The following is a 72,089-nucleotide window of genomic DNA, read 5'->3' as shown; positions in this document are numbered from 1 at the left end:
CCCTGCACTTTCTTTGGATAGGGCCTGAAGTAAAAGCTTAGTTCATGTGGTTCAGTGAAGCACTAGGTAATGGAGTTTGGCATGACTTGGTGGAGTTTACGATTATTGCCTTTTGTGTGTGTGTGTGTGTGTGTGTGTGTGGTATATACATGCAATGGAATTTTATTGTTCAGTCACTAACTCATGTCCAACTCTTTGTGACCCCATGGACTGCGGCATGCCAGGTCTCCCTGTCCCTTACCATCTCCTGGAGTTTGCCCAATGGGATATTTCAGCCATAAAAAGGAATGAAGTTCTAATATATATTATAACATGAATAAACCTTGAGGACATTATGCTAAAAAATTAACCAGGCACACAAAGGACTAATGGTATATAATACTACTTACATGAGGTAACTATGATAGGCAAGTCCATAGAGACAGAAAGCAGAATAATGGTTACCATGGGGCTAGAGGGATGGAGGGAAGGGGGAGTTATTTTTATTATTATTTTTTTTAATTTTATTTAACTTTACAATATTGCATTGGTTTTGCCATATATCAAAATGAATCTGCCACAGGTATACATGTGTTCCCCATCCTGAACCCTCCTTCCTCCTCCCTCCCCATACCATCCCTCTGGGTCGTCCCAGTGCACCAGCCCCAAGCATCCAGTATCGTGCATCGAACCTGGACTGGTGACTCGTTTCATATATGATATACATATTTCAATGCCATTCTCCCAAATCATCCCACCCTCTCCCTCTCCAGAAGAGTCCAAAAGACTGTTCTATACATCAGTGTCTCTTTTGCTGTCTCATATACAGGGTTATTGTTACCATCTTTCTAAATTCCATATATATGCTTTAGTATACTGTATTGGTGTTTTTCTTTCTGGCTTACTTCACTCTGTATAATAGGCTCCAGTTTCATCCACCTTATTAGAACTGATTCAAATGTATTCTTTTTAATGGCTGAGTAATACTCCATTATGTATATGTACCACAGCTTTCTTGTCCATTCATCTGCTGATGGACATCTAGGTTTCTTCCATGTCCTGGCTATTATAAACAGTGCTGTGATGAACATTGGGGTACACATGTCTCTTTCAATTCTGGTTTCCTCAGTGTGTATGCCCAGCAGTGGGATTGCTGGATCATAAGGCAGTTCTATTTCCAGTTTTTTGAGGAATCTCCACACTGTTCTCCATAGTGGCTGTACTAGTTTGCATTCCCACCAACAGTGTAAGAGAGTTCCCTTTTCTCCACACCCTCTCCAGCATTTATTGCTTGTAGACTTTTGGATCACAGCCGTTCTGACTGGCGTGAAATGGTACCTCATTGTGGTTTTGATTTGCATTTCTCTGATAATGAGTGATGTTGAGCATCTTTTCATGTGTTTGTTAGCCATCTGTATGTCTTCTTTGGAGAAATGTCTATTTAGTTCTTTGGCTCATTTTTTGATTGGGTCATTTATTTTTCTGGAGTTGAGCTGTAGGAGTTGCTTGTATATTTTTGAGATTAGTTGTTTGTCAGTTGCTTCATTTGCTATTATTTTCTCCCATTCTGAAGGCTGTCTTTTCACCTTGCTTATAGTTTCCTTTGTTGTGTAGAAGCTTTTAAGTTTAATTAGGTCCCGTTTGTTTATTTTTGCTTTTATTTCCAATATTCTGGGAGGTGGGTCATAGAGGATCCTGCTGTGATGTATGTCGGAGAGTGTTTTGCCTATGTTCTCCTCTAGGCGTTTTATAGTTTCTGGTCTTACGTTGAGATCTTTAATCCCTTTTGAGTTTATTTTTGTATATAGTGTTAGAAAGTGTTCTAGTTTCATTCTTTTACAAGTGGTTGACCAGTTTTCCCAGGACCACTTGTTAAAGAGATTGTATTTAATCCATTGTATATTCTTGCCTCCTTTGTCAACGATAAGGTGTCCATGTGTGTGTGGATTTATCTCTGGGCTTTCTATTTTGTTCCATTGATCTATATTTCTGACTTTGTGCCAGTACCATACTGTCTTGATGACTGTGGCTTTGTAGTAGAGCCTAAAGTCAGGCAGGTTGATTCCTCCAGTTCCATTCTTCTCTCTCAAGATAGGTTTGGCTATTCTAGGTTTTTTGTATATCCATACAAATTGTGAAATTATTTGTTCTAGCTCTGTGAGGAATACCATTGGTAGCTTGATAGGGATTGCATTGAATCTATAAATTGCTTTGGGTAGTATACTCATTTTCACTATATTGATTCTTCCAATCCAGGAACATGGTATATTTCTCCATCTATTAGTGTCCTCTTTGATTTCTTTCACCAGTGTTTTATAGTTTTCTGTATATAGGTCTTTAGTTTCTTTAGGTAGATATATTCCTAAGTATTTTATTCTTTTCATTGCAACGGTGAATGGAATTGTTTCCTTAATTTCTCTTTCTATTTTCTCATTATTAGTGTATAGGAATGCAAGGGATTTATGTGTGTTGATTTTATATTCTGCAACTTTACTATATTCATTGATTAGTTCTAGTAATTTTCTGGTGGAGTCTTTAGGGTTTTATATGTAGAGGATCATGTCATCTGCAAACAGTGAGAGTTTTACTTCTTCTTTTCCAATTTGGATTCCTTTTATTTCTTTTTCTGCTCTGATTGCTGTGGCCAAAACTTCCAAAACTATGTTGAATAGTAATGGTGAAAGTGGGCACCCTTGTCTTGTTCCTGACTTCAGAGGAAATGCTTTCAATTTTTCACCATTGAGGATAATGTTTGCTGTGGGTTTGTCATATATAGCTTTTATTATGTTGAGGTATGTTCCTTCTATTCCTTCTTTCTGGAGAGTTTTTTTATCATAAACGGATGTTGAATTTTGTCAAAGGCTTTCTCTGCATCTATTGAGATAATCATATGGTTTTTATTTTTCAATTTGTTAATGTGGTGTATTACATTGATTTGCGGATATTGAAGAATCCTTGCATCCCTGGGATAAAGCCCACTTGGTCATGGTATATGATCTTTATAATGTGTTGTTGGATTCTGATTGCTAGAATTTTGTTAAGGATTTTTGCATCTATGTTCATCAGTGATATTGGCCTGTAGTTTTCTTTTTTTGTGGCATCTTTGTCAGGTTTTGGTATTAGGGTGATGGTGGCCTCATAGAATGAGTTTGGAAGTTTACCTTCCTCTGTAATTTTCTGGAAGAGTTTGAGTAGGATAGGTGTTAGCTCTTCTCTAAATTTTTGGTAGAATTCAGCTGTGAAGCCGTCTGGACCTGGGCTTTTGTTTGCTGGAAGATTTTTGATTACAGTTTCAATTTCTGTGCTTGTGATGGGTCTGTTAAGATTTCCTATTTCTTCCTGGTCCAGTTTTGGAAAGTTGTACTTTTCTGAGAATTTGTCCATTTCTTCCACGTTGTCCATTTTATTGCCATATAATTGCTGATAGTAGTCTCTTACGATCCTTTGTATTTCTGTGTTGTCTGTTGTGATCTCTCCATTTTCATTTCTAATTTTATTGATTTGATTTTTCTCCCTTTGTTTCTTGATGAGTCCGGCCAATGGTTTGTTAATTTTATTTATCCTTTCAAAGAACCAGCTTTTGGCTTTGTTGATTTTTGCTATGGTCTCTTTTGTTTCTTTTGCATTTGTTTCTGCCCTAATTTTTAAGATTTCTTTCCTTCTGCTAACCCTGGGGTTCTTCATTTCTTCCTTTTCTAGTTGCTTTAGGTGTAGAGTTAGATTATTTGACTTTTTTCTTGTTTCTTGAGGTATGCCTGTATTGCTATGAACTTTCCCCTTAGGACTGCTTTTACAGTGTCCCACAGGTTTTGGGTTGTTGTGTTTTCATTTTCATTCGTTTCTATGCAAATTTTGATTTCTTTTTTGATTTCTTGTGTGATTTGTTGGTTATTCAGCAGCATGTTGTTCAGCCTCCACATGTTGGGATTTTTAATGGTTTTTCTCCTGTAACTGAGATCTAATCTTACTGCATTGTGGTCAGAAAAGATGCTTGGAATGATTTCAATTTTTCTGAATTTACCAAGGCTAGATTTATGGCCCAGGATGTGATCTGTCCTGGAGAAGGTTCCATGTGCACTTGAGAAAAAGGTGCAATTCATTGTTTTGGGATGAAATGTCCTATAGATATCAATTAGGTCTAACTGGTCTATTGTATCATTTAAAGTTTGTGTTTCCTTGTTAATTTTCTGTTTAGTTGATCTATCCATAGGTGTGAGTGGGGTATTAAAGTCTCCCACTATTATTGTGTTATTGTTAATTTCTCTTTTCATACTTGTTAGTATTTGTCTTACATATTGCAGTGCTCCTATGTTGGGTGCATATATATTTATAATTGTTATATCTTCTTCTTGGATTGAGCCTTTGATCATTATGTAGTGACTTTTTTTGTCTCTTTTCACAGCCTTTGTTTTAAAGTCTATTTTATCTGATATAAGTATTGCTACTCCTGCTTTCTTTTGGTCCCTATTTGCATGGAAAATCTTTTTCCAGCCCTTCACTTTCAGTCTGTATGTGTCCCCTGTTTTGAGGTGGGTCTCTTATAGACAACATAACAACATATGTAGGGGTCTTGTTTTTGTATCCATTCAGCCAGTCTTTGTCTTTTGGTTGGGGCATTCAACCCATTACGTTTAAGGTAATTATTGATAAGTATGATCCCGTTACCATTTACTTTATTGTTTTGGGTTATACATCCTTTTTGTGTTTCCTGTCTAGAGAATATCCTTTAGTATTTGTTGGAGAGCTGGTTTGGTGGTGCTGAATTCTCTCAGCTTTTGCTTGTCTGTAAAGCTTTTGATTTCTCCTTCATATTTGAATGAGATCCTTGCTGGGTACAATAATCTGGGCTGTAGGTTATTTTCTTTCATCACTTTGAGTATGTCTTACCATTCCCTCCTGGCTTGGAGAGTTTCTATTGAAAGATCAGCTGTTATCCTTATGGGAATTCCCTTGTGTGTTATTTGTTGTTTTTCCCTTGCTGCTTTTAATATTTGTTCTTTGTGTTTGATCTTTGTTAATTTGATTAATATGTGTCTTGGGGTGTTTTACCTTGGGTTTATCCTGTTTGGGAGTCTCTGGGTTTCTTGGACTTGAGTGATTATTTCCTTCCCCATTTTAGGGAAGTTTTCAACTATTATCTCCTCAAGTATTTTCTTATGGTCTTTCTTTTTGTCTTCTTCTTCTGGGACCCCTATGATTCGAATGTTGTAGTGTTTAATATTGTCCTGGAGGTCTCTGAGATTGTCCTCATTTCTTTTAATTCGTTTTTCTTTTTTCCTCTCTGATTCATTTATTTCTACCATTCTATCTTCTAATTCACTAATCCTATCTTCTGCCTCTGTTATTCTACTCTTTGTTGCCTCCAGAGTGTTTTTGATCTCATTTATTGCATTATTCATTATATATTGACTCTTTTTTATTTCTTCTAGGTGCTTGTTAAACCTTTCTTGTATCTTCTCAATCCTTGTCTCCAGGCTATTTATCTGTGATTCCATTTTGATTTCAAGATTTTGGATCAATTTCACTATCATTATTTGGAATTCTTTATCAGGTAGATTCCCTATCTCTTCCTCTTTTGTTTGGTTTGGTGGGCATTTATCCTGTTCCTTTACCTACTGGGTATTCCTCTGTATCCTCATCTTGTTTAAATTGCTGAGTTTGGGGTGTCCTTTCTGTATTCTGGCAGTTTGTGGAGTTCTGTTTATTGTGGAGTTTCCTCGCTGTGTGTGGGTTTGTACAGGTGGCTTGTCAAGGCTTCTTGGTTAGGGAAGCTTCTGTCGGTGTTCTGGTGGGTGGAGCTGGATTTCTTCTCTCTGGAGTGCAATGAAGTGTCCAGTAATGAGTTATGAGATGTCTATGGTTTTGGGGTGACTTTGGACAGCCTGTATATTGGAGCTCAGTGCTGTGTTCCTGTGTTGCTGGAGAATTTGCTTGGTGTGTCTTGCCCTGGAACTTGTTGGCCCTTGTATGGTGCTTGGTTTCAGTGTAGGTATGGAGGCATTTGATGAGCTCCTGTCAATCAATGTTCCCTGGAGTCAGGGTTTGGACTTAAGCCTCCTGCTTCCAGTTATCAGTCTTATTTTTACAGTAGTCTCAAAACTTCTCCTTCTATACAGCACCATTGATAAAACATCTAGGTTAAAGATGAAAAGTTTCTCCACCTTGAGGGTCACCCAGAGAGGTTCATAGCATTACATGGAGAAGAGAAGAGGGAGGAGGGAGTTAGAGGTGACCCAAATGAGATGAGGTGGAATCAATAGAGGAGAGAGCAGGCTAACCAGTAATCACTTTCTTATGTGCACTCCACAACTGGACCGCTCAGAGATGTTCGCAGAGTTATACAGAGAGGAGAAGAGGGAGGAAGGAGACAGAGGTGGCCAGGAGGATAAAAGGGGGGAATGAAAAGGAGAGAGACAGATCCAACCAGTAATCAGTTCCCTAAGTGTTCTCCACCATCTGGAACACACAGAAATTCACAGAGTTGGGTAGAGTAGAGAAGGGTTAGGGAGGAGACACAGGCGACCTGGTGGAAAAAAAGGAGAGTCTGAAGGGGGAGAGAGCAGTCAAGCCAGTAATCTCGCTCCCTAGTAAAAAATGGGTACTGAAGATTGGGTTCTTAAAGGTACAAAATTGGTAACAAATACCTAAAAGCAAAAATTAAAAATCTAGAGTAGAGTTTGGAATTTCAAAAATACAATGTTAAAGAAAAGAAGAAGGAAAAGAAAGAGAGAAAAAGAAAAAAGAAAAAAAACAAAGTGACAGAAATTATAAAGAAAATATAGGTACAAAGTTGATAACAAATACCAAAAAGCAAAAGTTAAAAAATCTAGAGTAGAGTTTGGAATTTCAAAAATACAATGTTAAAGAAAAGAAAAAAAAAAAAAAAAACAAGGTCACAAAAGTTATAAAAAAAATATATATGTAGTTTGCTTTTTTTAAAAAAAAGAGTCTTTTTTTTTTGTTTGTTTGCAAAGTAATAGTAGGTTATAAAAGTGAAAATTAAAGGAGCAATAGAGGACTTAAAATTTTTTTAAAAATTAAAAAAAAATAAAGAATGATTGTAAAAATATATATAGGACTTTCTCTGATGTTGTTGTGGATATTTTGGGTTCAGTTCATTTTCTGCTAGTTCCTTGTTCTGGCTTATATTTCTCAAGATCTATAGGCCCTTCCTATGTAGTTGGTACTAACCACTGGGTTTTAATCTATTGCCTGTCGCTTCCAAGGCGGTTCCCTCTGTTACAGCTTCTTCTGTTTGCTGGTCTCTTCAGTGTCTGATTTCCGCCCTGATACAAAGGGGACGGTGGTGGACACCTTTTTTTTTTTTTAAGGCTTACTTGTTCAGTCGTGCTGTGGGGAGGGAGGGATGCTGCAAACAAGTAACACTGGCGTGTGCTCGCAGTGCCTCAGCCACACTGGGCCTGCCCCTGCTCATGGCGCATGTAGCCTCCCTGCCCACACTGCTCAGGCTCTAGATTGCTCCACTGGGAACCATCTGCGGCCAGCCCTGGGCTGCTTGCCCCTCCCAGGTCTAAACCGCTCAGGTTCAGGCACTCGGGTAGTCCTCAGAGGCACAGATTCGGTTGGGCCTGCATTTTGTGCCCTTCCCAGGTCCGAGCAGCTCAGACAAGAAAGACAAGACATATACTTGTCTTTCAATGATAAGCAAGTTGCACAACTTAAGTTGCACAAGTTGCTGCAACTTACCACCTCCCCACTGCTCGGTTATCTGGGTGTACAACCGGCGCACCTTCACAGGCGGATGTTGACTGTCCAGAACCCCAAGAAGTTTTAGTTAGCAAAGAGCCTGCTTACAGTTTTGTAGATAATGTCTCTCCGGGGCTGCGATTGCCCCCTTCCGGCTCTGGCTGCCTGTAACTGGAGGGGGATGGTCTGCAGCTGGCTATCTCTGTACAGTCCTTTGTTCTGTGCACGGGCCTGGCAGTGTCTTAGGTTAGGGCTGGCTTTTTGCGTGGTAGATATCCCACAGTCTGGTTTGCTAGCCCAAAGTATTTCGCTCAGGTAGCACTCGAGGTATTCAGGCCAGATCCTTACTCTAAGCGATGCAGCCTGCGCCGTGCCTCCCTGCCCAGCTCCTGCTTGCTAATGGCGGATGCAGGTGTCTGTGCTGCTTCTCCGCTGGGGGAGTTACCGTAGGGCTCATAATCTGTGGGTTTTAATTGTTTATTTATTTTTCCTCCCTGTTATGTTGCCCTTTGTGCTTCCAAGGCTTGGCACAGACTCGCCAGTGAGAATGTTTCCTGGTGTTTGGAAACTTCTCTGTTTTTAAGACTCCCTTCCCGGGACGGAGCTACGTCCCTCCCTCTTTTGTCTCCTTTTTTGTCTTTTATATTTTTTCCTACCTGCTTTTGAAGACAATGGGTTGCTTTTCTGGGTGCCTGATGTCCTCTGCCGGCACTCAGAAGTTGTTTTGTGGAATTTACTCGGCGTTTAAACGTTCTTTTGATGAATTTGTGGGGGAGAAAGTGTTCTCCCTGTCCTATTCCTCCGCCATCTTAGCTCCTCCTCCGGATTATTACCTTTGAAGAGCAGAATATTAACCTAATTATTACAGCCTGCACCCCCCCGCCCACCAAAAAAGGCATGTTATGTCATCAGTTTCTTGTACAGGTATTTTCCTAGTCTCGGAGCAGAGGATGACTTTTGAAACAGAGACTTATAAAGACTGTTGTAACACCCATCCCTATTTTGTTGAAGATTGGTATTTTGGGGAATTGGGGAGGGCTATATATACAGAATTCTCTCCTTATAGTGAGATTTGCAGGGTTCTCACAGCTCATTCAGATAAAAAGGAAAAGGCCCATGCTTTCTGTCATACACAACATCCTTATCTGTCTCTTTGAATGATCTGTCTAGTGCAGTGGGTTTGTGTTCTCACTGCTGGATGAGCGGCTACGTCAGTGTTGAAGTTCAGTTCAGTTCGGTCGTTCAGTCATGTCCAACTCTGTGACCCCATGGACTGCAGCATGCCAGGCCTCCGTGTCCATCACCAAATCCTGGACCTTGCTCAAACTCATGTCCATTGAGTTGGTATGCCATCCAACTATCTCATCCTCTGTCATCCCCTTCTTCTGCCTTCAAATGTTCCCAGCATCAGGGTCTTTTCAAATGAGTCAGTTCTTTGCATCAGGTGGCCAAACTATTGGAGTTTCAGCTTCAGCTTCAGCATCAGTCCTTCCAGCGAATATTCAGGACTGATTTCCTACAGAATTGACTGGTTTGATCTCCTTGCAGTCCAAGGGACTCTCAAGAGTCTTCTCCAACACCACAGTTCAAAAGCATCAATTCTTCGGTGCTCAGCTGTCTTTATAGTCCAACTCTCACATCCATACATGACCACTGGAAAAACTACAGCTTTGACTAAACAGACCTTTGTCGGCAAAGTAATGTCTCTGCTTTTTAGTATGCTGTCTAGATTGGTCTTAGCTTTTCTTCCAAGGAGGAAGTGTCTTTTAATTTCATGGCTGCAGTCACCATCTGCAGTGATTTGGAGCCCCCCGAAATAAAGTCTCTTTCTGTTTTTTTTTTTGTTTCCCCATCTATTTGCCATGAAGTGATGGAACCAGATGTCATAATCTTAGTTTTCTGAATGTTGAGTTTTAAGCCAATTTTTTCACTCTCCTCTTCACTTTCATCAAGAGGCTCTTTAGTTATTCTTCGTTTTCTGCCATAAGGGTGGTGTCATCTGCATATCTGAGGTTATTGGTATTTCTCCCTGCAATCTTGATTCCAGCTTGTGCTTCTTCTAGCCCGGCATTTTGCATGATGTACTCTGCATATATGTTAAATAAGCAGGGTTACAACAGACAGCCTTGATGTACTGCTTTTCCTATTTGGAACCAGTCTGTTATTCTTGTCCACTTGTAACTGTTGCTTCTTGACCTGTACACAGCTTTCTCAGGAGGCAGGTCAGGTGGTCTGGTATTCGGATCTCTTTAAGAATTTTCCACAGTTTGATGTGATCTGCACAGTCAAAGGCTTTGGTGTATTTAATAAAATAGAAGTAGATGTTTTTCTGGAACTTTCAGAAGTAAATGTTTCAGAAGTAGATTTTTCAAGTAGATTTTTTTCTGAAACTACTTTTCAGAAGTAGATGTTTTCAGTGTGGAAGAGGAACTCTAATTAGCCAGCCTGGGGCCAGGAAGACACCACTTAATTACTCCCTGCACTATAGAGGTAGAGAAAAAGTAGTTCCCCAAAGGAAGGGATAAAAGGAAAAGGGTAAAGTGAAAAGATATATTTTCCAAGGATGACTCAAATCTCTGAAAGCAACTAAAATTTAATTATCGAGTTGTGAGAATTGAATTATTTTTCTTTACCGTGCAGGGAGCCTGTTGTTTTCAAATATTATTTTGTACCAAATATTTCTATGGTTGTACTGTTGTATAGTTTTTTACCCAGATAGAAGAAATATTGTCACATGCCTTACCTTCTTCACCCTGAGAGGATTAGAGGCTGTGTCATTTGGTGGAATAAAAACAGCTCAGAGCAAGAGGTTTGAAAGACAGCCCGGGCTGATTAAGTAACCCGTGGAGGTTAAACCTCAGTAAATCCCCTACAGTTAACCTTTTCTCCAGTATCTGCAGCCCAGTCAAAGTTGTATTTGATGCCAGGAACCTGTGGACAGATTGTATGGATTGAGGCAGAAAGTAGTGTTGGAGTCTTGGGAAGACCAGAGGTGTACAAATTATCCATGCCCAAGGAATAGTCTGAGTGCTGTACTTAAATTTCAGTTCAGAGCTTCCATGAGAGATTTGCAAAACAGCCCCTCTATATAGGTAACTTCTTTTAGTCATGCATTTATTATCTGTTCCCATCTTAGCTGCTGAAAATGGACTTCAGTTTTCCACTATCAACTGAAGCTGTTGTGGTCTCCTTCTTGCCAAATCTAAAAATGTTTCCTAACAACAACAAAAAAAAATTGTTTCCTCTGTTTTCTTTGTCTTGACCACTTTGAGATCTCTTTAGACCTTTGTTTTATATGGAAACTCTTCCTCCTTTACATTTAGTATCATTTTTTCTTTCTTTACCAATGTTTTCTTGTTTTATTTCTACAACTTGGTTTGAACCAATTCTTACAGCCCTTTTGTGACTCATTATTCCTTATTCTCTTGCTAGGAGTATTAACAAAGACAGCATTTAGACTCTTTTTTTTTTTTTTTCCTGAGATAGCTGCTTCTTTCCACTCTCCTTCCTTCCCTCTTTCTCAGTATCTGTCTTTCTCAGCTCCCTCATTTCTTACTCTTTTTTTCCTTTTCCCCACTACCTCCTTCTCTCCCAACCTCCCTGTGGTTCTGGTGTTTTTTCTTTTGTTCTGTTTCTTAAGGGAGAGCCATCTTTCTTTAATGTCCCTGTATAGGCCATGGCTCACACATGTTTCCCTGGAGAAGGGCATGGCAACCCACTCCAGTATTCTTGCCTGGAGAATTCTATGGACCAGAGAAGCCTGGTGGGCTACAATTCATAGGGTCACAAGGAGTCAGACAAAACTGAAGTGACTTAGCATGAACACACATATATTATAGGACCCCCTTGAGTGGTTAATTTGTGTAATGCCTAAATATATTTAAAAACTAACCGTCTGAAAATACTGAATTAATCATGCTATTTTCAATTCTTATATATTCTAGTAATTTCTCTTTGCATCCACCTTTTTCAAGTGGGTCATTAAAGACAGTTCAAAATCTGATCTCAGATTGTAATTTCTTCTATGGTTTGGCCCTATCTTTGCATCAAATTCTATTCTGGCTTTAAAGTCCAGTAATAATATTAGCTTTTAATGATATTTTTCTCACTAATTTTGGCTCATTGGTTTCTTGTGTCTCTCAAATCCTAGAGGTTGTGCCACACATTTAATATCCCTCTCTCTCTATCTTTATGTCTGTCACTATTTTTCCATCTATCATCTATTGTATAATATTAATTTCATGTTTAGTGTAGTATACTTATCTATCCCATTATGCATCATCTCATTTAATCATCTATTTTCCATGTTTTTATTCCTATTTTAAATAATAGAAAACCAAGGCTTAAATTTTTAAACTGTTTCCCTGAATTGTGTTGAGACATATGTAAGATTAAAAAATCTTTGACTTTAAAAGTGTAATTTTCCACTATACTACACAGAAATGTTTTGCCTTGTATTACTTTATTAGTCCTTAATAAAATCCTTAGCCAAGTGGGTATAGTAAGAACATGAATATAATGAATGAATCAATGACAGTTTTAAGATTTTAAGTCTAAGATTCCTAAGTGGATGATAAGCAACTTAAAGCCCAGGTTCATGACTTAATATCAATGTGAATGTCCCTAGCATCACTGTAATTATAGACACTATAAATGCTAGTGCTTATTAAAATTTGACTAACATACAGCCATTCTGTATATACATTTTCTTATTGAATTATCAGAAAAACCTTATTAGATAGGCATTTTCCCTGTATATGCATCAGAAGAAACAGAATTTCAGGTAAGTTAAATAAGTTACCAAGGACACACAGCAAGTGCCAGAACCAAGAACTATATGCAGGTACATTCACTTCATATTGTTTACTTTGCTTTGCAGCTTCTCAGGCAATACTTGATATTAAAATACATGTATCCTCCTAAGCTCTCCCTGGAGCTTGAAAGAGCAGAGAGTCAAACTAAGTCTGAGCATACCCTTTGCCATGTACATGGAGTCTGCTGGCTCCAGTGCAGTGCCATCTTGCACCTGGAGGTGTATCCCAGGTGGTACCCCAAGGTCTCTTTCCAAGTGTATTTGTCTAAGTGGCCATTTAGACCTTTCTAGGTTTGGCAACCCACTCCAGTGATCTTGCCTGGAGAATCCCAGGGACGGGGGAGCCTGGTGGGCTGCCATCTATGGGGTCGCACAGAGTCAGACACGACTGAAGTGACTTAGCATAGCATAGCATAGGTTTTCTTTGGGCTTCCCTGGTGGCTCAGCTGGTGGCTGCAAGAATCTGCCTGCAATGCAGGAGACCTGGGTTTGATCCCTTGTTTGGGAAGATCCCCTGGAGAAGGGAACGGCTACCCACTCCAGTATTCTGGTCTGGAGAATTCCATGGACTGTATAGTCCATGGGGTCACAAAGGGTCGGACAGGACTGAGCGACTTTCAATCACTTTACTTCTAGAAAGAATCTGAAAACATTTCAGTTCTGCAGTACTCTGAGTCTAGGGTGAGTTGATAATCACAGAAAACATGTGCATCCAGAGTGAGATGGGGAACATTTTGGATAAGTGGATGAAATGAGTACCTATTTATATAGTTATATATCTAGATCATATTTGTTATAATCAAATTGAAAACATAATTTACACTTGTGAGATTTTTACTTTGTTATTAGTTATTACCATTTATTCAGAGAAGGCCATGGGACCCCACTCCAGTACTCTTGCTTGGAAAATCCCATGGACGGAGGAGCCTGGAAGGCTGCAGTCCATGGGGTCGCTGAGGGTTGGACACGACTGAGCGACTTCACTTTCACTTTTCACTTTCATGCATTGGAGAAGGCAATGGTAACCCACTCCAGTGTTCTTGCCTGGAGAATCCAGGGAAGGTGGAGCCTGGTGGGCTGCCGTCTGTGGGGTCGCACAGAGTTGGACACAACTGAAGTGACTTAGCAGCAGCATTACCATTTATTATTCTGTTGAAAAGAATATAGCCTTCCATTGGCTTTTGTTTTAAAATGTACAGGATAGACTAGGATGTTGAGAATGAAATAGAAAATATAAATTACATTGAATATACAAATAATTCTATATAGAGAATCTTAAGAATGATACAAAGCTTCTGGGATGGAACTCGCCACTCTGTTACTGATTCAGAGACATTGTAGATAATGAATGAGGCCAAGTTATTGACCAAAACTAGGGATTTTCTAAACATGAAAAAAAGTCATTTAAGAGAGTGCTGACTGAGTGGGAGATAAATAATGTTATTCTTAGCAAAGTTATTTATTGAAATTTTTGACAAATTGAATGTTAACAGGTAAACATTTTCCCTACCTTAAGCACAGTAAGTGTTTATTTTTATTTTTGTCACATAATTACTGATATTTCATATTAAAAAGATCACAAATATTATATCATCACTTTCACATTTCTATTTCTAGTTCAATGAGTAATGATGGTAAATAATACTGTACTCAGTTAAATGTTAAAATTCAAAAGAAATATGAAACATGCAGACTACTAGCACATCTAATATTTATGAGCAAAAGTGTTTGGCTGGTGTATACGACATTAGCATTTTTCAGTGATCACAGAATTTCAAGCCAAAAGAAACAAACAAAAACTACTTAATGCAAATCAAAGGATTTCAATCAAATTTAATTAACTTAATATTGGCAGAAAGGGTTGGGGGGGAGTTGTGAAAGATACCAGAGGGCAGGGAAGGTTAAGAAATGCAACTGTTTTGAAATAGTATGGTTTCCTATCCGTTCATTTCAACTCTATCTCTACAGTTAATGTTCTGTGTTTCATTACTTGAGTCTACACTGTAAGCAGTATGCCAGAGCTTGTTTTCAGATAACTGATGCCAGAAAAAGCTGTACTAAAAAGACACACAGTGAAAATCTATATGAGAACAGACTTGTAAATGGGTGAAAGATTTTGGTATATGTTATGTTCCTTGTCAACACAGATGTTCAGGGGTCTTCTGTGGCATAAAGATGACATAATGTTTTAAGATTTATTGCATGTCAGGAAGATGAAAAATTCAAGTGTCCATTTCTGCAAATCACTATGGTGAAATGATATATAAGGGGGTTGGGGTGGGTGTCTACCCAGTTAGCGCACCAGGGTAAAGAGATGCTGATTGAGTCCAACACAGTTACTTATCTCTCCTTAGCAAGAGCTCAAGATGTTCTTTACCCCAGGATTGTATAAGGCTGACAAAAAGTTTCTATCAGTTATATAAAACTGGAGTGTTACTATAAACAAAAATATATGAAATAGATTATAAATGCATTATAAAAATAAGGTATATCTAGAGATGTCTTTTTTTAGTACAAATATTTAAATGACATCTTAATATGTTCCATAACCTTTCCAAAAATTACTTTTTATAGATGGAGTAACTGAAGTTCAAGGGCAAAAGAACTTTGTCAAGATCACACCATTGACTGGTTTGAATCAAATTTTGATCCTAGGCCTTATAGATCAGGATCATAAGGAAACCTTATGTACAGTTTATTATACTGATTTGTGTACGCAATCATTCCTGCTTACTTGGTGAATCTAGTAGTGTTTCTGTCCAGTTCTGACACCTCTTATATAATTTTTGGTCCTTTTATTTCTTTAATCCATGTTGTTCCTATTATATCTTATGTTATTTATTCTGGTTTCATCCAAATCAATATGTTCACTGTAGTGAACTTATTTTCTCTTTTTACTAATATTTAGAATTTGTTTCCTAGAGTATTAGACTTTTGACTTTAGCAATAGACGTCACAGTGCTATTGCTATTTTTCTTTATTTTTGCTTGTGTTTTTACTTAAATCACAGAAAACAAAGAGAAGCAATATATATATTTCATGTCCCTGAAATCTTTCTTCTAGACTGAGCTATGGCTCTGCTGGAAGGGTTTTATAAGTAGAAGAATACTACTGATTTGGTTCCTTTTTCTCTTACTTCTCCTCATCTTAACACGTCCTCTCTTGTTTTATCTTCCTCTTATTATGCAGGAAACTATAGCTCTCCTGTATTTTTTTGGGCTCCAAAATCACTGCAGATGGTGACTGCAGCCATGAAATTAAAAGATGCTTGCTCCTTGGAAGAAAAGTAATGACCAACCTAGACAGTATATTAAAAAGCAGAGACACTACTTTGCCAACAAAGATCCATCTAGTCAAAGCTATGGTTTTTCCAGTAGTTGTGTATGGGTGTGAGAGTTGGACTATAAAGAAAGCTGAGTGCCAAAGAATTGATGCTTTTGAACTGTGGTGTTGGAGAAGACTCTTGAGTCCCTTGGACTGCAAGGAGAGCCAACCAGTCAATCCTAAAGGAAATCAGTCCTAAATATTTATTGGAAGGACTGATGCTGAAGCTGAAACTCCAGTACTTTGGCCACCTGATGTGAAAAATTGACTCATTTGAAAAGACCCTGATGCTGGGAAAGATTGAAGGCAGGAGAAGGGGACAACAGAGGATGAGATGGCTAGATGGCATCACTGACTCAATGGACATGAGTTTGAGTAAACTCCAGGAGTTGTCAATGGACCGGGAGGCCTGGCATGCTGCAGTCCATGGGGTCGCAAAGAGTCGGACACAACTGAGCAACTGAGTTGAACTGAACAGCTCTCCTTGCCTAGGCGTCCTCATGTTTCCCATCTTGAAAGGGCCACTGTGTATGGCTCATCAAGGGGTTTTCTTCAACAAAAGTGTTTGCCATCATTTTTCACTTAAGTATGATTTTTTTTTTCTGCTATGCTGGAAAAGCAGTATGTCAGCCAAGTTACCAACTTCTTTTGTTTTCAAGCTGAAGCAACTGCAGAGCCTTGCCCTGAAAAGAATGAGTCTCCAATGGCTTCAGCAGTTGTTCAGGTTGTGTTTGTGAAAAAGATTGATAAGAAATGAAAGAGCTAGAAATTATTCAACCTAAAATAATTTTGATAAATACAGGAAGTGATTCAATCTCGTTTCTCTAGTTGTATATCAAGGCTGAGAAAAGAGTTTATGATTCATTAATTCACACAGATTTATAAAAGGAGGAAGGTAGTTTATTTTTACTTTTCAACTTTATTTGTTTATTTTGACTGCACTGGGTCTTTGTTGCTGTGTGCGTGCTTTCTCCAGTTGTGGCAAGAGGGGCTACTGGGAGGCTACTCTGTAGTTGCAGAGCAAGGGCTTCTCATTGCGGTGGCTTCTCTTGTTGCCGAGCATGGGCTCTAGAATGCACAGGCTTCTGTAGTTGTGGTACAAGGGCTTAGTTGCCCCAAGGCATGTGGGATCTTCTTGGACCAAGAATGGAACCTGTATCCTCTGCATTGGCAGGTGGATTCTTAACCACTGGGCCACCAGCAAAGTCTGGAAAGTAGTTTAAAAGACTAGTGACACTGAAAGAGTGGAGACAAACTGTTCATTATGCTGACTCAATTCTTGTATTCGTTCCTTTATATTCCACAGTTTATATTCATTTTGAGGATTTTGTTAACTACAGTAAAAAATAAAATGGAGTACATGTTATAGCTTTTGGCTTGCTAACAAGAAAGGGAGCAGGGATTGGACTGGCAATAATGTCACCTTCCTTGAACACATGGCTGCATGGTAGGAGGTGGAAATTCAATGAAATTGGATCACTGAAGTGAGGAAGGTGGTGTTGGTGACTAAGGAGTTGAGAGTTAGGTGATGAATTACCAGCATGTAAGAAAAATTGTCTCTCTCCACGCGTGGTATACAGGATAAATCAAAGGGCTATATCTAGTGAAAAGCCTAGCATTAATTAATAATAATCATCTTTTTTTTTTGGTTTGGCTCAATTCAAGAAATGGATATTTTAGTTAAGGTTGAAAATGACTACTGTCCCCATAATCTTAATCCATCCTCTGTGTTGTGGCCCCTGATGCTGACCAAAAGACAGAAGAGAAATGGTTGCTTTAGTTTTGCAAATAACATTCTGAGTCCAAGGAATTATGACAAATCCTTTTAACTGTATTTTTGAAAGAACTGTGGATAAATTAATTTTGACTGCTCTGAGCTTAAACTGTGCCTCCCAACCCCCATTTCTTCATCAAGGCTTCCAGGAAGTTGAAATAAGCTAAATAAAAAAAATTAAATAAAAGTAATTGGCAAAGTTAGAGAGACAACACCTCAAATGGAATTCAGATGGAGTCACACATAAATGTATTAGATTCAAATCCTTTTGTAAGTAACTTACTCTTTAAAAAATTAAATTAAATCAATGGGAGTTCTGGGTGCAGCCATCAGTTCCAATCTAATAATGAAGGTAGAGTGGAGAATGCTATTTCTCATGGAATTACTTTTGTAAGATAAATGATTGACTTGAAATCATCTAATGAAGATGAGACATATTATTTTTCTAGGTTTTACAGTTTTATGAGTACTCATCTGCATTTTCTAACTTTGAGGATTTTCTTAAAGTTTGATCCAGTAACCTCATTGATTTAAAATTTTAAAGCTAAATATTAAACATTTTTTTTAAAGAATTTCTCAGTCTCAACACCAACTGGATCATATCAATGTAATTGTAAGTAAAATTTAGGCATATTTATCTCAGTGTGGACTCAAATTTTAATAATCTTTACATTAATGAAGTCTTTTATCTACCTCAAATTAGAAAGTCATTTAATCCTGAACACTCTCACAGAATACAATGCTAATCTTCCTCAAGAAATTTTAAGATTGGATCTTTATTATCTTTTGCAATGACTATGTACATATAATCCACTGAGTACTGATATGCTATGAATAAAGAAATTTTTATAATACAAAAAATGTACAGAAGTATGTTAACAGGAATACAAGAGCCACTTAGGAGAACTATCTATTGATTAATACATGAATCTTGATGAGTTAATTATAACATTTCGGTTAACTCTATACTTAATTTGTGTCTTAAATTAAAATAAATTTGAATTTTTTGGTTTGTTTGCCAAAGGGAAAAGAGCTTTCCTGTCATACTGAAAGGTTTGATTTAACAGATTCAAGAGTAAATGTATTGTTAAAAGCTCTTGTGTATCTTCAAACCTTCCTCTATTGGCTCATGGCTGTGGTCTTGTTTTAATGTTTTTTAAAATATCATTAAATGAATTTTATTGGCAGCTGTGGTAGGTGTGAATAATGGCTTCCCCTCAGTGGCCACATGCTAATCTCTGAAGCCAGTGAATACGTTTCGTAAAATGGCAAAGGAGAATTGAGGCAGCATACAGAATTAAGATGGCTCATTAGTTAGTGTGGAGATGGGTGGAGCTGCCTGGTTACCCAGGTGGGCCCATGTAATCACAGCATCCGCATGAGTAAATGATGTTGTTGTTCAGTTGCTCGGTTGTGTCTGACTCTTTGTGACCCCATGGACTGCAGCATGCCTGGCTTCCCTGTCCTTCACCATCTCCTGGAGCTTGCTCAAACTCATGTCCATTGAGTTGGTGATGTCATCCAGCCATCTCATCCTCTGTCATCCCTTTCTTCTCCTGCCTTCAATCTTTCCCAGCATCATGAGTAAATAAGGGAACAAAAAGTCAGTAGGGCAGCTTCTTGAAGCTAGAAAAGCAAGAAAATATTGGGTTGGCCAGAAAGTTCATTCATGTTTTGCATAGCATCTTACAGAAAAATCTGCACAAGTTTTTCTTCCAACCCAGTAAAATACTCTCCAGAGTCTCCAGGAGGGAATGCAGCCCTGTTGAAACCCTGATTGTAGCCCAGTCATACTCATTTTGCAATTTGACTTCCAAAACTGTAGGTAAGGAATTTGTTTTGCTTTAATTCACTAATTTTGTGGTAATTTGTTAGAGCAGCAATAGGAAACTAATATAGCAGGCATTACTCTGGGTAGCCTTAAAATTTTCTGCTGGTAATTTTAAGTATGTTCAAGTAAAAGATATTTGAAGCTTATAATTCTTCCCTGTCCTAATAAGATTTTATTCTGGAAATAATATGACTTCTCTTCCATATTTCCCAGAGGTGGATGGGGCGGGCACTTGGTGTTGATGGTGATGGTTGTGATCTCAACTGATTATTTCTTTCAGATTTTGTTTAAGCAGGCTTGCCATAGCTACAAATCCAGTTCATCAAATACACTGGGCCTGGGGACATTGGAAAAATAAGCCTTGGCCCCAGTGTCTCCTACATAGAGTTGGAATCCCTTTATCCATTCTGGTAACATTGCCTTCTGTCTTGCTGACTTTTCCTGACATTCTCCTTCTCTGCTGAGCCCTCTGATGGAAACCTCAGAAGTTCTTTGTATTTCAGTCTAGGATATTATCCGTCATACCATTTTCAGTTCTATAATATGCCCCTTTGGGGTCAGTTTCACCCAAATTTAGGCTCAAGATCCAAGGCAATTGCTTGTCTCTAAGGGAAATTTAGATAAATTAAATATTTGTCTCTCTGAGGGAAAATAAAAGCATGGTTGTATGCCAACACCTGTCTGAGACTTACCTAGGTACAGTTTAGGATGTCTCTCTTGCTGAGAATACATCAGGCTTCTAAATTTTTAATATAGATATGCTGGCTGCCGGAACATTTGGTATCTAAGGTACTGGGTTTCTTTCTAACAAACAAAACATAGCATCACTTCTTCAGGCAATGTCAGGAAGTCTGATCAAGGATTGTCTGTGATCCAACAATTTCCATCATCTCTGTTGAGATACAATAATGGAGACTAAGACTATATTCGGAGAAGGCAATGGCAACCCACTCCAGTACTCTTGCCTGGAAAATCCATGGACAGGGGAGCCTAGTAGGCTGCAGTCCATGGGGTCGTTAAGAGTCGGACACGACTAAGCGACTTTACTTTCACTTTTTACTTTCATGCGTTGGAGAAGGAGGTGGCAACCCACTCCAGTGTTCTTGCCTGGAGAATCCCAGGGATGGGGGCGCCTAGTGGGCTGCCATCTATGGGGTCGCACAGAGTCGGACACGACTGGGGCAACTTAGCAGCAGCAGCAGCAAGACTATATTAACTATTCATTTCTCTAGGTTTTCTAAACTGAGTCTCTGTGTCAAGTTAGATCAGCCAGAATAATAAACCTGAGTGAGATTAACTTGATTCCTTTCAGAACTACTTTCATGGGTATATGGTTTAATGCTGTGCTCTAAGCCTTTATAGAAGGTTGATATAAGAAATCACTGTTTGGACACTTTTTTATATGTTTGGAAGATATTAGTTCATGACATTGTCCATTATGTAACCTAGAATCTCTCATAAAAGACTCAACATGATAAGGACCTCCTTAAGTTTTGTGTTGGGGGGAAAATGTCTACCAGACAAACTTTTACATTTCTTTTAATCAGTAAGTAAATTAAATTATATAAGACAAATTGCATTTACAATGATGGTACATAAACAAACAAATAAACTTCTTGAAATATTTCAAAATAAAGCTCTTTCTATCATAGCTTAACAAGAAGTGTCCGAGAATAATTTCTCAAAGTCAAAAACATTGATTTTGAACACAACTGCTTTTCTTACCCCATCCTTTACGGAAATGTTTTTGTTGTTCAGTCTCCCAGTTGTGTCCAACTCTTTGTGACCCCATGGACTGCAGCATGCCAGGCCTCCCTGTCCCTCATCATTTCCCAGAGTTTGCCCAAGTTCATGTCTATTGCATTAGTGATGCCATCCAGCCATCTTATACTCTAACACCCTCTTCTCCTTCTGCCCTTAATCTTTCCCAGCATGAGGGACTTTTCCAATGAGTCAGCTGTTTGCATCAGATGACCAAAATACTGGAGTTTCAGCTTCAGCATCAGTCCTTCCAATGAGTATTCAGGGTTGACTTCTCTTAAGATTGATTGGTTTGATCTCAGGGAAATGGGACTGTGTCACATACAAATGGCAAATGAGGCCTCTCAGAATGGTGTTCATTAATCCCCCTGCACATGAACTTGAGAGGAAGCAGGGAGCTTCTCTGTTGAGAAGGTAACACTCTGATTTAACTAAATCCCAAATTATCCCACTTATTATCTGAGACCTTGAGCTATTGACTTAACATCTCATTTTCAATTTCCCAACTATAAAGTGAAAATACTATAATATCTGCCTCCTGGGATTGTGGTGAAGATTAAATGAATTAATTCATCTGAAGTACCTAGCACAGTGCCTGGCATATAAGGTACAAGACTCAGAAGTTATGAGTACTGTATATATGGATGTGGTAGGTGGTGATGATAACACTAGTGAAGGTAGGCCTCGCTGAGGACAATTTTCTCTTTTTTCACAGTGTCTTTTTTTTTTTTTTTTTTAACCTTGCATCATGGTGTTTCATATTAACTTTCTGCTGAGAAAAGTTCTTGCTCTGTATTCTTGCTCTTAAGCTGAATACACCCAGGTAGGAAGAATGAAAGCTTCCTCAGGAATAATTCTGGACTATCCTTTCAGAGAGAAGTGTAAAAACGTGTTAGAGGCTTTTCTTTTCTGTGTGCTGTGCTTAGTCGTCAGTCGTGTCCGACTATTTGTGACCCCATGAACTGTAGCCTGCCAGGCTCCTCTGTCCATGGGGATTCTCCAGGTGAGAATACTGGAGTGGGTTGCCATGCCCTCCTCCAGGGGATCTTCCCAAACCCGGACCGAACCCAGGCCTCCCACATTGCAGGCAGATTCTTTACCATTAGAGCCATCAGGGAAGGAATAAGATTTAGATTGAATGGGCTTAAAAAAAAAAAAATCCTCTTGCCAGTTCTACAAAGACAAGTATGTTTAATCTTAAGAAAACTAGGGGCCAAGCTCTATTCTGTGTTGGGCAAAAGAAATATATAATGGGCTCTTTGAAGTCCATGCTTGGACTCACTCACATTATAAGGATGAGTGACCACATACATATTTGTGAAGAATCTCCAGCCAGAATGAAAAAGCATATATTGCATAGAACAGTAGTTTGCAAACTTTTTGGCTTTAGGACTCTTAAAAATTACTGAAGGTGATAAAGAGTTTTGTTTATGGATTATGGTTATTGATATTTACTGTACTAGAAATTAATATTGAAAATATTTAAATATTAACATTTAAAAACAGTAAAACTTAGCCCATTATGTGTTAATATGAAACTTTCTTATGCAAATTACCATTTTCCAAAGCAAAAAATGTACAGTGGCATTATTTTACATTTTTTTCAAGTTTACTTAATATTTGATTTAATAGAAGATAGCTGAATTAACATATCTTTATCTGTACTCAGTCAGTTTTGATGTAATTCATCTATAGTAAACAAAGTAAATCCAGTGTTCAAAGACAGGTAGTTGGAAAAGCAGAGAGTATTTTTTAAAAAATTATTTATTTTTAATTGAATGATAATTGCTTTACAATATTGTGTTGGTTTCTGCCATATATCAACGTGAATCAACCATAACCTCCCTTCCACCTCCCATCCCATCCCGCTCCCCTAGGTTATCACAGAGCACCAGTTTGAGCTCCCTGAGTCATACAGCAAATTCTCACTGGCTATCTGTCTTACATACGATAGTGTGTATGTTTCCATGCTACTATCTCCATTCATCCCACCTTCTCCTCCATGGCCCCTTGGATCCACAGTCTGTTCTCTGTGTCAAGCAGGGAGTATTTTAATGGATTTTTGAAGCAATTTTGGGTATTTTTCACTCATTCACACTTAAAAGTGGTCATTTCCTACAGGTTAGTTGCAATGTAGAAACTAAAACCATATTGATGAACTTTTCAACTCTGTGACATTAATATCATTAGATAATCTTTCTATTGTGCTTGGTCTTATCATGCATTTGTCATTTGGAAAATGTTGGTCCATTGAATTATGCAGATTTCCATATGTTGAAACATTTTATTATACATTATTCAGATCAGATCAGATCGGTCGCTCAGTCATGTCTGACTCTTTGCGACCCCATGAACCGCAGCACGCCAGGCCTCCCTGTCCATCACCAACTCCCAGATTTCACTCAGACTCACGTCCATCGAGACAGTGATGCCATCCAGCCATCTCATCCTCTGTTGTCCCCTTCTCCTCTTGCCCCCAATCCTTCCCAGCATCAGAGTCTTTTCCAATGAGTCAACTCTTCACATGAGGTGGCCAAAGTACTGGAGTTTCAGCTTTAGCATCATTCCTTCCAAAGAAATCCCAGGGCTGATCTCCTTCAGAATGGACTGGTTGTATCTCTTTGCAGTCCAAGGGACTCTCAAGAGTCTTCTCCAACACCACAGTTCAAAAGCATCAATTCTTCAGCGCTCAGCCTTCTTCACAGTCCAACGCTCACATCCGTACATGACCACTGGAAAAACCATAGCCTTGACTAGACAAACCTTTGTTGGCAAAGTAATGTCTCTGCTTTTGAATATGCTATCTAGGTTGGTCATAACTTTCCTTCCAAGGAGTAAGCGTCTTTTAATTTCATGGCTGCAGTCAACATCTGCAGTCATTTTGGAGCCCAGAAAAATAAAGTCTGACACTGTTTCCACTGTTTCCCCATCTATTTCCCATGAAGTGATGGGACTGGATGCCATGATCTTCATTTTCTGAATGTTGAGCGTTAAGCCAACTTTTTCACTCTCCATTTTCACTTTCATCAAGAGGCTTTTGAGTTCCTCTTCACTTTCTGCCATAAGGGTGGTGTCATCTGCCTATCTGAGGTTATTGATATTTCTCCCAGCAATCTTGATTCCAGCTTGTGTTTCTTCCAGTCCAGCGTTTCTCATGATGTACTCTGCATATAAGTTAAATAAACAGGGTGACAATATACAGCCTTGACGAACTCCTTTTCCTATTTGGAACCAGTCTCTTGTTCCATGTCCAGTTCTAACTGTTGCTTCCTGACCTGCATACAAATTTCTCAAAAGGCAGGTCAGGTGGTCTGGTATTCCCATCTTTTTCAGAAATTTCCACAGTTTATTGTGATCCACACAGTCAAAGGCTTTGGCGTAGTCAATAAAGCAGAAATAGATGCTTTTCTGGAACTCTCTTGCTTTTTCCATGATCCAGCGGATGTTGGCAATTTGGTCTCTGGTTCCTCTGCCTTTTCTAAAACCAGCTTGAACATCAGGAAGTTCACGGTTCACATATTGCTGAAGCCTGGCTTGGAGAATTTTGAGCATTACTTTACTAAGGTGTGAGATGAGTGCAATTGTGCAGTAGTTTGAGCATTCTTTGACATTGCCTTTCTTTGGGATTGGAATGAAAACTGACCTCTTCCAGTCCTGTGGCCACTGCTGAGTTTTCCAAATTTGCTGGCATATTGAGTGCAGCACTTTCACAGCATCATGTTTCAGGATTTGGAATAGCTCAACTGGAATTCCATCACCTCCACTAGCTTTGTTTGTAGTGATGCTTCCTAAGGCCCACTTGACTTCACATTCCAGGATGTCTGGCTCTAGGTCAGTGATCACACCATGGTGATTATCTGGGTAGTAAAGATCTTTTTCGTACAGTTCTTCTGTGTATTCTTGCCATCTCTTCTTAATATCTTCTGCTTCTGATAGGTCCATACCATTTCTGTCCTTTATCAAGCCCATCTTTGCATGAAATGTTCCTTTGGTATCTCTGATTTTCTTGAAGAGATCCCTAGTCTTTTCCATTCTGTTTTTTCCCTCTATTTCTTTGCATTGATTGCTAAAGAAGGCTTTCTTATCTGTTCTTGCTATTCTTTGGAACTCTGCATTCAGATTACATAGTAACAATTGTTAATCTCTTGAGAAAAGCCATTCTATATTGAGAAGGTGTCAATCTAATTAAGACAGATATATAAATATCCCAAATTCTGTTTTTTTCTTGAAAGCTCAAGAAATACTGTCAGTTGTTTCCTTGAAATATCAGGCTCCCTGTGTTCATTTTTGAGAGACTATCTGCCAAGTGTCTGAGTCTGAATAACCACACACTATCTGTCCACAGTTGTTTCAGTATTCCACGATAAAAGCAGCTAGTTCAGCTTGCAACTCCAAAAATGGCACAAGATATTTTTCTTGATCCAAACATCACATATCAGTGTACATTCAGTGATTTATATTAAAAAGTCATGCACTCAAACGTTGGGATGAAATAAAATCAATAATCTTTAATGCTTCATTAAAGACATTCTTAAACGAAACTGGAATTTTTACTGCAAGTGTGTAGCCAGTGAAGAATATAATGACTACTAATATTATTTGATGTTATTGCTTCATTTTATGCTTAGGCATCAGCAGTTTCACCCACTTTTGCTTTTGAAGCATCAGGGCAGATATTAAGAAAATAAAATAGGCAAATAGTATCATTATTATTATTAACTGTGATGTTTATTTTTGGAAAACTAAGTGAGCTGATAAGGTATTATGTAGATTTGGGACTCAGAGATTTGGGATGGAGATTTACAAGAACATGGACGAAGACTCCAAATTTCTGCTTATTTGTATATCAGAGATGAATTTTTCTGGTTCCTAATTTTAAACACTAAGACCAGGAGAAACAAGAAGACTCTGATGTCATTATTTTAGTTTATTTTAGCATTAATTTAATTACTTTTGATGAGTATAACTCAGAGTACACAATTAAAGAAGTATGTGTGTTTATCAACTATATAACTTTATAGTCATCTTGGTTCAGTTCAGTAGCTCAGTTGTATCCAATTCTTTGCAACCCCATGGACTACTGCATGCCAGGCTTCCCTGGCCATCACCAAATCCCAGAGCTTACTCAAACTCATTTCCATAGAGTCAGTGATGCCATCCAACTGTCTGATCCTCTGTCATCCCATTCTCCTCCTGCATTCCATCTTTCCCAGCATCAAGGTCTTTTCCAATGAGTCAGCACTTCATATTAGATGGCCAAAGTGTTGGAGTTTCAGCTTCAGCATCAGTCCTTCCAATGAATATTCAGATCTGATTTCCTTTTGGACGACTGGTTTGATCCCCTTGCTGTCCAAGGAACTCTCAAGAGTTTTCTCCGACCCCACAGTTCAAAAGCATCAATTCTTCAGCGCTCAATTTTCTTTATAGTCCAAATCTCACAACCATACATGATTACTGGAAAACCATAGCTTTGACTAGACAGACCTTTGTTGGCAAAGTAATGTCTCTGCTTTTTAATATGCTGTCTAGGATGGTCATAGTTTTTCTTCCAAGGAGCAAGTGTCTTTTAATTTCATGGCTGCAGTCACCATCTGCACTGATTTTGGAGCCCCCCAAAATAAAGTCTGTCACTGTTTCCTTTGTTTCCCCATCGATTTGCCATGAAGTTATGGATTGGATGTGATAATATTCATTTTCTGAATGTTGAGTTTTAAGCCAACTTTTTCACTCTCCTCTTTCACTTTCATCAAGAGGCTCTTTAATTCTTCTTCACTTTCTGCCATTAGGGTGGTGTCATCTGCATATCTGAGGTTTTTCATATTTCTCCTGGCAATCTTGATTCCAGCTTGTGATTTATTCAATCTGGCTTTTTGCATGATGTATTCTGCATATAAGTAAAACAAGCAAGGTGACAATATACAGCCTTGACATACTCCTTTCCCAATTTGGAACCAGTCTGTTGTTCCATGTCCTGTTGTAACTAATGTTTCTTGACCTGCATACAGATTTCTCAGGAGGCAGGTGAGATGTTCTGATATTCCCATCTCTTTCAGAATTTTCCACAGTTGGTTGTGATCCACACAATCAAAGACTTTGGCGTAGTCAATAAAACAGCAGTATATATTTTTCTGGAACTCTCTTGCTTTTTGGATGATCCAACAGATGTTGACAATTTGATCTCAGGTTCCTCTGCCTTTTCTAAATCCAGCTTGAATATCTGGAAGTTCATGGTTCATGTACTATTGAAGCCTGGCTTGGAGAATTTGGAGCATTACTTTGCTAGAGTGTGAAATGAGTACAATTGTGCAGTAGCCTTGAATACTCTTTGGCATTGCCCTTCTTTGGGATTTGAATGAAAACTGGCCTTTTCCTGTCCTGTGGCCACTGCTGAGTTTTCCAGATTTGCTGGCATATTAAGTGCAGCACTTTCACAGCATCATCTTTTAGGATTTGAAATAGCTCAACTGGAATTGCATCACCTCCAGTAGCTTTGTTCTTAGTGCACCTTCCTAAGGCTCCCTTGACTTTGTATTCCAGATGTCTGGCTCTAGGTGAGTGATCACATCATCGTGATTATCTGGGTCATGAAGATCTTTTTTGTACAGTTCTTCTGTGTATTCTTGCCATCTCTTCTTAATATCTTCTGCTTCTGTTAGGTCCATACCATTTCTGTCCTTTATTGTTCCCATTTCTGCATGAAATGTTCCCTTGGTATCTTTAATTTTCTTGAAGAGATCTCTAGTCTCTCCCATTCTATTGTCTTCCTCTATTTCTTTGCATTGATCACTGATATGGAGTGTAATGAGATATATTGCATTTCCTCAAAATTCATATGTTTAAGCCCTAACCCCTAGTACCTAGAATGTGATTAGTTTTGGAAATAGGGTCCTTAATAAGTAGTTAATATATAATGAGGTCATTATATTGGGCCCTAATCCAATATGACTGGATTAATTGTCCTTATAAGTAGAGATCAGATCAGATCAGATCAGTCGCTCAGTCGTGTCTGACTCTTTGTGACCCCATTAATCACAGCACGCCAGGCCTCCCTGTCCATCACCAACTCCCGGAGTTCACTCAGACTCATGTCCATTGAGTCACTGATGCCATCCAGCCATCTTATCCTCTGTCGTCCTCTTCTCCTCTTGCCCCCAATCCCTCCCAGCATCAGTCTTTTCCAATGAGTCAACTCTTCTCATGAGGTGGCCAAAGTACTGGAGTTTCAGCTTTAGCATCATTCCTTCCAAAGAAATCCCAAACACATACTCATATGGTTTTTCCAGTAGTCATGTATGAATGTGAGAGCTGGACCATAAAGAAAGCTGAATGTCAAAGAATTGAAGCGTTTGAACTGTGGTATTGGAGCGACTCTTGAGAGTCCCTTGGACAGCAAGGAGATCAAACTAGTCAATCCTAAAGGAAATCGACCCTGAATAGTCATTGGAAGGACTGATTCTGAAGCTGAAGCTCCAATACTTTGGCAACCTAATGTGAAGAGTAAACTCATTGGAAAAGACCCTGATGCTGGGGAAGATTGAATGCAAGAGGAGAAGGGGGCAAAGGAGGGTGAGATGGCTGGATAGCATCATCGACTCAATAGACATGAGTTTGAGCAAACTCTGGGAGATAGTTTAGGACAGGAATCATAGTGTGCTGCAGGCCATGAGATCTGAAAGAGTTGGACCTGACTTAGGAACTGAACAACTGAACATATTCATACAGAGGGAAGACCAAGATACAGGGAGAAGACAGTCATCTCCAAGTCATGGAGAATGGTCTAGAAGAAGCCAACCTTGCCAACACTTTGAGTTAAAACTGTTAGCTTCCAGAACTGTGAGAAAATAATTTTTTCTTTAAGCCACCCAATCTGTGCTACTTTGTTATGGCAGTCCTAGGAAACTAATACATGGATTATTAAAATTATCTCTATCATCATTAGGATGATCATAGGAGATCAAGACTAAATTACATATAGTCAGTTTGAAAAGAAGAAAGCTTTGAATAATGACTGTAGCTATTTAGTATTCATACCCAAAACTTCCACTGCCAGTTCTGCTTAGGCTCTGGGGTTCAATCTTCATCCTTCTGCTCCTTATCCCAACTTTCAGTTGCCAAGCACACACTCTTCAAGTAAATAGGTTTTACTTTCAAATGTTATTTTTCTTAAAAACAAAAACCTCAACAACACTAATAGAATCTACTGTCCAAAAGATTACAGATTTTACAGTGTTCAGCTATCAGTTTAGTAGGTCCTCAATTCTTTGCTATTCAGAGCACATCTGCAGACCAGCAGCATCAATATCATGTGAGACTTTGAAATACAGTCTTGGTCCTCACCCTAACCCTACTGAATTAGCATCCACATTTTATAAATATTCACATACGATTCTTACACACAGTAAATTTTGAGACACACGGCACTAAAGGAATATGTCTAGAAAGATGTCGTTTCCTTTTATTGCATTCAAATATTCTATAGAAAGACAAGATTTGGAATTTCCTGAAAGAATGTGCAATGTGTGGGAGTTTTCCAGGTCACATACAGTACAAACTTGTTTTTGAAATCATTTTTACAATATTTCAATCACCAGGGTGACATTATATTTTGCTTGACATACAACTGCTCTTTCTAAGAAACTCCAGGACATGAGGTTGTCCTGCAGGAAGCAATGACATTTCTCTTTCAGTGTCAGTACTTCATGGGGAAAAGCATTTATCACTGTAGTTGTCAAAAATGAGAGAGAATCTCTTATATGTATTTTCAACAGTTAATTTTCTTTCATTTCTGCTGTCTTTTAAAAAGTATTAAGTGAGACATCCCCAAATTCATGCATATATAGTGTGTTCAAAGTGCATATTTCCTTCTTAGATCATTACTAAGTTGTGTGTCTGTACTATATTTGTTCAGAAGTTATTCAATAATTTGATGAGTCTAGGCTAGAGTCCAGCAGTTTATTACAAAGTGGTAAAGAGTTGGTGTCTTAGATATTTCTCCTAAATGATTTGTAGATCAGAATTTGAATGTACTTCCCCAGAAAGTATACTCTGAAACTAAGAGCATCTGCTAAAAGTTTTCTCTGTCAGTAGTAGTGTTTGATCTGGATATATATTTACTCAATGAAAGCACTTTTTATGATGGTAACACTATCACCAAGCTGTCAATGTGAAAAAAAAGTCTTTTTCATCATCATACAGTGCTGTGATTGAAAATCCATTCTGAAGAAGTTGCCAGTTGTACCATTTTATTTATAGATCTTAAAATAATGGCTACTGGCAAATGCTGTAACTGATGTTTAGGTCTTCCATATGTTGTATATTACTTTAATGACAGTATTAGTTTGTAGCAACAATTTCTACATGTGAAAGTTACATCATTTGTTTGCACCTTTAAGTTGTTTGTACAAGTGTAAGGATGAATTTAAACTTAGACATACAGTAATGTTGAATGATGGAGGTGTCTACTGCTAATCCTACACAGCATGACCTCCTAAAATCAAAATTTCATGTGCTGACATTTGACAAGCCAGATGGTCTGGCTTGCTCTTAGAAACCATATCATCTTTTGTGTCCTCCCAGATGTTTCTAGCAGATATTTGCAAAAACTTTCCCAAATACAAATGGAATAATAATAGAGGCACTGGAGATCTTTCCAAAAACTTTAGTAGAAGCTTTCTCTATATTTTCAACTCAGTTATTTTTAACATGATATAATCATTAGGCATTTGAAAGCTTACATCTGGTATCAGTTAATGATCACCGGCATCTTTCATATTTAACAGTAATTCCTTTTGGTTCAATGAGCTGACCTTGGAATATATAATGTAGCTGTACAGGCTTCCAGTGATTTTTCAACAGTTGCATTTTCAATAGCTGTACTTCTAAAAGATAAATGTAAACACATGGCAGTAGGTTACAATTAATTATCCATTTTCTTTTCATAGAATAAAATGAACTTAGAAAAATGCCATTAATTATGTAAAGTTACCAACTCCTCTAAAGAAAATTTTTGAATTGTTAGTATAGTAACTTTCTTAGAAATTTGCATCAATGTGCTATTTAAAATTATATATAAATACTAAAACTAAAAGAAATATAGTATACATTTTCTCCTCTTTTTAAAAAGATAAGGAGTATTGAGTTGTTAGTACTGTATTTATACACAATAAAATTCACCCTTTTAAGCCTACACAACTATATGCAGTTGACTTGGTGGTATCGTGAACTAAATGAAAATAAAAACATGTCAAATAGCTTAAACTATAAAAAACAAAAATTTATATAATTTTAGGCAACTATGTTATATAATTATGGCAGTTACACAGTTATATACATTTGATGAATGATAGCCAATGTACGGTTGTGTAACTTCCACCACAGTTGTCATGGGTGAAGTGTGCCTCATCCAATTCATATGTTAAAGGCTGCCTATTCCCCAGCACCTCAGACTGTGACTATATTTGGAGATTGGACCTTTAAAGAGGTAATTAGGGTTAAACACTATTCCAGTATGACTAGTATCCTTATAAGAAGACAAAATTTAGACACACAAAGGGACACTGAAGTTGTCCCTGCACACAGAAAAGACCATGTGAAGAGGAAGCAAGAGGGTGGCCATTTCTAAGCTTAGGAGACAGACCCAGAGGAAGCCAGCACTGCCAGGAGTTTAGACTTCCCACATCCAGATCTGAGAGAAAATGAATTTCTGCTGTTCAAGCTACCCAGCCTGTGGTATGCTGCTGTGGCAGCCACAGTCCACTCATGTTTATTTGCTAAGTTGTGTCTCTTTTGCAACCCCGTTGTCTGTAGCCCACCAGGCTCCTCTGTCCATGGGATTTCCCAGGCAAGAATACTGGAGTGGGTTGCTGTTTCCTTCTTCAGGACATCTTAATGGCCCAGGGATCACACCTGCATCTCCTAATACAAACAGTCAGAATATAGAACCTTTCCATTACACTCTCAAAAATCTCTCCTGCTTCTTAGCATTCACTCCCTTCACTGTACTCTCACCTGCTAGTAATCACTAATCTGATAACTCTTGCTACTTTTTTGGCTTTTTTCAGACTAGAATGCCATTTAAATGTAGTCATACAGTATGTAGGGCTTTTAGAGTTTGGCTTATTTAACTAGATAAAGTTTTAGATATTCATTCATGTTATTGTGTGTATCGCTAGTTTAACTTTTTATTGCTGAGTAGTATTCCATTGTTCAGTCTTAAAGGTTTTTCTGATCCAAGGTTACATGCTAATGAACTTGGGTTTCTGATTTTTGTATCCTCTGCTTTTACAATAAAGTGATTTGGTAGAAAACAATTGAGTTAATTCTTTGCTGTATGTGTTCACTCTATCAGTGGTGTCCTACTCTCTGTGACCCCATGGACTGTAGCCTGCCTGGCTACTCTGTCCATGGAACTTTCTAGGCAATGATACTGGAGCAGACTGCCATTTCCTACTCCAGGGTATCTTCCCGACCCAGGGATCGAATCTGTGTTGGCAGGTGGATTTTTTACCGCTGCCCCATCAACCTGAAAAACCTAACTCTAATTACCTGAAAAGGCATGCATTTTATCTAACAGTTATTTGGTTGTTTCTAGCTGTTTGATAATATTGATATAAATAAAATTACCTTAACTATATTTGTGAATATCCTTTTTGAATTATTAGTTTATTTGATAAATACAGATTTGGAGAAGGGAAATTCATTGTTCAAAAGTTCTATACATTGCTTGATCATTGTCTTTAAAAATATATATAACAGCAGTGTTTTAGGGTTAATTTGATTTTAAATCCACTAGCATTGATTACTCAAAGTTTTAAAAATCTTTGCCAATTTGATAGGATAAATGCTTATATTAATGCCTTGATTTTTATTTTTTCATTATAAATGCAGATGAATTTTTCACACATTACTTATTGGATTTCCCTTTTCAATGAATTGCCCACTTGTATTCATTTTCTATTAGTCAGTTTATCTCCTTAGGGAAAATCAATCAGGACACAAATTGTAACTCTGAGTTAAAGAGTTTATGGATTGTAGTTTTGATATTTTCAAATTGCCATCTGTGAGGTTACGCCAATTTACCTTTCCATGTTTCCTTATATTCACTGAGTAATAAAACTTTTTCATCATTGCTTACCTGACAAGACAAAATGAATATCCTGTTTCTAATATATTCAGAAGACTGTTCTTTTTTCCTTTGAATTTTATTTATGCTATGTTTTGCCAAGCAGATGTTTTGAGTCTTTTTGTTTCAGTTTATTATATCATTTTTTCCTTAAATAGTTTCTGTTTTTATTGTCATACTTTATAATGTCTTTTCCAATCAAGCAATAAAAAAGGATTCTTCTAGTTTTTTCTTTTTTATATCCTTAACATTTTTTTTTAAGATTTAAGCTTTGGTAATATGAATATATTTTATATGTAAAATATGATAGATAATTACTTAAATTTTTTCAAATGTCTCCCCAGTTGTCTAAAAACTGCTTAATGACCAAATCATCTTTTATTCACATATGGACCTAACAGAATTAGAAGATATTGAGATGAGGTGGTAGGGATACACAGAAGAACTATACAAAAAAGATCTTAATGATCCAGATAATCATGATGGTGTGATCACTCACCTAGAGCCAGACATACTGGAGTGTGCGAAATCAAGTGGGCCTTAGGAAACATCACTATGAACAAAGCTAGTGGAGGTGATGGAATTCTACTTGAGCTATTTCATATCCTAAAAGATGATGCTGTGAAAGTGCTGCACTCAATATGCCAGCAAATTTGGAAAACTCAGCAGTGGCCACAGGACTGGAAAATGTCAGTTTTCATTCCAATCCCAAAGAAAGGCAATGCCAAAGAGTGTTCAACCTAATGCACAATTGCACTCCTCTAACACACTAGCAAAGTAATGCTCAAAATTCTCCAAGCCAGTCTTCAACAGTACGTGAACCAAGAACTTCCAGATGTTCAAGCTGGATTTAGATAAGGCAGAGGAACCAGAGATCAAATTGCCAACATCTGCTGGATCATCCAAAAAGCAAGAGAATTCCAGAAAAACTTCTGCTTCTTTTACTATGCCAAAGCCTTTGACTGTGTGGATCACAACAAACTGTGGAAAATTCTTAAAGAGATGGGAATACCAGAACACCTTACCTGCCTCCTGAGAAATCTGTATATGGGTCAAGAGGCAACAGTTAGAACTGGACATGGAATGAACAAACTGGTTCCAAATTGGGAAAGGAGTACCTCAAGGCTGTGTATTATCATCCTGCTTATTTAACTTATATGCAGAGTACATCGTGCGAATGCTGGGCTGGATGAAGCACAAGCTGGAATCAAGATTGCCGGGAGAAATATCAATAACCTCCGATAAGCAGATGACACCACCCTTATGGCAGAAAGCGAAGAGAACTAAAGAGTCTCTTGGTGAAAGTGAAAGAGGAAAGTGAAAAAGTTGGCTTAAAACTCAACATTCAGAAAACGAAGATCATGGCATCTGGTCCCATCACTTCATGGCAAATTGATGAGGAAACAATGGAAACTTTTTTAGGGGCAGGCTCCAAAATCACTGTAGATGCTGACTGCTCCATGAAATTAAAAGATGCTTGCTCCTTGGAAGAAAAACTATTACAAGCCTAGACAGCATATTTAAAAGAAGAGACATTACTTTGCCAACAAAGGTCCATCTAGTCAAAGCTGTGGTTTTCCAGTAGTCATGTATGAATGTGAGAGTTGGACCATAAAGAAGACTGAGGGCCGAAGAATTGACACTTTTGAACTGTGGTGTTGGAGAAGACTCTTAAGAGTCCCTTGGACTGTGAGGAGATCAAACCAGTCAGTCCTAAAAGAAATTAATACATATTGTTCATTGAAGAGACTGATTCTGAGGCTGAAGCTCCAATACTTTGACCACCTGATGTGAAAAGCTGACTCATCAGAAAAATCCTTGGTGCTGAGAAAGAGTGAAGGCCAGAAGAAAAGAGGATGGCAGAGGATGAGATGGTTGGATGGCATTACTGACTCTATGGATGTTAGTTTGAGCAGCTCCAGGTGATGGGGGACAGGAAAGCCTGGTGTTCTGCAGTTTGTGGGATTGCATAGAGTCAGACATGACTGAGGACTAAATGACAACAAAGATACTAGCTTCATTTAACATATACTAAATTGGGTCTTGTTCTGAACTATATTGCTTTCCATTGTTCTGTCTATCAAGTATCAACAGTACATTACTTTTTAAGTATAACTTTATAATATTTTAAATGTGTTACACAATTTACTGATTTATGATGTATATTTTCTCATATGTTCATTTCTTATAATATAATATCACATATGTGTATATGTGTATGCTGTGCTGTGCTGTGCTTAGTCGCTTAGTCAGTGTCTGACTCTTTGCAACCCTATGGACTGTAGCCGCCAGGCTCCTCTGTCCAACGGGATTCTCTAGGCAAGAATACTGGAGTGTTGCCATACCCTCCTCCATGGAATCTTCCCAACCCAGGGATCAAACCCATATCTCCCCCATTCAGGCATATTCTTTATTGTCTGAGCCACCAGGGAATCCCAACAATACTGCTGTGGGTAGCTGATCCCTTCTCCAGGGAACTTCCTAATCCAGGAATTGAACCAGGATCTCCTGTATTGCAGGTGGATTCTTTACCAACTTAGCTACCTGGGAACCCTGCGTGTGTGTGTGTGTGTGTGTGTGTGTGTGTATGCTTATGTGTGCTTAGTCGTGTCTGACCCTTTGCAACTCCATGGATTTTAGCCCATCAGGCTCCTCTGTCCATAGAATTTTCCAAGCAAGAATACTGGAATGGGTTGCCGTTTCCTACTCCATGGGATGTTCCCAACCCAGGGATCGAACCTGCATCTTTTACATATCCTGCATTAGCAGGCAGATTCTTTACTACTTGCGCCAAACTTTCTATCATTAATATTGTTTACAATTTTTCTTATTTATTTCCACCTGTTTATATCCTACATAAATTCAAATATTAGCTTTTCAATTAAAAATTCATTAAAATGGTAGTAGTAATTTTGATAATATGAGTAATTTGAGAAAAATTGGTACCTTTTAAACTTAGTAATGGCTTCCCTGGTGGCTCAGCGGTAAAGAGTCCACCTGTCAATGCAGGAGATGAGGTTCGATCCCAGGATGGGGAAAATCCCCTGGAGAAGGACATGGTAATCCACTCCACTATACTTTCCTTGGAAATCCCACGGACAGAGGAGTCTGGTGGGCTATGATCCTGGGTTCACAAATAGTTGGACATGACTTAGCAACTAAACAACAACAAAACTTAATAAAATCTTATATAATAGAAACATGTCCAGTCCTGAAGCTAAATTTTTCAGACTGATCTGAATAAATGAACTAGGCCTCATAAGCTCTTGGTACTGAAGAAAGCCAGAGAAATAGAGGCTGTAAATGCTTGTGTGTCATGTATTCTTGATGTTCTTTCTGGATCACTGACTTGGATTTCCAGAGGCACCCAAACTATTTTTTCCATATCCTTCAGGAATATATTCAAAGATCAGTATCAATATTTTTCCTTTATGTGATCTATAGAAATAAGAAGTAGGGTCCTTTTGGTTTCTATTTTCTTCTATTTGTTGGAAGAATTATGACTTGGTCTTTCATGTATTATAGATAAATTATTTCTGGTCCAGTGGAAAAAGAGCCAAGCTGTTAAAAAAGAGAAGAAATCTGAGTTTGCTCTATCAAAATCTCTTTTAATTAGTTTTTATAGATCTCAACAGGCATTACTAAGGAGAAGCATATATCATTATCTTTTTTTTCTAGTAAAAACACTTCAGACTTTATGGAAAACTTGTATTTAGCTCACATTTTGTGTGTCTTAGCTGTATAGGCTGGATTCAGCTCGGTGGCTCTTCTATTGCTCCTGGCTGGATTCACTCATGTATCTGAAGTCAGCTCCCAGTCAACTAGCTCTGCTTCTGTAAGTTGAGTCTTAGTTGATTGAGACAACAGTGTGCCACCGTTCCATAACATCCTGCAGGTTTTAACTTCAGCTTCTTTTCACGATGCCAGTGGAAGAAGTCCCTAGAAAATCAAGAGAAGTTGCAAGGCTTCTTGAGACCTTGGTTTGTAATTTGCATAGTGCCAGTTCTAGCACATTCTGTGGATTCAAGCCAATCATGTGTCCAGCTCAGATTGAGAAGTGAGGAAATGGACTCAACCTCTTGATGGGAGGAGCTAAAAGTATTAGGACTAATTTTGAAAACTTCCACAAAAACCCATGACTCTTCCTAGTAATGACAGATTTAGCTATATGGGTGTGCAACTTTACCTTATGGTTTTGTTTGAGGAAAGCATTCCTTGGATCTGTAGCAGTGCCTAAGATTCTGCGTTTCCAACAAACTGAGGTGATGGTGGGGCAGCTGATCTGCAGAGCACACCTGTAGTAGAGAGCCACTAGAGCAGTACCACTCAAGGTATACTTGGTGGATGGACACCATCAATATCACCTGTAGGAAATGTTAATTCTTGACCCTCCCTCCCTACCTAATGAATCAGAATTTCTGAGTAGGGTTCTGAAGTCTGCGTCTTAGCAAGCTTTCGGGGGATTCTGCATATACTAAAGTTTGATAAGCACTGTCCTAGAAGGCATTGGGTAGAAAATGATGGCATGCAGGTGAGGAGGAAGAGAATCACAAGAAATCAAAATCACTGGACTTAGATAGTACTTAAAATTTTTACCACTAAATTTGAATCCAGGTCTTTAAAAAAGATATATAAACTACAAAGAATATTGCAAAACATCAAGAGGATGTAAATGTAACGCTTGGTCTGGAAGGAAAAAGATGAGTAATGATGGTTGGCAGTACCTGAAGAAAAATTTCCTATGTTTTGTTTATATTTTGGCAGCAGTCTAGAGCTGCTCATTCTTGTGTTATGTTTTTATTAATGTTCTTATAGTGAACATTGAAGGAAAGTCTCCCTTGTGTATAACTGTGGGCTTAATCAATCAAAATTCAGGCATGTTTTACTACTATCAGTTATGATTTGCTTTTTTCGTTTTCTTGCCATAGAATTCTGATAAACTCATTCAAAATGGTCCAGAATAGGTAAATATACAGCAGTGCCATCATTGCTTATATTTTTTTCCTCAATATGATAGACTCTAGCACAAAACTTGGCACATAGAAGGTGTTTATAATACACTTGAGGAATTATATAGAACTTGTAGAATTTTATGAGATACACAACTGAAATTTAATCCAAAGGCCAAGGCATTTGTTGAGGAGTTTGTTTAGTTGAAAAATGTTACCTCTTTGTGGTACAGGTATGAAGCACCATGGGAAAAAGTGAGGAAAGGTTTCAATTCTCAGGTTTTTCCTTACACTTTGATATTTGCCTATGGACACTATTTCAGTTGATTAAAATAAGGCTTCACTCCAAAGTATTTAAAATTTGTTATGTCACTGGGTCACATCAAAAATATAGGCTTTATTTGTAGTTATCTGCCTTCAGAGTTCACAAAAGAATTGTTTTTCATTCATCTCTTGTAATTTTCACCTATTCAGTGACACAATCCAAAGATTTCATGCTCTAATCTTGTTAAACTCTTGAAGGTTCTACCTGTGCTTTTATAAACAGTGAAGAACATTGGTATAGTGTTTTTATTGACCATGTGACATACAGTAGATCACTTACCCTCTCTAAGCTTCTTTGTATTACCTCTTACTTGATGAAAACTCCTAGATTTTCCTGGCTGATCCAAATACCAAAAAAAGTAATTGGTTCATGAGTAATTGGTTCTCCTACTGAGTAATTGGTTTGTTTTGATCCTGTGGACATGGTGAGTACTGTAACCAATTTAGTGAGCTGATTATGTAGACAGATAAATGTTAGCTATATTACTAAGCTAACCTTTTTTTTAAATCATCATTCAATGCAGAATTTTTGTGTAAATATGAGGCCATTTGCAATAAAACAAGTAAACAAGATGTTATTCCCCAATTTTATAGTTTGATAAAAATTTAGGAAGTCAAGCATGCAGGAATTCATCTCTGTCTCTATACTGGGTACTATTTGGTTGTTTCAAAGCATCCATGGGTTAGTTATTTTTAGTTTGACAATATATGGACATGTCTCCTCAATTACTTTCCATTTTCTATTATATCCTTGGAAACAAAAGTCTGAGAGTGTATAATGTCACTAACAATGATTTCAGGAAGTACTCAGCCATTGTTGATGTTTATTCACAATCACACTGTGATTTAGTCTCAACTCTATCATATGCTTCTTATATTCCATTTTGATTGGCTGTGGGACTAAATAAAGTATGCTGTGAAGTCAAGATAACTTCTTAACTTACTTAATATGTTAACTTGTTAATTTATTTCTCAAACAGTTTCATCATTTTACTGCTTTTTTTTATTTGTTTCTTATAAGTTTTTATGGGTTCTTTGGAAAGAGTTAAGGAGGAAAGCTAATACAGTTTCTCCCCACAAGAAATATATATCCTTGACTCCCTCTAGAATGTGTCTCTAATTTCAGTGACTTCAGTCATGCCAATTTTCAGGCTCTACAAACAGAAACATTTTAGTAGAAAAATTCTTCAAATTTTCATATGTACATGAGTTCATGGCTAAATACAAGAGAATATATACAAATATAGCAGGGAAAAGATACCATTACATAAAAATTACTAAAATGAATCAACCAGGACATATTAAATCTAGAAACTTTATTTTCATAAAGCAGGTATATGCAGAAATTGAAATCTTCTTCCTTTTTTTTTGGTCACTAGCAGTAATATATTCTCAACATTAAAAAAAAAAAAACCTAAGATCTTGGCATTCAGTCCCATCACTTCATGACAAATAGAAAGGGAAAAAGTGGAAGTAAGACAGATTTTATTTTCTTGGGCTCCAAAATCACTGTGGATGATGACTGCAGCCATGAAATTAAAAGACAGTTGTCTTTTGGAAGGAAAGGTATGACAAACCTAGACAGTGTATTAAAGAGCAGAAACATCACTTTGTCAACAAAGGTCTGTATATGGTTTTTCCAGTAGTCATGTATGGATGTGAAATTTGGACCATAAAGAAGGCTGAGAGCTGAAGAATTGATGCTTTTGAACTGTTGCACTGGAGAAAACTTTTGAGAGTCCATTGGACAGCAAGGAGATCAAAACAGTCTGTCCTAAAGGAAATCAATCCTGAATAGTCATTGGAAGTACTGATGCTGAACCGGAAGCTCCAGTATTTTGGCAACTTCATGTGAAGAGCTGACTTATTGGAAAAGACCCTGATGAAAGATTAAAGGTAAAAGGACAAAGGGGTGACAGAGAATGAGATGGTTAGGCAGCATCACTGACTCACTGGACATGAATCTGAGCAAACTGCAGGAGATAGTGAAAGACAGGGGAGCCGGGTGTGCTGTAGTGCATGTGATCACAAAGAGTTGGACACTACTGAGCAAATGAACAAAAACAACAACAGGAATATATTCTAGAAAATTCCCTTAAGCATTTTATGAGATTTTCCCTTTTTATTAAAAAAATCAGAAAAGAAAAAAATTGAGAAAATCTACATATAGTAGCAAATATTATTTCCCTGGAACTCATATATTGTTTCTACAATTACAGCATAGTTTCTTAAGAACAACTCTCAATTTATCATCAAATTAAATGGGTGGTGGTAGGTTAGTTACTAAGTCATGTGTGACTCTTGTGACCTCATGGACAGTAGCTTGCTAGGCTCCTCTGTCCATGGGCTTCTCCAGGCAAGAATACTGGAGTGGATTGCTATTTCCTTTCCCAGGGGATCTTGCGGACCCAGGAATCAAACCTGGGTCTCCTGCATTGCAGGCAGATTCTTTACTGACTGAGCTATGATGGAAGCCCAGTAAAAGGGGTAGGACCACCAAGTTGATTCTATAGTCTATACCTTCATCCTTTTGTGTCAGACTTTCCCTCATTAAAGGCTGTCATTGATGGTGCCTTTGTATATTTCCTAAGAAAATAAAGTTGTAGAAGACAGACAGGAAGAGGCCTGCAACAGGACTTTCTGCTATGGATTATCCTCCATATTATACATATTTGAGTCTGGTATAAATGAGAAGTGAAAATTAGTAGATATAAATCTTACACATTCACACTGGAAGCCCATTACTTATGATGCTTAATAATTCAACATGACAGAAACTTGAGGGAGTTCACATTTATTTCATTATATGTGAACATACTTCATTCCATGTGTGGTCTACCCTTGACTCTTCTTAAAAAAAAACTCATATAGAAGAATTCTCATTTCACCTTATCTTAATAGATATAAGATGTCAATAAACTTTAGTTTCTTATTAGTTTATTTATTTCTTATTTAGTTTCTTTTTACAGTAAGACACTTAGTGTTTGATTTTTTTAAAAAGAGACTAAAATATACATTCTGTTTTCATTTGATGATATGAAAGAAGAGTGTGTATCCTACATGTTCATTCTTTAATTTGTCTCAGAAATTCTTCAACAGAACATGAGAGCTCAAATCATATCTTCTATAGAACTGAATACACAGAAACATATGATTTGAGGCAGTTAGTGAAACTCCTCAGATTTTCCCTACTGTTTTAACTTTGGGTGGGAAGTATGGCAAAGCTTAGCACTCCCTAAGATCAAGGCAATTTTATATTTAGAAAAAAGATGCATTATTTAGAGATTTAGCATATATTCAGCGAGACTCTTTGGTTTAGCTCCATCTGCGTCCTCTGTGCTGAGAGCACTCTGTTGGCAGTTGCAGAGTAGGCAGGAGCATGGGAGGCCCCACATGGCACATTTCGTCACAGTGTGCATGTCCTATGTGGCTGTTTCTTAGAACGTTAAGCTACAGTCCTGGAATCAGTTTTCTCTAAAAGCTATTTTAAAATTAGGTTTAAACTGTTGTCAAGTTTTCAACTTCCTCTGGTCATATTGTTGATTTAAATTGCTACTTATTTCAGAAGTGTGTTGTTTTATTTTAGATTGTTGTTGTTTAGTTGCTAAGCTGTGACCCCCTGGACTCTAGCCTGCCTGGTTACTCTTGTTCATGGGATTTTCCAGGCAAGAATACTGGAGGGGGTTGCCATTTCCTTCTCCAAGGGATGTTTCCAACCCAGGGATCGAACCCATGACTCCTGCGTTGGCAGGTGGTTCTTTACCACTGAGCCACCAGGGAAGCCCCTATTTTAGATTAAAATTTACCAATTTTGAGCATGTGGTTGTTTCTGAATTACAGATTCCAACTTATTATCCTTTATTAATTTAAAATTTCTTATAATTCATTGTTATTAATTTCAAAGCATAATGACTGAAGGTCTGCTTTCAACTGAACTCCTTCCATTTTTTTATTGCAATTTTTTTGACTTGGCTTTCTGATCTTTGAGATCATGGCTAATTTGAGATGGGTTAAGAACTCTGTAATCTGTGAAGTAGTTACAATACTCCATATATCTAATTTTCAATACATGCAGAATTAGCCAGACTTCAGAATATTGAAACAGAGATAATCCATGTTCATATAACTATAGCACCTTTAGGTGTGGGTATAGAAGATAACAGGTTGGTAGTTTAAATATGAGTATAAGCCTTCTTTGAATAATGCAGGTCATTTCCTAGAATGGTGTTCCTGTTTGAGCCTCAAAAGGGTGACTGAACAGAGATTAGGGAAGCACCATTTATATTTGTAGGCAAAATTAAGGGAAACGAATGAGGATGGTGAAGCACACTGGGACTTGCAACAGCAGGAAGGTATTACCATCCTTGGATCTGAAGGACAAGTGATTATCAGAGCTGGGAGAGGGTGTTCTGATGAGAGCTGTAGCCTGTAGAAGAGAAAATCGTCTCGGCTGCTGTCTCTCTTCCTGCCTTCTTATCTTCTAATGCCTTCTACCAACTAAACCCAACCAGAAGTCACAAGCAAGGGAGAGTCTCAGGGCAAATAGAAAGGAGTTGAAGGATACTGAATCTGGCAGGGCAAAATTTCCATCACAGACTACCTCTTTTGTCCCTTAGCATCCATTCTTGATGCTTTGTCTGAATGGAATCTGATGTTCCTATTCAGGGGTGGGCACTGATATTCTTCAGGGGACTGATGTTCTTTCAGTCACGCTTTCCCCCAAGAAATAGAAATCATTAACCATAACTAGTGTACTTCCTACAAAGTAGCACAACCCCCTTACTATCTATTTGTACTCTGATGGAGGGTTTTGTTTTGTTTTGTTTTGTTTTTAACCATTCTGGGTGATTCTTACTGGTTCTGTCCTTATTAAGTTGTTTACTATTGACTATGTTGCTGGGTAAGGGACTACTAAGAGGTGCCAGTGAACCTGTAAGTTCTGGCCATAACCTTCCTTGCCTTCATTGTGAGGCAGCAAACCAATTTCCGCTTGCTAACTGAGATGACTCACTCAGTCAGAAGGATGATATCTTTCTTTCCGTGTTCTTTTCTCTCAGTTTCAGCTCCATTTCAGATAATCATAACTGTGTTCTTAGTGGGACAATGCCTCTCCTAAGCCTAATAACTGCAAAATTCACCAATCTTCATGTACCAGAACAAAAACTGCTTAAGTGAATTATTTGACATAATGATAAGAAGAGGCCATCTCTTCAGTTATAGATTATAACTATTATGTTTCAGTTATAGATTATATTAATTTTGACTATAGTTATGTCAGTGCCTTATGCTGACTACTGATTGAACACTTACACTGCATCCTCGGTTCAGTTCAGTCACTCAGTTGTGTCTGACTCTTTTCAACTCTATGCACTGCAGCACGCCAGGCTTCCCTGTCCCTCACTAACTCCCGGAACTTACTCAAACTCATGTCCATTGAGTAGGTCATGCCATCCAACCATTTCATCCTCTGTCATCCCCTTCTCCTTCCACCTTCAATCTTTCCCAGCATCAGAGTCTTTTCCAATGAGCCAGTTCTTTGCATCAGGTGGCCAAAGTATTGGAGCTTCAGCTTCAGCATCAGTCCTTCCAATGAATATTCAAGACTGTTTTCCCATAGGATTGACTAGTTTGATCTCCTTGCAGTCCAAGGGACTCTCAAGAGTCTTCTCCAACAACCACAGTTCAAAAGCATCAATTCTTTGGTGGTCAGCCTTCTTTATGGTCCAACTTTCACATCCATACTTGTCTACTGGAAAAACCATAGCTTTGACTAGATGGACCTTTGTTGGCAAAGTAATATCTCTGCTTTTTAATGTGCTGTCTAGGTTGGTCATAGCTTTTCTTCCAAGGAGTAAGCGTCTTTTAATTTCATGACTGCAGTCACCAACTGCAGTGATTTTGGAGTCCAAGTTGGAGCCCAAGAAAATAAAGACTGTCACTGTTTCCATTGTTTCCCTATCTATTTGCCATGAAGTGATGGGACCGGATGCCATGATCTTCATTTTCTGAATGTTGAGCTTTAAGCCAGCTTTTTCACTCTCCTCTTTCACTTTCATCAAGAGGTCCGTTAGTTCCTCTTTGCTTTCTGCCATAAAGGTGGTGTCATCTACATATCTGAGGTTATTGACATTTCTCCCAGCAATCTCGATTTCAGCTAGTACTTCATCCAGCCCAGCATTTCCCATGATGTACTCTGCATATAAGTTAAATAAGCAGGGTGACAATATACAGCCTTTCTGTATTTCTTTCTTAATTTTCCTCCATGTCCAGTTCTAGCTGTTGCTTCTTGACCTGTATACAGGTTTCAGAGGAAGCAGGTAAGGTGGTCTAGTATTCTGGTCTTTTATAATTTTTCACAGTTTGTTGTGATCCACACAGTCAAGGCTTTAGCATAGTCAATGAAGCAGAAGTAGATGTTTTTCTGGAATTCTCTTGCTTTTTCTGTGATCCAATGAATGTTAGCAATTTGATCTCTGGTTCCTCTGACTTTTGTAAGTCAAGCTTGAACATTTGGAAGTTCATGGTTCACATACTGTTGAAGCCTGGTTTGGAGAATTTTCAGCATTACTTTGCTAGCATGTGAGATGAGTGTGATTGTGTGGTAGTTTTAACGTTCTTTGCATTGCCTTCTTTGGGATTGGAATGAAAACTGACCTTTTCCAGTCCCGTGGCCACTGTTGAGTTTTCCAAATTTGCTGGCATATTGAGTGCAGCACCTTAATGTCATCATCTTCTAGGATTTGAAAAAGCTCAGCTGGAATTCCATCACCTCCACTGTATCCTAAAGGAGTATAAAATCTCAGAAACTTTATTGGATGCTGTCTCAGATGTATATCAAATGAGCCTTCAAAGGGCCATTGTGTTATTTTTCAAACCAGTTGTTTCTTAGTGATAAAGCACTGATAATGTGGGTGTAGGTACAGTTTTACAATTCTTCCACTATAAAATAAGTTGGTCTGTCAGAGGTGATGGGTGAGATCATGATGCAGCAGAAGGTATTGCCTAAGTCCACAGGTGGTGGAGCTGGAAAACTCATCGAAGGCAATGAAAGCCAATGATAGTAGATGTCCACTGTGGCTTGCTGGTCCCCTAGTGAATTGTTTCATATTAGGAGCTCACTATTTGCCTCAGCATTTTGGTAAAAGGAAAGGGAAAGAGTAAACAGTACTCAATGAGAGCTCTAGCATAGGGGAGGTATAGCCCAGGAAATGTCAAAGGAAAATAGCTACTTATACAATGAAGATCATAAAAAAAATGCTGAAGGAGAAATACCTTGGCTTATCTTTCCTCCTACCTTTGCATTTCCTTCTGGCCATATATAACTGCAAGCCAGAGGGCAAGTCCCTTTGACACAACCCAAAAAAGTCAGTGTCCAGAATACTGGGGATGGGGTTGGGTAGAGAAAGTTGGAGAGTAGATCTCCAAAGGTAAATGGAGAACTTCCCAAACTGTCACACAGTCTGTTGAATAAGCAGAATCAAATCTGATGTAGCCACAATACTGAAAGCCTTTAAAGACTCTGGAACTCAATAAATCACATTGAATTATTATCAAACATCTTTTGATATCAGCCTGACTTCAAATCCTGTTTATTAGTTGAGTAGTCCTGGACAAGTTTCTTAAGCTATCTGATTCCTGTCTCAAGATATTTTAAACAATGGGTACCATACACGCTCTAAGTCAGCCTTCAATATGTGGTATTGTTTTTCATATAGCCGGAATTCACAGGTCCAGGAGTCAAGGAGTGGAAATGGGAAAGGCTCCACTCACCCCTAGTGATCCATCAGCAAAATTTTTGCTTCCAGTTCCTGTATCCTTATGCTCTGCTGGCCTAGGGTGTTCATTCCAAAGAGATGAATCATTCTACAGATGGATACCACAGCGAGCCAATGAACCGGTGATTGAGCCTGCCACCTAATCTTTTGGTGTTTCTCATGCTTCTAAATCAACAGAGAAAAGACTTACCATTGTTGTTCAGTTGCTCAGTCACGTCCTGTTTGCAACCACATGGACTGCAGCATGCCAGGCTTCACTGTCCTTCACCATCTCCTGGAGTTTGCTCAAATTCATGCCCATTTAGTCAGTGATGCCATCCAATCATCTCATCCTCTGTTGTCCCCTTCTCCTCCTGCCTTCAATCTTTTCCCAATCAGGGTCTTTTCTAATGAGTCGGCTCTTTGCATCAGGTGGCCAAAGTATTGCAGCTGCAGTTTCAGCATCAATTCTTCCAATGAATATTCAGGGTTGATTTCTTTTACGATTGACTGGTTTAATCTCCTTGGTGTCCAAAGGACTCTAAAGAGTCTTCTCTAGCACCACAGTTTGTAAAAGGCGTCAATTTTTTGGCTTCCTTGGTGGCTCAGACCATAAGGAATCTACCTGCCATGCAAGAGACTTGTGTTCAATCCCTGGGTTGGGAAGATCTCCTGGAGAAGGGAATGGCACCCCACTCCAGTATTCCTGCCTAGAGAATTCCATGGACAGAGGATCCATGGGATCTCAAAGAGTTGGACATGACTGAGCGACTAACATTCACACACACACATTAAAAGGCATTCGTTTTTGGAAGCTTTCTAACAACTTATGGTCGTACTAAGAAAAGTCCTAATGGATTTTCTACATTCAAGATATACTCATCCTTCCCTACATTGGGTAGCAGAAGTCTGATTTGCTTTTGGTAAGCAGGATAAATTTTGTCAGCAGGTACATAATGAATACAACTTGCTTTATTGAAGAAAAATCTAAAGGTGACATGAGGCATGATTTGATCATGGATTGTCTGTATTTCTGTTATTTTCCCCCTAAGTTCTGGGTTTCATTTGTACATGGCTTTATCTACTCATGGACGAAAAACAGCTATATTTGTTCCATTGCCTCACATCTATGCAGTGCATGGTCCAAGGAAAAGAGATAATTTTTGTTCAAACTTTCCCAGAAGAAATCCTGAAATTCAATATTATTGAGCTATCTTAAATCACATGAGCATCTCTAAAGTAATCTGAGGTCTAGGCATACAGAATTTAATCATTGGCTTATCTTGATATATTTTGCCCATCCTTGGAATCACAGAAAGTCTCAAAGTTATATCAGTGTTTCTCAGGAAAAGAATAGATACTCTGAAAGCAACCAGACTTCCACTAGAAACACATGACATAATGTTTGATATACAAATTCTTTATATGTGATAGTTATGATTATTACTTAGTTTATCCTTAGGGTCAAATATTCTCACATATTACCTTGCAATTCATCAGTCACCCAATCTTTTCATTACTGTCTCACTCAATGAGATGCAAACAATGCCATTATGCTCTAATATTTTCCCCTTTAATTTCAAAGCTAGCTATTTCAATAAAGCTTAGTAAATTTGTCTATCTTTTTATGAGTTAGCTACAGCACTCACAGGCTATGTTTAAAATTAAGCTATTCTACATATTCTTTCTTGAAATTGTCTCAAGAATACTTGGCAATGTTAGGTGACAGCATATGTTTAATGTTGTTAAGAGCAGAGTCATTTTAGCAATAGTCTGGAATAGCACTCTAAATCTACAAAAGGTACACCCCACAGAGGTCCTAGAATAGCACTTAATAAGTATAGAAGGAAAAGAAGTTGGAGTGCATAATGTGATGTAAGATATGACAAGTTAGTGGTTAGAATAATTCCCAATTTCTTTTGAAGAATGTCATTTTGAGGAAAAAAAGTTTTCAGAAGTTAAATATGTTTGGAAAATGCAATGTACTATCTTGCTCTTTTGGAAATTCAGAATGCAGGTTAATGTGTTAAAGGACCTAAATAGTTTTATAGTATAGGGATGGCTTACTTTAGCTAACCCAACTTTTTCTGAACAGATTTAGAGAACAAAGTTGGACCACTTTTTAAAAAGAGATATTCATCATTAAAAATGAAAATGATAGGGTGATGTGCACTAGGGAGTCAAGTGATGAAGTATGGTTTATTACTAATAAAAATGAGCTACAAAATGTGAAACTGCTTCTTTGAAGCCTTAAAGCAGTGAAAGAGGGGAAAGAATATAAGCCATACTAATGTTTTTTTTAAAGTGACAATTTTCAGTTTCAGCTAAGAAGTAGTAAGCCCATTTCAGGTTATTTGTCCCAGTGGTAACAGCCAAAATCCCAGGGCAGGATTTATAAAGCAACTATCTGATGATTCTGTAAAGTAATTACTAGCGGGCAGATCCAAGAAAAAAATTAATCCCCCAAATGACTAATAATAGTAGTAAGTTTCCTGCTTTAGGATTTTTTCTTATCTCCTGGCATAGATTCTAGGCAGTCTGAATCATGGAATTTCACAGTGGGCATAGATAGGAAAAGTTCCAGGAAAAACTGTATTTTTCAGGCTGTAAAACAGGAAGTGGATCTCTGAGGGATGAAAACTATTTGTGTATGTGTGTTTGTGTACATGTGCTGTCATGCAAATCTCTGTATTTGTTTTTACCACCCACCCTTTTTTAACTCATGGATCTTATGTGAGGCAAGCCCTATACAGAAAGTTGCATTCTTTTCTTGGCAGTAGTGGTGGCAGCAGCAGCCTCATCATTTAAAATACCTAGAGAAAACCCTTCTCTCTGAGCAGAATTTACAGAGATGTATGTGATCTGATTTCGCCTGGAGAATCCCAGGGAAGGGGGAGCCTGGTGGGCTGTCGTCTATGGGGTTGCACAGAGTCGGACATGACTGAAGCGACTTAGCAGCAGTAGCAGCATGTGATCTGAAGTTTGTAGAGGGAATCCCAGAGTAAATTACTTTTGTTCTTTTTTTCACTCATTTTTTAGTCCAAAGGAAGATCACTCTATAGGAATTGTGCACAACATAAGGCTATCTAGCTAAACACCAGGAAAAGAGCCCTGGGAAACCTGAAATAATGAGAGAAACAGTGGAAGAGAGGGGATTGAATACTTTAAGCCTGAATCTGAAGTCCTAGGCTAATCCCTGAGCTGTATCCTGGAACTGAAGCAAAGCACCATAAAACTTTGAGAACTTAACTATGGTGAAGACCACTGTCCAGGGCCCAGACTTGTCCTTGGATAGTGTACATGCAGGGTGCACCAAAGCAACTCAAAACAGCCTTGAAAGCAAAACTGATGTTGGAACCACATCCCACAAAATACAGTTTGGAACTTGTGATCTGAGGTTGACTGCATGCCTGAACAAACAAAAAAATTCGTATTCTTTAGAGAATTTTTAATAGTCCTCACAGTCTCATAATATTTAAAATATTAAGATACATCCAAAATTACTTGACAAAGAACCAAAAAAACCTTTAATTTGCTCAAAGGAAGAGATAATAAAAAAATAAAAACTCTGAGATGAACCCAATGTTGGAATTAGACAATATTATAAAACAAGCACCATAACTTTGCTCCTGAAATAAAGACAAATACTCTCAAAATTAATGGAAAGCTAGAGGTTCTCAGATAAGAATTAGAAACTACAAAAATTAAATTGAAATTTTAGAATGAAATGATGCAGTAACAAGAAAATTCACTGGATGTGCTCCGTGTAGATGAGAGGATTATGAATATAAGTTAACATAAATTATTCAACATGTACCACAGAGGAAAAACCAATATAGAAGTGAAATGAGTATTGGGAACTTGTGGGACAATATCAAACATTCATAACATTGAAGACTGAGGAAAGGGTAAAGAGACCGATGTACACAATTTTTTTGAGAAAATGATTTAAAACATCCCAAATTATTGAAGAACAAGAAGTTACAGAGTCAAGGAGATCAGTGAAAATAAAACAAGATAAACTCAAGGAAAATAGCACCTATATACATCATAATCAAACTGATGAAAGCCAATGATAATGAAAAATATTAGAAACCATGGAGGTCAGAAGAGAGTAGAATGATACTTTTTAATGTGATGAAAGAGTAACTGTCTACCCAGAATTCTACAACCAACAAAAATATCCTTCAAGAATGAAAGTGAAATGAAGATAGTCTTAGATGGAGGAAAATTGAGGGAATTCATTGTCAATAGGCTTCTTCTAAAATAAATGTTAAAGAATACCCTTTGGCTAAAGAAAAGTGATTACAGAGGAAATTATGGAAATTTAAGAATGGAGGAAGAGCAATACAACTAATAAACATACAGAGAAATATAATAGCCTACTTTTATTCTCTTAAATTTCTTAAACAAGCATACCTCAGAGATATAGCAGTTTCAGTTCCAGAACGTTGCAATAAAACAAGTCACATGAATTTTTGGTTTCCCAGGGCACATAAAAGTTATACTTGCATTATGTGTCTGTGTATGTTAGTTGCTTAGTCATGTCTGACTCTTTGCAACCCCATAGACTGTAGCCCACCAGGCCCCTCTGTCCATGGGATTCTCCAGGCAAGAACACTGGAGTGGGTTGCCATTTCCTTCTCCAAAAGGAACTATAGAAAGAAAGAAAGTGAAGTCGCTCAGTCGTGTCCAGCTCTTTGGAACCCCATGGACTGTAGCCTACCAGGCTCTGTCATCCATGGAATTTGCGGGGCTGAAGTTTATTAAGTGTACAATAGCACTAAGTCTTGGAGAAGGAAATGGCAACCCACTCCAGTGTTCTTGCCTGGAGAATCCCAGGGATGGGGGAGCCTGGTGGGCTGCCATCTATGGGGTCGCACAGAGTCGGACATGACTGAAGCGACTTAGCAGCAGCAGCAGCAGCAGCAGCAGCAGCACTAAGTCTAAAAAGTACATGTTTTAATTAAAAATATTTTATTGCTAAAAAATGCTAGCTATTGTCTAACAATGCAGGGTTTCCACAAACCTTCCATTTGTAAAAATGCAATATGTGCAAAGTACAATAAAATGAATCACAATAAAGTGAGATATTTCTGTATGATTCCTGAAGGCAAAAATATAATACTGTATTGTATGTTGGGAGCAAATGTATATAGATCTGATTCATATGGATTCATTATTTATCACTGCTAAAAATAATAACTTCAGCATCTTAAACAATACAAATTTTTATCTGATATTCTGTACAACAGAAGTCTGACATGAGCCTCATTGGGCTAAAAGCATAGTGTGTGTTGTGTTCTTTTCTGGAAGGTGCAGAGGATCTTGCTCATTCAGGTTGTTGGCAGAATTCATTTTCTTGTGGTTGTAAAATTGAATTTCCTAGTTGCTATTAACTTATTACTGTTCCTAGCTTTGAAGATGGCTACCTTTGGCCTCATTGCTCCACCTTCAAAGGCAGCAATGGTGAATTTCTCACACTTCAAAACTTCCCTCTTTCTTTTATCATGTCTCTGAGTGCAGCCAGAGTAGGTAGCACATTTTTAGAGATTTTATATGGTTAGACTGATTCCATCCAGACAATCCAGAATAAATGCAAGGTCCATAACCTTTAGGACATCTGAAAAGTTCCTTTTGCCATGTAAGGTAACATATTAACAGTTACAGGAATTAGGGCATGGGCATCTTTGGTGGGGTTGGAAGTGTCATTCTGCCTATCACAACATAAAAAACTGCAACAATAAAGTGAGGGAGGTTAAAGGGAACTACATGGTTTAAGATTTTTAGTCTTTCACTTGAAAGGACAAAATACTAATGTCAATTGTTTTAATCACAGAGTCATGTCTGACTTTTGTGACCTCACGTGCTGTATGTTGCCCACCAGGCTTCTCTGTCCATGGTATTTCCCAGGCAAGAATGCTGGAGTGGGTTACCATTTCCTTCTCCAAGTAATATTCCTGACCCAGGGATCAAATCCGTGTCTCCTGCATTGGCAGGCAAATTCTTTATCACGGAGCCACCAGGGAATGTATATATATCATAATTTTTAGAGCAATCAATAAAATATATACATACATAATAAATATAGTAAAAAAAAAGCCTGATAGGTAAAATTGAAATGAAATACATCGGATATTTATTACTTCGTAACAAGTTATCCCCCAGCATTAGGCTTAAGACAACACACGTTTATTATCTCATATTTTCTGTGGGTCATAACATAAGTATCAGTTCAGTTCAGTCACTCAGTCGTGTCCGACTCTTTGCGAATCCATGAATTGCAGCACACCTGGCCACCATGTCCATCATCAACTCCCAGAGTTCACTCAAACTCACATCCATCGAGTTGGTGATGCCATCCAGACATCTCATCTTCTGTCATCACCTTCTCCTCCTGCCTTCAATTTTCCCCAGCATCAGGGTCTTTTCAAATGAGTCAGTTTCTCACATCAGGTGGCTAAAGTATTGCAGTTTCAGCTTCAGCATAAGTTCTTCCAGTGAATATTCAGGACTGATCTCCTTTAGGATGGACTGGTTGGATCTCCTTGCAGTCCAAGGGACTCTCAAGAGTCTTCCCCAACACCACAGTACAAAAGCATCAATTCTTTGGCGCTCAGCTTTCTTCACAGTCCAACTCTCATATCCATAAATGACTACTGGAAAAACCATAGCCTTGACTAGACAGACCTTTGTCGGCAAAGTAATGTCTCTGCTTTTGACTATGCTATCTAGGTTTGTCATAACTTTCCTTCCAAGGAGTAAGTGTCTTTTAATTTCATGGATGCAATCACCATCTGCAGTGACTTTGGAGCCCCAAAAGTAAAGTCTGACACTGTTTCCACTGTTTACCCATCTATTTGCCATGAAGTGATGGGACCGGATGCCATGATCTTCGTTTTCTGAATGTTGAGCTTTAAGCCAACTTTTTCACTCTCCTCTTTCACTTTCATCAAGAGGCTTTTTAGTTCCTCTTCACTTTCTGCCATAAGAGTGGTGTCATCTGCATATCTGAGGTTATTGATATTTCTCCCAGCAATCTTGATTCCAGCTTGTGCTTCCTCCAACCCAGCGTTTCTCATGATGTACTCTGCATATAAGTTAAATAAACAGTTTGAACATACAGTTTTGACGTACTCCTTTTCCTATTTGGAACCAGTCTGTTGTTCCACATCCCGTTCTAACTGTTGCTTCCTGACCTGCATACAGGTTTCTCAACAGGCAGGTCAGGTGGTCTGATATTCCCATCTTTCAGAATTTTCCACAGTTTATTGTGATCCACACAGTCAAAGGCTTTGGCATAGTCAACAAAGCAGAAGTATATGTTTTTCTGGAACTCTCTTCCTTTTTCCATGATCCAGCAGATGTTGGCAATTTGATCTCTGGTTCCTCTGCCTTTTCTAAAACCAGCTTGAACATCTGGAAGTTCACGGTTCATGTATTGCTGAAGCCTGGCTTGGAGAATTTGAGCATTATTTTACTAGCGTGTGAGATGAGTGCAATTGTGTGGTATTTTGAGCATTCTTTGGCATTGCCTTTCTTTGGGATTGGAATGAAAACTGACCTTTTCCAGTCCTGTGGCCACTGCTGGGTTTTCCAAATTTGCTGACATATTGGTACAGCACTTTCACAGCATCACCTTTCAGGATTTGAAATAGCTCGACTGGAATTCCATCACTATGAACTAGCTTTGTTCATAGTGATGCTTCCTAAGGCCCGCTTGACTTCACATTCCAGGATGTCTAGCTCTAGGTGAGTGATCATACCATCATGATTTTCTTCATTGTGAAGATCTTTTTTGTACAGTTCTTCTGTGTATTCTTGCCACCTCTTCTTAATATCTTCTGCTTTTGTTAGGTCCATATCATTTCTGTCCTTTATCGAGCCCATCTTTGCATAAAATCTTCCCTTGATATCTCCAGTTTTCTTGAAAAGATCTCTAGTCTTTCCCATTCTGTTGTTTTCCTCTATTTCTTTGCATTGATCGCTGAGGAAGGCTTTCTTATCTCTCCTTGCTATTCTTTGGAACTCTGCATTCAGATGCTTATGTCTTTCCTTTTTTCCTTTGCTTTTCACTTCTCGTCTTTTCACAGCTATTTGTAAGGCCTCCGCAGACAGCCATTTTGCTTTTTTGGGTTTCTTTCCCATGGGGATAGTCTTAATCTCTGTCTCCTGTACAATGTCACGAACCTCTGTCCATAGTTCATCTGGGACCCTATCAGATCTAGTCCCTTAAATCTATTTGTCACTTCCACTGTATAATCATAAGGGATTTGATATAGGTCATACCTGAATGGTCTAGTGGTTTTCCCCACTTTCTTCAATTTAAGTCTTAATTTGGCAATAAGGTGTTCATGATCTGAGCCACAGTCAGCTCCTGGTCTTATTTTTACTGACGGTATAGAGCTTCTCCATCTTTGGCTGCAAAGAACATAATCAATCTGATTTTGGTGTTGACCATCTGGTGATGTCCATGTGTAGAGTTTTCTCTTGTGCTGTTGGAAGAGGGTGTTTGCTATGACCAGTGCATTCTCTTGGCAAAACTCTATTAGCCTTTGCCTTGCTTCATTCTGTACTCCAAGGCCAAATTTGCCTGTTACTCCAGGTGTTTCTTGACTTCCTACTTTTGTATTCTAGTCCCCTATAATGAAAAGGACATCTTTTATGGGTGTTAGTTCTAAAAGGTCTGTAACTGTATGTCCTGCAAGTCTGAAATAAAGGTGTTCACTGAAGCTGGAGTCTCTTGTGAAGGTTTAACTGGGAAGGAATCTGCTTCTTAGTTAATACAGTTGTTGATATCATTCAGTTGCTCATGGGCTGTGAGTCTGAAGTTCTCAGTTACTCACTAGCTGTTAATCAGAGGCTTCCCTCAGTTCCTTGCCACATGAACTGCTATACCATGGCAGCTTACTTATCAAAACATGGAAGCTGATCAGGCAATAATGAGAGAATACCAGCAAGGTAGAATTCAGAGTCTTTTTATAAGCTAATCATGAGTTGACATCCTATTACAATTGCTATTTTCTATTCATTAGAAGCAAGTCACCAAATCCAACTCACACTTAAGAAAAGAGGTTTGCACAAAGTCATTTTATTAGATTTCTCCTGTGCTTTAGCAAATAACAAAAAATGTAGTGGCTTAAAGCAATACAAATATATTAGCTGAGTTTATAGGTCAGAATTATGATACTGTGTGTTCTCTGCTGAGGATCTCAGAAGGCCTGAATCAAGGTGTAATCTGGAGTAGGATGTTATCTGTAGGCTGTATGAGAGAGCCCACTTTCAAACTCATTCAGGTTGTTGATCAAATTCACTTCCTTATGATTATTGTTCTGAAAATCCTGCTTCTTACTGTTTGTCAGGTGGGAGCTTTTCTCAGCTCCTTGATACTGTTCACATTTCTTCTCATGTGCCACTTCTCTCTTCAGGCCATCCTTGGCACATCATATCTCTGTGGTGTTTTGATTTTTATATGAATTTAATTTGTTGCATTTTTAATCTTTACAACAGGAAGAGTGAGTGAAAACTAAGTCATCAAATTTTACTAAGAACAAAGTGTACTGAGATCAAGTAAAATATTTTAATTTTATATTTTGTTAATTACCTGGAACATAATAAAGAAACTCTTAGAATAAAAACAGCATTTTGGGTTATTTTATCATGTAACTTAATAGCTGAAATATTGTTTGGGGGTAAAAAACTTTTTGTAGTAAAATATTAGATCTGTTGCTGTATGTTATTTCATAGCACAATTTTTTTTTTAATATTATCATCCATGTGTTTCACATCTCTGTTTTGCTCTTCTGATACCCACTGGAGAAAACTTTGCTTTTAAAAGTGGTCTTATGATTAGACTAAGCTCAATAAGATAATTTCCCTATTTTAAGATCAACTGTGTCATATACCATAATAATTATGAGAGTGATAGTTCATTATATCCACAGGTTCTGGGTATTAGAGTATTGAATCTTAAGGGTCATTTAGGAATCAATACCAGGACCAGTGAGTGCTAGGAGCCAAGTAAGGAGTTGTCTAGCACTGAATACTGAAAGTTTTCAAATAATACAAAAGAAGGCAGAAATAAAACAGAGCAAGAAGATAAACTGAAAAGAAAAACACATAAATCCAACATGTCAATAATTCTATTAAATAAATTATTCTGAACATATCAACTCAAAGACAGAGATTGCCATATTGGATAAAAAACAAAACAGTGAACAAACAGCATCTAATTTGCTTTATACTATCTGCAGGAAATCTAGTTTATAAACAGTGATATGGATAGGATAAATAAAAATTTGAAAAAAATATATTGCATAAAAACACTAACCAAAAGAAAACTGAATTGGTTATATTCATATTAGATAAAGTAGACTTTAGAACTAGGAATTATCAGGGATAAAGGGGAATGTTACCTAATTACAACCTTATCAGATATTCCTTTCTCTCATGAAAATCCAAAGGAATCTCCAAAAAAGTTGCTAGAAATAATTGATATATTTATCATTGTTGCAGTATATGACATGAGGTATTTAAAATCATTTGTGTTTCTGTACATCAGCAAAGAACAATTGCAAGCTAAAAAGTGAAAAACAACAACAACAAAAAACTAGTTTAATTTACGCTATTTCAAAAATGAAAAATGGCATTAATCTAACAAAAATATATGTAATATCTGTGTTTGGAAAATTATAAATACTCATTCAACATTTAAATAAAACCAAATAAATAAAGAGAAAGACAATATTTATGGATTGAAAGACTCATTCAAAAAATGAATTTAAATTATATGCCTAATGCAAGATGAAAAAGTGTTTGGAGAAAGAATAGAAAATTTGGAGGATGTTACGTTAGGCACAGTGTCTTTATCTATCCCAAAGATAAAATACATATCAGAAAAAATGGATAAATGATATGTATCAAAATTTAATTTAATTTTTTTTTTTCAAAAGACATTGTCAAGAGATTGAGAAGACTGTCAAGAGATTGAGAAGACTGGAGAACATATATGCAAACCACATATCTAACAAGGACTTATAGGTAGAGTACATTAAGAACTTTTAAAAGTCCAATAATAAGAAAACAACTCATTAAAAAGGAGCAAAAGATTTGAAGAGAAACTTCACTAAAGAAAAAACAAAAGAACTGATGAAAGATACATACAAAAATTAGTTATTAGGGAAATGCCAATTAAGACCCCAATGAAATACACAGGTATCAAAATAGCTAAAATATAAAATGTGAGTATCAATTGCTGAAAAGGAGACAGAGAAACTCATACTCTACTACATTGCTGGTGTGAGTGGAAAATTGTGTATATACACTTGGTAAACAGTTTTACAACTTCTTAAAATATTAAACCTACACTTCGCATGCTATGCTGTCACTTCAGTCATATCTGATTTGGTGAAGCCCCATGGACTGCAGCCCTTTAGGCTCCATCTGTCCATAGGATTCTCTAGGCAAGAATATTGGAGTGGGTTCCCATGCTCTCCACCAGGGAGGGCACTTACCAGATGACCTAGCAATCTTACTCTTGGGTATTTATCCAAAGAAATGAAGACTTACATACAATAAAAGCCATCACATGAACATTTATGGCAGTAATAGTTTACAAAATTTGGGAAGAATTGAAATAGTCTTGAATGAATGAATGAATAAATAAGCTATAGTACATCCATGCAATGGAATAGTATACATCAAGTAAAAAAGAACTAACCATTGAATCTCAAATATATTACACTAAGTGAAATAAGCCAACCTCCAAAGATTACATACTATATTGCTACATTTTTATAAGATTCTGAAAAAGGCTATACTATAGGAGAAGAAAAAAATATATATTTTTTTGATCAGGAGTACATAGAAGAAAGGTTTGAATACAAAGGGACAGAATGAAGACATAATAGTTTTAAAAGAGCCTTCAGTTCAGTTTGGTTCAGTTCAGTTGCTCAGTCATCATACTAAGAAGTTTAAAAATTTTAACTTCATTATATTTATTGACATATAATTGAATATAAAATATGAGTTTCAAGTGTACAATATAATGATTCAATATTTATATGTACTGACATGGTCACAAGTGGTCTAGTTAACATCTAACACTAATGCTCAGAAATACTTACATTATAGTATGGGGTTCTCATGTTCTCTGGCCTATTTTCCCACTAGCTTATCTTTTAAAGCTTGAAAACTTTATTTTAGTTTACAGGTTATTAAAGATATAATGGATCTAAAATAGCCAAAGATTGCTAAATCTTCATTTCTTCAATAAAGGTAAAAGAGTAAAAAGACAAGGCACATGGAGCTTTATTTGGTAAAAGAATGTTCACACTTGGCAAATAAGAAAAATCTTGAAGATTTCATAAATTAGATTTGAATAAGTCCTGTGTACATTTCTCTGGAATAGGACAATAAAGGCTTTGAATACATACACACATAATATATCTTCAAATAAATTCAAATAGAAATCTACTTTTATGAATCATGTGAAGGGTTTGTTTGCTTTTTAATGTAGTTGGCATAATTTTCATACAAAAGAAATGTGCTCCAGAGGGTTGACATATAAGTTATAATTGGAGATAATTTCACATTCGCAGAGAACCATGGGAAGATCTAAAGTTTTATTTTGGAAGTTAAATCTTACCTTTTCCCTAGTTGTCTTTGTAGGACTTCCTTGAAAAGAGAAATCTAGAGAGTTTATAAATGAAGGAAAGTAAATCATCTTACAAGTTCATCATCCAGTAGCATCTAGAATTCCATCTATTTTATTTCATAAGTAAGAACTTTTGTTCTAGTTTGTATAATTCTTTCAACTTTTCCTTGGAGTGCTAAAACTAAATAATATGTATTACATATTGTATTATCTGCCTCTATTATATATAGTATATACACATACATGCATTTCTATATGGAGATTTAGAGACTATGGAAACACATGAGCTAGGCATTGATTTACAGCTGGATATGTTGTGTGATCTTTTAACATTTTTGAAATGGCTGCAGTTTTGAGGGGTTGAACATGTTTCATAATATTGGGCAGCTTCTGTACATTCAGTTGACAGAAAAGATAAAAAATGATCCCAAGTTTCCAGAGGAAAGGTAAGATGAATAGAGGTAGCTGATCAGAGCATATTTTGGTGACTTGCAATGTACAAGACAATATAAACGATGAGACTGTATTTGGTGACTGAAAAATAAAATGCCTTGCCATCCATCTAAAGAGAGAGTAAAAGTGTATCAAGGTAACATTGTAGCTTAATGATGTAATTTCCTGGGGTTGTGGTTCCTCTTAACATCATTTTCTCTTTTAAAATATTATACAAAAATCCTATGTAAATCTGTATATACATATATATACAGAGTACATTTTTAGATTGAGAAAATTTTGCATATGTTAATTTCCATGCATATGTTTGCAAATTTAGATTCTATCTAGTGATTTTCCTTTACAAGTATTTATGAAATGACTACTATGTGTAAATAAACTTTGGTTACTATTTCCAAGAATTTCATAATCTAACAGTGAAAATATTTGTCTTTTAAAATTGTTTTCCTTAATTTTTTTATCTGAAGTTACCAAATCTTAGTCTTAGATAATTGTTTTCTCAAACATTTGGAGGTCAGTAGTTTCAGTACTTTTCACGTGTTGATTATGAAGTACAGATAACATTGATTATCATTTCAAGAATATACTAACATTGGCAGACATTGGAAAGTCACCATCAAGGTGAGTCGTAGAAATATTTAAAGGTATTATTGCCTTACTGTGTTAAGTGATTCTTCATAATTGTGGACTACTAGGGAGCAATAGGGTCAGACTTGAACAGAGTTGAGTGAAATGACATCTATAAGAACAAAGGAGCTGGAAGGAGAATGAATGGTTCTTGTGAAGATACAACATAGTTTTATTTTTATTGATTCATTCATTTGTTCATTCACTCAATAAATCTGTGAGTTCCTACATAATTTGGTTCTCTCTAGACCTGTCTTTTTTTCCCCTTAAATTTACAAAAATGTTTGTTATACATTTTAAGCTGCTCATTTTGTCAGATAAAAAATTAGAGGTGAATAATGACTTACATTTTAAAAACAATCAGTTTTATATTCCTAGTTCCAGAAAAACAGTCCTGGCTACATATTAAAGTTATCTAGGCACCTTTGAAAAAAATTTGAATGTCTGGGTTCCTCATTACATTTATTATGCCAGACTCTCAGGACAAAGGACGGTGGTTAGTCTTGGGAATTTGTACTTTTATAAAGTTCTCTATGTGGTTCTAATATGCAAAAATATATTGGGATTAAGAACAACTGGCTTAGTTTTGGGATACCCAAGCTTAATGAGACTTTTTTAAAAATTTAAAAATGGAAAATACTGCTTCATTTATATTTCTTTATATAAATTCTTGTATTTTGTTTTAGACTTGCTTTCCCTGGGTAACTCTTCTTAGAGAAAATTGTAAGGTGAAACTGTTACTGAGTACACTAAATTGTCAGCAGGGAATATTGTCACTTTTAGTTACATAATTTGTTATTTTTTAAAAAGGATTAATGAAAAAAGCACTCGAGAAGGCACTGGCACCCCACTCCAGTACTCTTGCCTGGAGAATCCCATGGACGGAGGAGCCTGGTAGGCTGCAGTCCATGGGGTCGCTAAGGGTCGGACATGACTGCGCGACTTCACTTTCACTTTTCACTTTCATGCATTGGAGAAGGAAATGGCAACCCACTCCAGTGTTCTTGCCTGGAGAATCCCAGGGACGGGAGCCTGGTGGGCTGCCGTCTATGGGGTCGCACAGAGTGGGACACGACTGAAGTGACTTAGCAGTAGCAGCAAAGACTTGTTTTCCATTTAGGTAAAATGGTGTTCATACTTAATACTGAAGCTTCCTCACAAACATACTCAGTTCAGTTCAGTCACTCAGTCGTGTCTGACTCTTTGTGAGCCCATGGACTGCAGCACATGGACAGGCTTCCCTATCCATCACCAACTCTGGAAGCTTACTCATACTCATGTCCATCGAATCGGTGATGTGATCCACATCATATCAAATATGTTTTCATTCACAAGCATATTAGACTGAATGAAACTATAAATATTAAATTTACTAAACTTTTGGGAGGTTGTATATTTCTGCACATTCAAAAAGTTTTCTGGTTTTGATGTTACCCTTATTATCTTTGTCAATTTACTATCCTGTTTGGTTAAAATAAAACTGAATAATATATTTCTTCTTTTTAATCTTAAAATGTCTACTATGTGTGTGAAAACACTATTGGTTTCTTAGAATTTCTTAATCAAATTGACTTTTGCTCTGTGACTTCTGAAGCATCAATTCTAAGAATGTGGTAACTCTCCATAATCTCTTTCTGAGGAAGCTCATCTTTTCAATTTGCTGAGTTGGCAGCATTTGTCTACTCCTTACAAAATGAAAATGAAAAATGCTTTTGAATCTGTCAATAAACAATGGGCTGAAGTTTGCTTGGAAATCCAAGTCAATGCATAGTTCATGTTTTTAATTACCTGAGATTTGAAAATTCCTTTTGCTTTGTCATTTTGACTGTGTATGTTCACAAATTTTACTCATATTAATTTGTTGACTTCAGAGCAATATGTTTTGTTCATTAGTATTGTAAATGGTATTTGCAATAATTATTCTATTTGCATTTTTAGCCTGGTCTGATTTTGATTTTTTAGAGCTTTATTATTTTATTATAAAATAAAACAGATCAGATTTATATGTTTTTAGAAAACATCTTAGTGTTTGCAGAAATGTATCAATATTTATGATAATTCTACTTTTCAGTTTGAAACACTCATGTGTCAGCCATCTATTAGCACTCATATATGTCTCATTATCATGCACATGCAGGTAAGGATTCTATAGTCTTTTTGTTTCATGGTTGTGGCTCAGAGTGCTGAATTTCATGATATAAAACAAAATTCTCAAGCATAAACTTACCTCCAATCATCTTGCAAATAGGTACCAACTCTTTGGACTACACCGGAGTTTATGTATGATTCAAAACAGTCTTTTCACTTCTATTTAATTCCACATCCAACATTCAAAGAAGTATTAATTTTATGTAAAGGGAAGATTTCACTGAAGCATTAACCAAGATGCTGGGTTTTGAGCAGCAGAAACTCAAGTCGCAGTTGCTTAAGTAAAAGAACATCTCTCTTTTAGCTTTGGTCAAAAAGTTCTAAGGAGGCTCTGGTTGAGAACATATATCAAATCTTGAACTGATTTATCAAGGAAGAGAAAATACTCTTATTGACAATATATGCTCACATATCTACCATGTAATGGGATGGATAGGTAGATGAAGGTCAGCTTTCATTTCAAAGTATATTAAATGGATTTCTCTAAGAGAAGATCTGAAAGATATCCTATAGTGATGTTGGACAGGGAGAGAACAACCATTCTCCACCATATGGAGTTGTATGAAAATAAAAACAAAATGAAAAAAGGAAACAATGATCAATTTACCATTTTATTTTTATCCTAAGATCTATTATAAATTATAAGATATAATGAGTGCATAATTTTATTTACAGAAGAAATTTAAGAAATAATTCAGCAATCCTGAGACCTATGCATTAGACTTGATGTTTCAAATCAACAATATTCAAATTATGATGCTAATTTTATAAAAACTCCTGAATAGAGAACAGAAGATTAGAGTCTTGATAAAACGTAAAGTACAAGCATTAGAGATAATAGTGTTTTTTGCTGTTCCTTTTTTCTTTATAACTCTCAGTTTATCCCCTTTTCCTATTATTTGTCACCCCTTTTTTTCCCCTCCCTAACGATGTTCTCTGACCTATTATATTTGGGAAGAATCATTTGGTAGGGAATGTAAACCAGGCTTTTAAAAGTAGAGATTGGCAATGTGTAGGTTCAAATGACCCTTTTAGGTTGCCTCTGATTTTTCTAGTTAATTGTTATGAGCTTTTCTGTGTTAGTGCTATGAACTTCTGACACCATGAGCTTAGGTTTTCAAAGATTTGAAAGCAGAGACTTGCATGTAAACTGTGATCTCAACAGATTCACTTTAATGAAGAAAAAATTTAGGGAAATAGAAGAAATATAAGTTGACTAGTTCATGGAACATATATAACTGTAACAATACTCTGAAGGATTCTTTAAATATGGAGATTTTTAAACCAATTTTTAAGAATTTTTATCCATTCTTAAATGATGGTGACAGAATGCTCTTCTGAAAATTACTGAACCTATTTTTTATGGAAAACTGTATAAAATGTACTATGATGATGTAACAAATAACATAAAATAAAATATTGTATTCAATGTATTCTGAATGTTATGTGGAGGAGCTTGGTGGCAGTCTCTAATTCTTTCCCTTAAAGGAAGAGTTGTTACCATTTTTCTACTGGTGTAGTTATTAGAACAGTTAACCATATTGATCTTTTCTCAATTCTTTTCTGGCTTATTGTTTTCTCATGGCATCTTTCTATGGTGACATATTTTCTTCCAGCTTTAGGTCTCATTACTGCAACCAATATTATTTAGTCTTTAATTAACTTCAGCAATGGTTATGTGACTCAGAGCTGAGTGGTCTGCATCTAAAGTGCCTTGGGATGGCTTAGTCCTTGGGGTCACAAAAAAGTAGCACTCTACTTAGCAACTAAACAACAGTGACAACTTTTTCTAGAATCAAAGTTTCTCCTAGAGAAACTGGTTTGTTGGTAGGCGCATGTGCTGTGAAGAAGATGGTTAAAAGTCCCTGTGGTCGCAATGAGTCTGAGACGAAAGCAGTTTCTCCATTTGCATAGCACCTTGATAATTCTGTAAAACCCTATTAAGTATCCCACAGTTACAGTGCCTTAGAATGCTACTGTTTAATTACTTAATATTCTAAGTCTGCATGTGCTGGTAACACTTTATACCTTATTAATCTTTCTGTTTCAACATTACCCTTCTCCCCTTGGCCCTTTCTTCACTAATTATGTGGAAGTTGAACCCAAACTTTAGAATAATTATCTGGATTTCTAGTGGTTCCTCTAATAGACTTCACCAGGTGTCATGAATCCCTTGAAATAATGTACAAAAGTTAATAATTAGGTACCTTAAGAATCAATTTACAGAATCTCAAATGGACCTTGGACCCATAACATATTAGATGGTCCTTAAAAATAAGTCTTTATTCCTGAAGTTTAATGCTTTGAATTAGTCATATATTGGTTAACTAGAAAGTACCTACAACTCAGTACACTAAAAAATCAATTTCCTGAACTCATTTTCTAGTTTAGTGCTTTATGTACTACTAAAAATTATGATTTTCCTCCTTTCTAGCCAAGAATTTTTCAGTATATATAATATGAATGACAGCTTCTCTTTTTGTTTCTTAAAAAAGAATTTCATTGTGTTGATGCATCTTCTCACATTTTTATCTTAATATTCTTATTTTTGGCTTCATATTTTGAATGTAGATGATTTGTGATTTTTCAGTTATTTTTGTCTGTGTTGTAATATTCTTGAGCTTCCCCTATAGTATGATCCTGTCTTGAACTAAAACAAAATCTTATCATTTTATTAAAAAAATAGGTTTTTTTTTTTTTTCACAAACATGGGAATTACCATATGGTGCTAAAAAAAAATCATAGTCAATTCCCATATGAACATTTCTTCTCTTAAAAAAGCATTACTTACATAGCACTCAGTTAAGTGCTTTGCTACACTCATTAATTATTCATAATGTTCTGAGTTGTTAGGGGTATGATATGCTTAGGGGCTATGATTTCACCTTAGGGAAATGTGGTCCCACAGAAAATGAAACCAAGGGTCCAGAATAAATGAACTTAATAGCCAAATTGGAATTACAGTATAGAATTTTCCTTAGATCTCAGATGACTTCAAATTCTCTGCCTTCTCTATTCTTGTAGATATTATTTATACTCTTATTTTGAAGATTATCTGAAATTTTACTTCACTGAAATGCAACAAATAACTATTCCCCACAAAGAAAAAGGAAAACCAACTTTGTTAGCCTAAGTTTGTAAGATCATGATTATATTACATTTACTGGGAATTCAGCAATAGTTATTCAGACTTCATCCACAGACATAAAGGAATTTTCAGTTTGGGGCTGAATTTAAAAGTCAGTTCAAATAATTGCTTAGTAACCATATCTAACCAATCAGTGGTATCTGTTGTATTAGATGAAATGTAGTGCTATGTGTTTAATTATATAAGCTAAAAAAAAAATAAAGTTTAAAACACAGTGTAATTTTCCCTATGCTCTTAGCAACAAGTCATTTGGAGTGAAAAGTCCTGGGTTGAAATCGTGAATAGAACCATCATTATAGCTGTGTGATCTCAAGTAAATCACGTTACCTCACCATTTCTTTATCCGTAGTTAGGAGTAATAACCTGCCCTGTATGAAAATGGAAAGAAAGAACACAGGGTGGAATTGCTTTGCAAAATGAAATACTTTGCAAGTTTTATTAGTCACTACTACTTTTCTCGCAAGATATACTTTTCTTATGAGTATGGATAGATCTTAACTGATTGTTCTCAGCAAGCATTTCTCACACTGTTTGGAGGCTTAGCAATGATGAAACTAGTATTAGCAAAGAAGGTGAAGAGGATATAGTATTTCTGCATTTTCCAACTTATGAAAATTCTACTGTCACTTGTTTTCTAGAGTCCTTGCAGGAATTGGCTTGTGCTAACTTTAAAAGCAATGTTAAATTGTCTTTATATGTAAGCATCAATATTGCATTCTTCTGATTGTGATCTTATGTGAACAAAATAATTTAAAATTTTGCTCTGCTGCTGCTGCTAAGTCGCTTCAGTCATGTCCGACTCTGTGTGACCCTATAGACGGCAGCCCACCATGCTCCCCCGTCCCTGGGATTCTCCAGGCAAGAGTACTGGAGTGAGTTGCCATTGCTTTCTCCAAAAATTTTGCTCTAAAACTAGCAAAATTTTATACTGGTGATAATAACAAACAGAAAGATGCCTTCTGATTTCCTAGGCATGTGTTTGTTCAGTCTAATCACTTTGGCTTTACTTAAATATATATACACACATATAGAGGTGTATATAGATATATGAAAATAGGGGAAAACAATAGAATGGGTAAGACTAGAGATAGCTTCAAGAGAATTAGAGAAATCAAGGGAATGTTTCATGCAAGGATGAATACAGTAAAGGACAGAAACAGTAAGGATCTAACAGAAAGAGAAGAGAGGTGGCAAGAATACAAAGAGGAACTATACAAAAAAAAAGGTCTTAATGACCCAGTTAATCATGATGGTGTAATCACTCACCTAGAGCCAGACATCCTGTAGTGTGAGGTTGAGTGGGCCTTAGGAAGCAATGAAAATGAAAGTGAAGTGAAAGTGTTAATCACTCAGTTGTGTCTGACTTTGCGACTCCATGGACTGTAGCCTGCCAGGTTCCTTTGCCCATGGAACTCTCCAGGAAAGAATACTGGAGTGGGTACACATTTTCTTCTCCAGGAGATCTTCTTAATTCAGGGACTGAACCCAGGTCTCCCACATTGCAAGCAGATTCTTTACTGTCTGAATCACCAGGGAAGCCCTTAGGAAGCATTGCTACAGGCAAAACTAGTGGAGGTGACAGAATTCCAGCTGGGCTATTTAAAATCTCAAAATATGATGCTGTTAAAGTGCTGTCCTCAATATGCTAACAAATTTGGAAAAATCAGCAATGGCCACAGGACTGGAAAAGGTCAGTTTTCATTCCAATCCCAAAGAAAAGCAATGCCAAAGAATGTTCAAACTACCATATTATTGTGCTTATTTCACATGCTAGTAAGGCTCTGCTCAAAATCCTTGAAGCTAGACTTTAGCAGTATGTGATCTGAGAACTTTCAAATGTACAAGCTGGGTATTGAAGAGTCAAGGGAAACCAGGGGTCAAATTGTCACCATTCATTGGATCATGGAGAAAGCAAGAGAGTTTCAGGAACACATCTACTTCTGCTTCATTGACTATGCTAAAGCCTTTGACTGTGTGGATCACAACAAACTGTTGAAAATTCTTAAAGAGATGCGAGTACCAGACCACTGTACCTGTCCTGAGAAACCTGTTTGTGGCTCAAGAAGCAGCAGTTAGAACTGGACATGGAACGACTGACTGGTTCATAATTGGCAAAGGAATACAATAAGACTCTAAATTGTCACCTTGCTTATTTAACTTCTATGCAAAATATGTCATGCAAAATGGTAGACTGGATGAATCACAAGCTGAAATCAAGACTGCCAGGAGAAATATCAACAACCTCAGATATGCAGACGATACTGCTCTAATGGCGGAAAGTGAAGAGGAACTGAAGAGCCTCTTGATGAAAGTGAAAGAGGAGAGTGAAAAAGCTGGTTTAAACTCAACATTCAGGAAATGAAGATCATAGCATCCAGTCCCAGCATTTCATGGCAAAAAGAAGGGGAAAGAGTGGAAGCAGTGACAAGTTTCATTTTCTCGGGCTCCAAAATCACTGTGGATGGTGACTGCAGCCATGAAATTGAAAGACACTTGCTCCTTGGAAGGAAAGCTATGACAAACAATGAGAGCATGCTAAAAAGCAGAGACACCACTTTGCTGACAAATGTCCGTATTGCCAAAGCTATGGTTTTTCTGGTAGTCATGTACGGATGTGAGAGTTGGAACCATAAGGAAGGCTGAATGCTGAAGAACTGATGCTTTAAAATTGTGGTGCTGGAGAAGTCTCAGGAGAGTCCCTTTAGACTGCAAGATCAAACCAGTCAATCCTAATGGAAATCAACCTTAAATATGCAGTGGAAGAAATGATGCTGAAGCTGAGGCTCTAGTACTTTGTCCTCCTGATGGGAAGAGCCAACTCAATGGAAATGACTGATGCTGGGAAGATAGAAGGCAAAAGGAGAATGGGGCTACAGACAATGAGATGATTAGGCAGCATCATCAACTTAATGGACGTGAATTTGAGCAAGCTCCAAGAGATGGTGGAGGACAGAGGAGCCCGGCATGATGCAATCCATAGGGTTACAAAGAGTGGGATATGACTTGGCAACTGATCAACAACAATAATTCATATTTGAGACTAGTGCAAATGGGAAAAAAAAAAAAACCTTTCTTATAGATATTTTGGTAGTGACTGTAATTCAGGAACATAGGAAGTTCTGCTTCAACTATGGAGAAGTTTACAGGATGAAACTTTCATACTTTTCTTAGAAAAGAAAGTCCATCTCACAGTTAAGGTGGCTGGCAAAATAGATTCAAAGATGTCATTTCTCCTTTCCTTCTTCCTCTGGATCTGGCTTCATGGCCTGGTTTCTAGGGAGCTGTTTCATCCTGACAGATGATGCACAAGGTCTAACTTCAGGAATACCAGTCTTTCATCTCACAAGTCTGAATCTGTTTTTTTATAATTGCTCTTTCTATCCTCTTCCTCATCATTGGGAAAAACAATCTGTTAAATTCATTCTGATTTTCTTAATTATAAGTAGTGAATTTTCCTTTGAGCAGACTAAGTGATTTAAATGAATGTTACCCTACTGGCTTTATTATGGACTTTGTGTTCCTTCTTCAGATTTCAAACATTACAATTTTGGAAGCTTAAAAGGTGACAGATTTTTGAATTTTGTGTGAGTGCTATTTCTCATTTTCTAAAAAATAAAGAATAAGCCATTGGCTCAACCTATTGAAATCTAGACAAAATGTATAATTTTAATTTTCATATTAATTATAGGGTGTGATAGATAAATTATATTGGTTTATAGGTAGTGAAGTCGCTCAGCTTGTAGCATACCAGGCTCCTCTGTCCATGGGATTTTATGGAGTGTACTGGAGTGGGTACTGGAGTGGATACTGGAATGGGTTGCCATTTCCTTCTCCAGAGGATCTTCCCAACCCAGGGATCGAACTTGGGTCTCCCACATTGCAGGCAGACACTTTACCATCTGAGCCACCATAATCCAGAATATTGGGCATGTTCTGTGTTTTATTCCACTTGGCAAATAAACTCAGTTATCTAAGTAAACTCACAGTTATCTATCTATTATGTGTGGGTATGTGTGTGTGTGTATACATATATGTATATACACATATCTGAATGTACCCTATTTATAAATTTCATGTTCTAGGGAATAGGTAATAGTTAATTTACAGTTAATCCAATTAAAATAAGTGAAAGACTTTTGAACTTGTTCCAATGAGCAAGGGAAACAATTTAAAATCATATTTATGTATATATAGTATTTAGTTGACAGTACCTTACATTGCAATGTATTTTTAAATTTTCTTTAATAATTATAATAATACCAAACTCACCCTTTCAGATACTTGTCATTGTTTTCTTTTGCTCTTCAAATATCCATAAAGAGTATGACAAATTTCTATTTTTTCTTTCATGATTCAGAGAATTCTTCCTGGTCTGGAGAAATGCAAGACTATTGAAGTCAAGGCAAGAACCCACTGGTGCCTATACAATCCTGTAGCCACAAAGAGCAAAACCTTTAAAAACAGGCATTCTATTTGACAAACACACACCATGGTCCAAATCAGCACATATACCTGAAACAGTAAACTAATTGATTTTTATTTTCTGCCAACATGCAGCATACTAAATCCTCATCATCATCCAAGAATGAATCATGAAAGAGTATTCTTCCTTTATCCATAAATGATAAATATGCTTACATAAGAATGTTAATTTAAGGACTTTTACTTATCAGGTAGTGATAATTGAGGGAAAAAAGAAATGTAAGTCTATTTAGTATTTGGAACCACATTCTGAGGCAAAGTAATTGGATATAATTATCCCTTTCTTTTTAGTTTCCAAATTCTATTCTATGTAAATCAGATGATTGTCAAACAAAGACTCACAGGATAAAAGTTAAGGAATCTTCTTTAATCTTCTAGTGTTCCTTCTAGAGTAATATACCAAGGATATACATAGTTTAACTCTTAATTTTAATCTCCTCTTTTTGGTTGATTACTATGACTTGGGCAGCCTTTTTAAAGCATATTTATTTTTAACTGAAGGATAATTGCTTTACAATATTGTGTTGGTTTCTGTCGTACATCAACATGAATCAGCCATAGGTATACATACGTCCCCTCTTTTTTAAACTTCCTTCCCACCTCCCACCCTATCCCACATCTCTAGGTTGTCACAGAGCCCTGGTTTGAGTTCCCTGAGTCATATAATATATTCCTCGTGGCTATCAATTTTACATGAGGTAGTGTCTATGTGTCCACGCTACTCTTTCCATTCAGTCCCATGCTCTCTTCCCCACCCTTGTCCATAAGTCTGTTCTCTACGTCTGCATTTCCATTGCTGCCCTGCAAATAGGTTCATCAGCACTATCTTTCTAGATTCCATATATATACATTAATGTATGATGATTGTCTTTCTCTTTCTGACCTATTTCATTCTCTAAAATAGGCTCCAGGTTTATCCATCTTATTAGCACTGACTTGAATGTGTTCCTTTTTATGGCTGAGTAATATTCCATTGTATATAAATACCACAGCTTCTTTATCCTTTGATCTGTGAATGCCTCGGGCAATTTTAACATTTTTTAAAATCTCAACTGGCCCTTCTAACTGAAAGAGAATTAGAATTTCCAAATACACATTTAATAAGAAATAATTCAATATTGATGTGAAGTGCTGTTTCTTATTACTAACTTCCAATGTAAGACTAGCTTTCAGACATATTGCCCAATCTGTGTCCAAACTTTACTTCTCAACCTTCCATAAAAGAACCAATCTCAAGTGTTATGATTGTAAGTCTGATTATAAGTAAGTGCGTACCAGTTGCATCAAGTCTCAGTCTTGGTTCAGAAAATACGATTTCAATAGACAAGCTTAGAGATGCCCTTCGCATACTGAAAAAAATGTCCAGAGCCTGGAATGTAGGCTGACCTCCACTATAATCAAGGCCAGTGTGACTTTTCTCTCTAACTGGTCTAGAGATAAGGAAGTAGAGATTTCAAAGCTTATTCTTATTCACATTTATATGCAAAAATATATTATGTGGAAATTATATGTATGTTTATATGTATTTTAATAACAACTTAGTATATTCTATATAACATAAATTTTATTCTTTTAAAGTGTATAATTAAGAGGTTTTTAATATATTTGCAAAACTGTACAATCATCACTATCTAATTCCAGAATATTTTTTTCAAATGTTTAAAAAAGTGCAGCACACATTAGCAGTCACTCTCCATTCCTCCTTTTATTTAGACACTGGCAACTACTAATCTGTTTTCTTTTTCTGTGGATATACCTATTCTGGGCATCTCATAAATAGAAACATGTAATATATGACTTCTTTCACTTATCATAATGTTTTAAAAATTCATCCATTTTATAGCATATATCAGCATATTATTCCTTTGTATGGCTGAATTATATCCCAGTATATAAATATACTGGATTTTGTTTATCAATTCAAATTGATGGACATTTGGGTTGTTTTCACTTTTTGTCTATTATAAATAATGCTGCTATGAGCATTTGTGTATGTGCTTTTGCATGGATGTGTTTTCAGTTCTCTTGAGTATATATCTGGAATAGAACTGCTAGGTCATATGCTCACTCTATTTTTAACTTTTGAAGAACTGCCAAGTTGTTTTCCAGAGCTGCTGCAACATTTAACATTCTCACTAGCAATGTCTGAGGAGTTCAGTTCAGTTCAGTTGCTCAGTCGTGTTCGACCCTTTGCGATCTCATGAACCGCAGCACGCCAGGTCTCCCTGTCTATTACCAA

The sequence above is a fragment of the Bos taurus genome, chromosome 1, assembly GCF_002263795.3.
Source record: "Bos taurus isolate L1 Dominette 01449 registration number 42190680 breed Hereford chromosome 1, ARS-UCD2.0, whole genome shotgun sequence".
NCBI classification, from domain to species: domain Eukaryota; kingdom Metazoa; phylum Chordata; class Mammalia; order Artiodactyla; family Bovidae; genus Bos; species Bos taurus.
Note: the sequence above shows the minus strand (reverse complement) of the source record.